Source organism: Dasypus novemcinctus, chromosome 21 (assembly GCF_030445035.2).
Source record: "Dasypus novemcinctus isolate mDasNov1 chromosome 21, mDasNov1.1.hap2, whole genome shotgun sequence".
NCBI lineage: Eukaryota > Metazoa > Chordata > Mammalia > Cingulata > Dasypodidae > Dasypus > Dasypus novemcinctus.
In genome coordinates, this window is record NC_080693.1 from 83,849,383 (window position 1) to 83,918,679 (window position 69,297).

A 69,297-nucleotide genomic window follows, 5' to 3' on the forward strand; every position below is an offset into this window, starting at 1 on the left:
CGAGCGGCGTGGAGAAGCCGGAGAAGCGAGGCGGGGGCTGTCTGCCGAGCCCCCGGGAGGAGCGCGGCCCTGCCCGCGGCCGGGGAACCCCCGGGGAGCCGGGCTGGACGTCTGAGCTGCAGGACTGGGAGGGGACCCCCCGGAGTGGCGGAGGCCGCTGATGAGGCGGCAGTTTGTTACAGCAGCGAGAGGGAACTCGTACCCTCGGCCAGCTGGTCTCAAAGGGCCCAAGGACGGCCCAGGGAGGCTGGGGGCCCGGAGGTCATCCCGGCCTGGGGGTAGCTCCTCGCGGGCTCGGTGCTGGCCTCGCTCTGCCGCCACCCCCCCTCCTCCCTCCCCGCCGTCCTCAACATTCGGTGCAAGAAGCAAACCCGCAGGCGGGGAGCAGGCGGGGGACAGGCGGGGAGCAGGCAGGGGAGCAGGTGGGGGTCAGGGGTTCAGGTGGGGGTGGTGGGGGCAGGGGGGAGCAAGGGTAGGTGGGGTCAGGGGGGCAGGCGGGGTCGGGGGGGCAGGCTGGGGGCGGGGGGGGGGTGGCAGGCTGTGCTGATTCGCAGGAACTCCCAGGAGCGGCACGCAACGGGCCACGCACCGTGCGGTCTCTCTACCCTTGTCTTCGACCCTGCCCCTGCCTCTTGGCCCCTCCCCTACCTTTGCACCCCTCCAGGGCTTCCCGGCTACCTCTGCCCCCCACCCAGGGCTGCAGCACCCACTCACCCCCACCAGGTCGGGGGCATCTAGCTCAGCTCCCAGCACAGGGGGCAGGTTGCCATGTGCACGGGCGTTCTCGGGAGGGGTAGTCCACAGCAAGAGGCCTTACCCCGAGGAGCCCAGGGGAGCCAGCACCCCAGCTTTGCAAACGTCCCCCCAGCCCCAAGGCATGTCTCGCCTCCTCCCCTGAGCCAGACTTTAATCTGTGCTGATAAAATGTGATGACTTAGAATCATCTTATCTTCCCCAGAAACCAGATTAGATGTGATTTCTCAGCTGGCGAAGCACCTCCGCCGCCCCCAGACCCCCCTTCCAGCTGAATCGACAAAACCGAGAAGGTCCCACGGAGGCTGCGCCCACGTCCTTGTCCACACGAGCAGACCTAGCCTACTTCCTGCTTCCTATAAACGCCCAGAAAACCAAATGTCAGCACGGCCAGGTGGTCATCGGCGGCCCCGCGTCCCTCAGTCCCCCTGCTCCCCCCTTCCCAGGACCCCCGCCCGCGCCCCCAGCCCCCCGGCCACCCCCTCCCCCGGCTTCCTCACCCACCCTCTGCGAGCGTCTCCCCACTCCGAGGGGCTCCTCCGCTCTGAATTTATGGATCACTCAGTAAAGCCGGGAGACCCTAAATGGCCCGGGAAGCTTTTCTGTTACCACAGCCAACTGAGGCGAGTCGTCAACAACTGGGGGGCAAAGAGGGCTCCCCGCTTTCTGTATTGAAATGGGCGTTCAAGCTTCCCGGGTCCGCACCGGGAGTTTTGGGTGCTTGCCTGCTTCCCCCTGCTCGTCCTCGGGCCCTGAGCTCCTGTCTGGAGGGCTGAGGTGACAGGTTTCCCTTTAGGCCCCGCCGCTTTAGACAGTCCGGAGCCGCTTCCATCGCGCGCCACGGCGCAGACGCCAGGCAGGGGTCGGCTGAGCAGAGCGGCCCGCGAGGCGCTGCGACAGGGCAGGCCCTCCCCCTGTCGTCACGGCCACGGCGGCCGGGGAAGCCTCCCCTCGCCAGCCACGGGCTCCCCGGGCGCCTTTGCCCGCACGAGGTCTCCGCGCTCCCGGCAGCCCGTGGCCCGGGCACATCACGGGGTGCCCTTCTCGACTTCAGGAGGTGGCCCCAAGTGGGCCCCAAATGCCAACTCTCCAGCTGCGCCCCAGCATCCGGGGTCTGCCGGTGACACCAGTGGTGATGGTGACGGGGGTCTCCTCCCCAAGGAAGGGGCACCCTCCTGCCCCACGTGACACCCCATCCTCACATGGAACCATGAGCCAGGAGGGGCAGAGACGTGCCTCTGTCCCGCTCGTACCCACCCAGGTACCAAAGGTGCCCCCTTATCTGTCACCTGTGTCCCTTTTTCATATCAGGACGGAGACATCCTAGTGACCATAAAACAGACGGCTCCTGAGATAGCAGGCCCTATCGTGGGGACACCGCGATAACGAGCCCCAGGGAACAGACAGGGCTCCTCGGAGGCTGCCTGGCACCCCAGCACCCAGCCCAGCGTCCGGGAGCGCCCACTCTGACCTCGGGCAAAGTCAGCACCCACCACTCCCACCTGCCCTCCTCTGGCCGCCCCCCACCCTGCCACCCAAACACCAGCAGGCATCGGGGGGAGCTGGACAGGGACATGCACGGCTTGTACTTTCCAACAAGAGGCCCTGGCCCGCCTTGGAGGGCTGTGGTCCCCTCCCCGCCCAGCAGAGCCCAGCCCGGGTGAGAGGGCCGAACCCTCGGCAGCCACACGCCCAGCTGGAGCCCTTTCGGAAAGTTCCAGGCCTGAGTTCTGAGTGTCCCTAGAAACCTCACTTGGTGGCAGAGGGCCAGCCCAGCTGGAGTTCAGAGAAGACAGCGAAAAAGGTTTACCCAGAGCAAGTAGGGGGACAGTGACAAAGCAACTTCTCAGCAAACGTTAAAAAACAAAACCCTAAAAGGGAAGCAGATGTGGCTCAAGCAGTTGGGCTCCCACCTACCACATGGGAGGTCCCAGGTTCGATTCCTGGTGCCTTCTAAAGAAGATGAGAAAGAGAGCGAGCTGACATGACAGGCTGTGGTGGTGACCTGACGCAACAAAGAGACACAGCAAGGAAACCCAATGAGAGACTCAACAAGCAGGGAGCGGAGGTAGCTCGCTCTCACATGGGAGATCCTGGGTTTGGGTCCCAGTGCCTCCTAAAAAGAAGGTGAGCACACAATGAGCAGACGCAGAGAGCAGAGAGCAGACACAAATAATGGGGAGAGGGGAAGAAATAAACAAAATAAATCTTTAAAAAAAATCAACAACAAAAGCCCTAATAGACTAAACCGATGAGAGCAGGAGAGACTCTGTAGGAGGCTGTGACTCACAAAGGGGGTGGCAGGGGGCAGTGGCCCCCCCTTCTGGACTGAGGCCCTGAGTGGGTGGGTCCCGGGGTCCCTGCCAGGTGCTGCTGGGTGAAACATTTCACACACGAACCCGCAGCACCTTGCCCCGCTGCTTCCTCACAAATGCTCTGTGAGCTGCGGAAAACTGCCCCACACCACGAGGAGGGAAGGAGACCGAAGCAAAGAGCACATGCCGGGGAGCGGCTGTGGCTCAACTCAGAGCGTTCGCCCACCACACGGGAGGTCCGCGGTTCAAACCCAGGGCCTCCTGACCCGTGTGGAGCTGGCCCACGCGCAGTGCTGATGCACGTAAGGAGTGCCCTGTCACGCAGGGGTGTCCCCGCGTAGGGGAGCCCCACGCGCAAGGAGTGCACCCCGTAAGGAGAGCCACCCAGCGCGAAAGAAAGTGCAGCCTGCCCAGGAATGGCGCCGCCCACACGGAGAGCTGATGCAGCAAGATGACGCAACAGAAAGAGACGCAGTCTCTCGTGGGGGTCATTATGATGGCTGGTGATACGGGCATGCTATCCAAATACAGAAATCATTAGAGCAATGTGAGCAGGGGTACAGTTATAAAGCCGACAGTATTACAACAGGGAAACTTGAGAACAGGCTCAGAAAAGGTGGAAGCCGGGGGGATGGAGAGAAATAAATAAAATAAATCTCTAAATAAAAACAATAGCCACGCCAGGGGGCCTGGGCTGTGTGCCCATCCCTACGTGGGGGAGGGGGCTTGAAATTACCTTTATTTTCTTCTCTATACTTTTCTGTATTTTCCAAATTTTCTGTCATGAGTATGAATTATTTTTTTCACTGTGGGAGTGGGCAGAGGTTCTGTGATTATTTCCATTTACATCTGTCCGTCCCCGACTTAGGTGTGAGCCCCACGAGGAGAGGAACCCCAGCTTTCTCAGCTTGTTTCCCAGCCCCCAACTGGAGCGTGGCACCTCCTGGGGCTTCCACGGCTGTTCAGTGGGTTCCTTCTCCACCTCCCGGAGGTGGAGAATTCTCCACGTAGGGTGGGAGTAGCCCCCCAACCTCGGCCCCTCTAAAGGGCCCTGATCCCAGCTTTCGGAGGAAGTCAGGGAAGAAGGGGGCAGGGCAGTCAGCGTGCCTCAGTTTGACCATTTAAAGAGCAGGCTCTCCGGACCCGCCACCGTCCCAAGCGAGTCATTAACTTCTGGGGTCCTTTCGTGGAAGGCGCCCCCCGGGGCGGGTCCTGCAGCCTGCACACAAGGCGCCCCGGGCAGCTCCGGCCACGTGCCCGGTGGGGGAAGGGCGCCGCGCTGCCCGCCTCCCTGCGGGGGGCTGAGCGGGGGTCTCTGGCCTGCCGGGCAGGTGCGCTGTCGGGCGGCCCCCAGGAGCGGCAGGACGTGAGCCCAGCACCCCGAGACGGCCGCGGGGGCGCCACGAGTCACTGCCAAAGGCCCAGGTCCCAGAGAGGGAGAGGAAACGGGGTCCAGCGTGGAGGAGGGGTGGGGGGTGTGGGGTGGGACGGGGACCCCCACAGATGTGCCTACATGCCATTTTCCAGAACCCCCTGGGAAAAGGGGTCTTTGCAGATGGAAGTTGAGGGCCCTGGACGGGAGGCCACCCTGGAGCGTGCGGTGGCCCCAAGCCAATGACAAGTGACCACAGGAGAGGCCCGCCGCAGGCATTTGAGCGGGCAGGTGACGACGAGGCAGGGCTGGGGCGACGCGCCTCGAGGAGCCCCCAGGGCCCCCAGAACGCACGCAGCAGGGAAGGCGCCTCCCGCGGGAGCCCTGACCGCTGGCTTCCGGTCTCCAGAACTTTCCGTCGTTTTCTGTCGTTTTCAGCCCCCCGGTTTGCGACGCTTTCTCACGACGGCTGCACGCACACCCGGACACACGCAGGGAACTCTGGCTCTAGGGGAAAGCCACCCCCCGCCCCCCCGCGCCACCCGTCACACCTCGTCCAGCTGCCCCAGCCCCAGCTCGGCTCCCAGACGGGGTGCCCAGGCCCTGCCTTTGGGGCGACCGCTCACGCGCTGGCCCACCCTGCATTCCTCTCTCCACGTGCGCCCGCCCCTGCCCCCCGGTGCCTGGCATGCCTATAAATGGACTTCAACCCCGTCCCTCGTCCCTCGGGGCCCCACGGGCCAGGGGGTCGCAGACCCACCCCGTGATTACGGGGCAGACGGGTCAACAGAAGAGACTGGGGCAGCCCCTTATGCCAGCGCTGCCTGGCACAACGCGGCAGCTCGCCCCGGAGGGGCCACGTGCTGGCTTCAAAGCGGGGGCACGGGAAGTCCACGCGTCACACGTGCAGGATTTCTGTCGGGGGGAGGTGGAAGAGCGTTGGAGAAAATCAGCGCTTATGGGACACGGAGCCCCACAGGACCGCAGGCAGAGAAAGTACTGGGAAGCTCGCCCAGCAGAGGGGTCTGAAGAACAGGCTGCAGCCCACTCCTGGAGGGGGGGCTTGAATTGATACAGAACTTTCCTAGGCGGGGAGATGACAGTTGGTGGGAGGGGGCTGAGGGTCCGAGTGAGGGGCAGGGGCCACGAGGAAGCCCTGGAGGTGGGCACTTGCCCTGATGGTAACTAGGAGGTAGTGGGTTGGGGAGTCGTGGTTTCCTGGAATGCTGCAGGAGCAGCCGCTTCTCTGTTCTGTAGGGATGTCACCTCCCTCTGCTATGCAGGTAGGGAAGGTCTCCATTCCCCTTTACTCGCCTCTCTGTGGTTTCTTTGTTTAACCCGTGGGCAAGCGCCTGCCCTTGGACAAGCAGGGCCTACTGGGGATGGCATTAGCCTTTCCCCAGAGCAGATCAGGGGAAACTGAGCCACAGCTTGTTCATCATTGCAAACCTCTAACGAAGAGTTCTGGCGATGGACACGGTGCTTGTGACTACCCCACTGAACCGTGCGCTTAAAAACGGTTAAAGCGGGAGATTCTAGCGTCATCTACACGCTACCACGGTAAACGTGTTTAAATAAATGAGACGAGGGGCAGGGGTGGGTGGCCTGCGGGCCGCTCCAACACGTGGGCACAGGCCCGAGGCCCCGGGGGCAGCCGGAGAGGACGCGGGACGGGTCGGCGGGGCCAGGCCTAGGTTTGTCCCCGCGGGGGCGGGGAGCAGCAGAGGGACGGGACCAGGATGGTTTTTATAAAGTCCTGCGTGAAAAGTTGAAATTTTTTTCAGGAAAAAAAAACACACCCAATGTGGGCAACTGCAGGGTTGCGCTGCAGGGGCAGGTGGGCCCTGGCAGCCCCTCCCCACTTGTCTCCCCCAATCTCTCTTTTTCCACGCACCCCCCCCCACCCCAACCTCCTCCACCACCACCCTCATTGCAACGGCCAAGCCCAGTGTCCCCCAGACGTGCTGCTGCCCCTCGAGGAGCCTGCGAAAGACAGAACACGTGTTCCCCGTCCCAGCCTCCCAGCACCCCCTCTCCTGGAGTCTGGTTCGATGCGGCCCCCCAGCTCCCGGGACCCCCAAACCTTGATCCTGCCTCCTGCCAAGCACCAAGGAAGGCCCAGAGGCGGGGGGGGGGGTTGGAGAGTGCTGCAGGGCAGGGGGGAGGGGGCTGAGCCCACCGCTGTCCCCCGAGAGCACTGCTAACCCGCCATAATCCTGTTAAAATAGTAATCCCCATTTAGCCGACAGGCCAGGCAGCCAGGAGATAAAGCCCGAGAAGTAATAACAGGCCTCGGTGACTGATAACGAGCCGTGGTGTGAAGCAAATCCCGGGGCAGCGAAGGTGGGTCCCGGGCCAGCGCCAGGCCTGGCCAGCCCCGGGCCGCGGGCAGCGCCTGCGGGGCCAGTGGCCCCCGAGGTGGGGTGAGGCGTGGGGGCTGCTCGCCTCTCGGGGGGCCTCAGCCCTCCTCCCCCAAGATGCCCGGAGGTGGCGGCCCTTGGGGAAGGCGTGGCCATCCTCAGGCTGTCATCCCTGTCCTAGGAGAGCGCCACCGGTCTAAGGGACCGCCCGCCGGCTGTGCCCGGGACGCACGGGACGGGCTGGGGCCTGCCTGCCTGCCCGTGGCTTCGGTGGCCTCTCACTGCACCCCCCAGTCTTGCTCGGGCTCAGAACCCCAAACACGGAAGGATGAGGTACCGCCGGCCCCGTGCCAGGGGCTCCTCGCGCTGCCGGAATTCCCCCGAGACGCGCCCGCGGCCCAGCCCGCATCCACCCCGTCCGTTCAGGAAGGGTCATCCGCCACGTCCCCACGTGCCTCGTCCTCGCCCAGCTCCCTCCTGTCGGGCTCTGCACCCATAACCCGCTGCTGGTGGCTGAGCACCCTCGAGAGCAGACGGCAGTGGGCAGCGCCGCCCTCGCGCCCCCGAGGACACTGGACCGGGAGGCAGGCGAGGCCAGGCTGGCCCCGGCTGTGTAAAACCACAGGGTGGCCGCCATGGCCTGCAGGGCTCCTCCACCAGAGGGGCCAGCCCAGGGACCAGAGCCCCCACCCCAGGGCCCGCCCCCCGCGTCAGGGCTGCCGGCGCCAGAGAAGGAGGAAGGAACTCCCCTTTCCAAAGCACAACTCCGGCCGCGGCCCAGGGGCGAGGCGGGCAGGCCAGCGGGGACGACCCCGGCGCCGCGCACAGGCTGGCTGCCTCTTCCCCTCGTGCACTGGAGGCTCATCCACTAAACGCCTATTGCGTGCTGGCCTCCGTGCCGGCGCTGGGGGCGAAGTGGTGTTCCCAGCTCAGAGGGGAAAGCACGGAAAGGGGTACCGACACATTCCTGAAAGAGCATGGGCAGCGCTGCCTGGGAGAGCACCGTGCCCGCTGCGCCCCGGGCCCCAGGGCACAGCCCAGCTGCAGGGAGCCGTCTCCATCTGGACCGGACCAATGGGGCCTGCAGGGCCAGGGCCGGCCGGGCGCCAAGGACCTCCTAAGCACAAAAAGCCATGCACGGACGGCTGCAGGGTTCCCCACTTCCCTTCGAGAGTGACCTGCCAGGGGTCCTGGCAGCCAGGAGCCGCCTCCCCCTGAGTTAGCTGGGAGCCCCCGGCTTCAAGAACAGCTGGGACGATGACTCCAGAAAGGTCCAGCCGACGCCCCAGTAGCACCGAGCACCCCTGAGCACCCAATCTTGCTTTCTAATACCAACCCCTACTGAAAGGAAGAAAACGATCCCTAAGAAATGCTTGGTTCCAGGCCTGGGCAGGAAAGAGGCAAGACGAGGCAGAAGCACCTCATACTAAGCAGGGGGGGGCTCCCCAAAAAAGTGCAATGAGGATATTTCAGACGGACACAGGAGCCCCCGAAAGAGCTCCTGATGGCCAGAACTGAATGATTTGAGCAAGAAAATTGGATTATAGCCTGAAGTATCAAATATCCATGAGCCTAACTACGTAAATAAATGATTGAATAAACTGATACATGGGGGAGAGTAGACAAACCTCCTGTTCAGAGGAATTCCAAATAATCTGTGTAGCTACTCCGTCCTCACGGAAGAAAGCATAGCGACTGCCTTCCAAAGAGGACAGCGCGAGGAGGAAAGAAAGGAGTTTATGGAGAAGCCTGACAAGCACGGCCTCGGCCAGGCAGTCAAGGTCAGCTTGGCAGTGATAAGTCACGGTGATAGCACGGAAGCGATAAGATGAGAAGGCACTTTATGTTTGTCATCTTCCTCCCCACCCATAGCCCAGTCTAGTTATGAGAAAAACATCATAAAAATCCCAAATGATGGACAGTCTAACAGAAAAAGACTCTGGCCAGTCCTCAAACCTGTCATGGTCATCAAAAACAAGGAAATTCTGGTAAAATGTCACAGGTAAGAGAAGCCTCGGGAGACCTGACGACTAAATGAAGTGCGGCATCCTGGATGGAATTTGGGGGATGGGGGGGAGAGGACATTAGGGGAAAACCAAGGAAATCTGAATAGGATCTGGATTTTAGTTCTTAGTAGTGTACGAATAACAGGTCATTCACTGCAACAAATGACCAATGGAAGACCAGAAAAGACAGATGCAGGTATTTGAGAACTCTGGACCATCTTCACAATTTTTCCATAAACCTAAAATAAGTTTTATTTTTTAAAATGTTTTGCCTACCCTGAAAGCCTGAGAGGTATCGGCATACCTGCCCCCTAAACTTATACATTCAACCAAAGTGCACTGAGCGCCGGCTCTGCGCCAGCCTCGGGATCTGCCATCTGAGCAGTATACAGCGGGCCCCCTGCCTCCAGGAGCACAGAGCCTGTCTCCTCCCCAAAGAATAACCGATACGCAAGAGAATGGGTAAAATTACAAGTGACACAAACAATAAAAGACCATAGAAAATGACATTCCAAAAGTATATGTAAAAAAAACATATATTGCCAAATAAAGAAAGAACTGATGGAACCATATGGCTCAATGTCGAGAGCCCACTTGATAAGTAGTCAAAGACCATCAGCAGTCAGCACGCGGGAGAGACAGGAGAAATGTCACAGGCTGTCTGGCTTCATTGCTTGCATAGTAAGCTATCAAAAAAGAATGAAAATTAAAACCTGGGGAGCCGATGTAGCTCAGTCAGTGGTTGAGCGCCTGTTTCCCATGTATGAGGGTCCAGGTTCAATCCCCAGTACCTCTGAAAAACAAACGAGCAAAGAAACGAACAAAGCAACTCTCATTGAGGAGCAGAGGGAGCTCAGTGGTTGAGCGCCTGCTTCCCATGTATGAGGTGCTGGGTTCAATCCCCAGGACCTCCTAAAAAAATACAAAAAAACCATTGGTACAGAGTTTCTGTTTGGGGTTTTAAAAATATGTAGACAGCACAAGGTCGAGGGGCTGGGGTTCTCACATTAACAGTGGCTGGTGGTACCATCTAATGCTACAGTCTTTCCTCAGGGCATGAGAGCAATCTGACTGTAAGTAATAAAAACCAAATTGCTTTTAAATCCTTTGTCCAATAATCCTTCTCTGGGTACTGTAGCCCAAGGAAATAAAATAAATACTAATAATATTAAGATATTCACAGCTGCACTGTTTTTTAAAGAAAAAGTTGTAAACTGCCCCAAATCCCAACAATAGTTAAGTAAAGACTAACTCAATGGCATCGTTAGTGCCTGAAAGCTGGGGCCCTAGGGGCAAACGCCTGCGCTCAGGTCTCAGGTCCTCCACTCAGAGTGACCTTGATCTCTCCCTGCCTGGGTTTCCTCACCTGTGAAACGAGGATATTAAAAACCCCTCCTTCAAGAACTATCCTGAAGTTGGAATGAGGTCACAGATATCGTCCAGAGCCTGGGAAGCGCAGCCACTGTCACCACGGTGAACCGTTACAAACCATTCTCCCTGAAGCCAGCAAAAACCACCACTGCAGACCAGTTTCCTGGAAGCACTCTGTGCCATCAAGGGAGAAGGGACCTGAGGCTGGTGAGCGGAGGAGCTGCCGGCGACAAAAGGTCAGCGAACCCCAGAGCCGAGAAAACAGGGAAGAATTACCCCAACCAGGCTCTCTGTGCCATCTCCAGAGAGACCCAGACAGGCAGGAGAGGGTGAGCAGGAGACAGAATTCCCAGGGGGCCCAGCAGGAGAAAATGCCCAGTGGGAACAGGGTCCCCCGACTCCTCTGACACACACCCACCCACACACACACACCACCGAGACTTGCCGGTTCCGGCACATCCCAAATGTGTCCATCTACAAAAGGTATATGTCTAGGAAGCATATTTGGCTCAACAGATAGAGTGTCCGCCCATCACGGCGAGGTCCAGGGTTCAAACCCCGGGTCTCCTGACCCGTGTGGAGCTGGCCCATGCGCAGTGTTGCCACATGCAAGGAGTGCCGTGCCACGCAGGGGTGTCCCCCGCGTAGGGGAGCCCCACGCACAAGGAGCGCGCCCTGTAAGGAGAGCCACCCAGCGCGAAAGAAAGTGCAGCCTGCCCAGGAATGGCGCAGCACACACTGAGAGCTGACACAGCAAGATGACGCAACAAAATGAGACACAGATTCCGGGTGCCGCTGACAAGAACACAAGAGGATACAGAAGGACACACAGCAAATGGCCACGGAAAGCAGACAACTGTGGGGGAGAGAAATAAAAAATCTTTTTTTTTTAAAGTATATGTGCTTGAGTGCCTGCCTCCCACGTACGAGGTCTTGGGTTCAATCCCTGGTACCTCTGAAAAATAAAAACAAAAAAAGGTATATCCCGAACATGCCCACCTCTGCCTCGACCCAGCCAGGCCTGCCTCGCCTGGGCCCTGGCACCAGCTCCTGGCTTGCCTGTCTCCTGCCTTTCCCCCTGCGCCCCCAGCCCCCACCACATCCCAGCACTCCCCTGCTAAAACCAGGCACAGAAAACAGCGACGCCGCCCGGAGCCGTGATTATATTATCCTGGGATTAATTCCAGCTGAGAGGACAGAAAGCCCAAACACTGGAGCTTTAACAGCACAAGAATTTGCCTCTTGCTCCCTGGGAGGGTGAAGTCCGGGCTGACCCGGCCAGGGCTGCCCAGCCACGCGGCCCCAGCACAGGGTTCAGGAGCCAGGCGCCCCGCGGCTCACCCTGGGGACCCTGCGCCCCCTCACGGCTCAGGGGGCGGCACCTGAGACTGAGGCGCGAGAACGCAGGAAGAATCAAAAGAGGGAAGCAGCACCGGAGGGGCGGGGCCGAGAGCGGGCACGTGACACTCTGCTTCTCCCCATTGGTCAGAACATAGTCACATGGCCCAATGTCATCGCAAGGAAGGCTGGGAAGTGTAGTTTTTGTGTCAGCGGCCATTTTATTATAGAAGCGGGCAGCAGGGCAGCTATTAGGGGACCCTTAGCGGTTCTGCCACGACATAAAGTCCCGACTCCTCCATGACCTTCAGGGCCCTGGCCAGACGCCCCCAGCTGATAGCCCGACCGCCGCCTCCTCCTCTACACCCCACCACGCTCGCTGCCTGCCTCCGCTCGCTGCCCCCGAGACCCCAAGCTCTTCCTCACGTCCCTGTGCCCAGAGGGCTTCCCTGATTCTACTGGGTGAATTGTCTCCCCCGGAAGAAATGTCCCAGACCTACCTCCCAGCACCTGTGAACGGGACCTTATTTGGAAATAAGGCCTTTAAGATGCAATGAGGGGAAGCGGACTTGGCCCAGTGGTTAGGGCATCCGTCTACCACATGGGAGGTCTGCGGTTCAAACCCCGGGCCTCCTTGACCCGTGTGGAGCTGGCCCATGCGCAGTGCTGATGTGCGCAAGGAGTGCCGTGCCACACAGGGGTGTCCCCGCGTAGGGGAGCCCCACGCGCAAGGAGTGCACCCCGTAAGGAGAACCACCCAGCACGGAAGGAAGTGCAGCCTGCCCAGAAATGGTGCCGCACACACTTCCCTGCCGCTGACGACAACAGAAGCGGACAAAGAAACAAGATGCAGCAAATAGACACAGAGAACAGACAACCGGGGGAGGGGAGGAATTAAATAAATAAATAAATCTTTAAAATAAATAAATAAATCTTTAAAAAAAAATAATGCAGTGAAGGGTCTCGAGCTGAGGCCACCCTGGATTTAGGGGGGAGCCTAAAGCTAATGACCGACGTCCTCCTAAGGAAAGGGGGGTGTATGACACAGGGCAGAAGGCCACACGAGGATGGGGCAGGCACTGCGGTGAGGTGCCAGGGAGCACCGGGGCCCGGCGGGAGCCAGCAGTGGGGCGCGGGTGGGCATCGGGTCCTGCAGCCCTGGAGCTAACTAGCCCTTGCCGGGTACAAACATCCAGGGTCTCGCCCCCTCAAACCTGCTGTAAATTAGCCCCCTGCACCCACTCCGTGGTCCTGTCCCAAAGCCCCCGCAGTTGTCTCCACGGCCATGCTTGCCCAGCGCAGGCATCTGCTTCATTGGCCAGAGGCCTGTGCCCCCCTCAGCTATGAGCCCCGTGAGCGAGGGAGCTCCCCCTCTGGGATCGCCCCACTTCTGGCCCTCCAGGACTCCTGGCTGCAGCAGGCACCCCACACACATCTGTTGCACGACCCACAAGTGGGTGGTCGTCTTATCCCGTGGTTCTCAAGCTCCAGCATACGGGGTGGTGGCTGTGTGCGTGGACCCCTCCCCAGGGAGGGCGAGTGGGTGGGCTTGGGGGAGGGGGGCCAAGAATCTGCCCGGGCCACACATTAAGAAGCGCCCGCGACACCCTCGAAGGGGCTGGGGATGGGTCTGTGATGTCAGATGAGCGAGCACGTGAGGACACGGGCAGGGGAGGAGCCCACGGGCTGGGCCCGGGTGCCAGCCCCTGGGCGTGAGGGGGTGGCACGGGCTGGCGGCCGGGCGTCCTCTCCCTGAAGAGGCAGGTGTGCGCACAATCTCCTTCCCAGAGATACCCGGGCCGCGACGGGCCAGGTGACTCTGGGACTTTGCTCTCCTGCTGGGAAGGAACCGGCCGGCGCACTCGAGCCCGGGGAGCCCGTCATGACGCGCCACGCCGTGCTGCTCGCCGCCACCCTGGCCGCCCTCCTCGCCCCGGGGAGCGGAGCGCCCGCGCCCGGGCGGGCGTCGCGGAACAAGCTGCTGCTCGTGTCCTTCGACGGCTTCCGCTGGGACTACGACCAGGACGTGGACACCCCCCACCTGGACGCCATGGCGCGCGACGGCGTGAAAGCCCGCTACATGACCCCGGCCTTCGTCACCATGACCAGTCCCTGCCACTTCACCCTCGTCACCGGTGAGTGTCTGGCCTCGGGATGGGCCACGGGGGGGGGGGGAGCTGGGGAGTGCCTGAAAAATCAAGAAGGGGACACCCTCTCCGGGGAGACACATGCCACGGCCGAGAAACCGTGGCCGTGCTCACCGCCGCTGACAGGAGGCGAGCACGGAACGCCCCGGGACGGGCAATCCCAGAGGGCTTCTGGAGGAGGCGAGAGGGGCCCCGCGGACCCGGCCGCCGCTGTGCCCAGCTTCCTCCCCTCCACTTCGCTGCCTCCCAGGCCCCCACCGGGGCTGCGGGGGCTTCCTCGGCTTGTGAAAGTGCTTCAACAGAAGGTTGAAAAGAAGATAATCCAATAGCACCCAAGGGTGCTGGAGAATGGACCGGCCTGGCCCCTGCCCCGTGCCTCTTCCCGGAGGCAGCACAGCCGTGGCTTCTCGGGCACCCTTGCCGGACAGCACCAGCGTTTCCTTCGCACACAGCAGCCCCCGCTTCTCTCTTCTGATGGCACCTTTTGAGCCTGAATGATCGTGGCGGGGGGTGGGAAGAGGGGGCGCCCTGTCCCTCCTTTCGAAACTCCTGTGCCTTCTTTTTTTTTTAAAGATTTATTTATTTATTTATTCCCCCCCCCCACCCCGGTTGTCTGTTCTCTGTGTCTATTTGCTGCATCTTCTTTGTCTGCTTCTGTTGTTGTCAGCGGCACGGGAATCTGTGTTTCTTTTTGTTGCATCATCTTGCTGTGTCAGCTCTCTGTGTGGGCGGCGCCATTCCTGGGCAGGCTGCACTTTCTTTCGTGCTGGGCGGCTCTCCTTACGGGGCGCACTCCTTGCACGTGGGGCTCCCCTATGCGGGGGAAACCCCTGCGTGGCAGGGCACTCCTTGCGCACATCAGCACTGCGCATGGGCCAGCTGCACACGGGTCAAGGAGGCCCGGGGTTTGAACCGCGGACCTCCCGTGTGGTAGACGGACGCCCTAACCACTGGGCCAAGTCCGCCTCCCTCCTGTGCCTTCTGAACTTGGGTCCGTGTGCCTGCATCTCCTATTCAAATCATCAATGTGCAAAACTATCTCTGGAGCTCCCCTTGGTTCCTCCAACTCCTGCCCAGGATGCGCTTTTCCGGCTGGGCGGTGGTTTATCTAACGACCCCCTCCCGACGGCGCTGGGGGGGCTCCCACCTGCCGCTAAGGCGACCCCGGCCAGCGGTCCCCCGGCGAGCGCGCGGTGCCAGCGGGCAGTCCAGCTCAGGACGCGACCAGAGGGCGCGGGTCGGGGCACGCGGGGACACCGCGGTGGGGCCGAGGGGCCCGTCCCCAAAGCCCAGGGCCCCCGCCCCACGGCCGGCCTCCCCGCAGGCAAGTACATCGAGAACCACGGCGTCGTGCACAACATGTTCTTCAACACCAGCTCCAAGGTGAAGCTGCCCTACCACGCCACGCTGGGCGTCCAGGGCTGGTGGGACAACGGCAGCATTCCCATCTGGGTCACCGCCCAGAGGCAGGTAATGCCGCCCCGCCGCGGCCCGAGCCAGGGGCAGAGTCACTGCTCTCCGGGGGGTCCTGCGGCAGGGGGGCTGGCCAGGCGCTGGGGAGCCCCGACTCGGGTCATAAGAGTGTGCCGTGCTCCCTGGGGCCGCGGGGCCCTCCCCGCCCGAGAGCAAGGGGTCCCGGCGGGTCACACTAGGGAGCCGCTGGGTGCGTTCCCCGCCCACCCTCTCGCGGGCTCAAGAGCCTAATTCTGGAGCCAAGGTCAAGAGCAGCAGGGCTGAGCCCAGGGGCCCCGCCAGGCCACGCTCGGGGCCACCGGGGAGCCGTGGGGCCCAGGCCCACCTTCGGCCAGCGCCGTCAGCCCCAGCCCCCGAGGCCCGGCACGCTGGGGGAGGGCCTGCACGAAGCCCCCGGTTGCAGGAAAAGCCAAAGCCCAGAACTCGGTGTGGGACCAACAGGCCGCAGGGCCGAGAAACGGCAGGGACGACAGCTGGGACGGGGGCGGGGGAGGCTGGGGGCTGGGGGCGAGCGGAGGAGGTGTCCCGCCCCCCCACCCATCCTCGCCGAGTCCCAGACGCCCCTTGGCCCTCGCTGCCAGCTTGAACTTGCACGCAGCCGCTCCGCTCTGCTCTGCCAGCCTCTTGGGGACGCCCCTTCACTCCCCCCATAAGCGGTCACCTCGCCTGGACACGGTCAGAGCCACGCAGACCTGGGCCCGGGCTCGGCGGGGTTAACCGTGGGAGCTGGGGGCGGGAGCTCCCAGAGGCAGGGGTGCCATGTGCTCTGCCCTGCCCGCGAGTGACCCCCAGGGCGCCCGCGGCGTGGGTTTGGGGGTTCCAAATGAACGCCAGCGAGGGACTGAGTCCGCGACCCTGGCCGGCGAGTGGTGACGCGCCGCCCTCCCCGGCAGGGCCTAAGGACCGGCTCCTTCTTCTACCCCGGAGGAAACGTCACCTACCAGGGCGAGGCGCTGACGCTGAGCCGCAAGGAGGGCGTCCTGCACAACTACAAGAACGAGACAGAGTGGAGGGCCAACGTGGACACGGTGATGCGCTGGCTCTCGGAGGATGGCCTCGACCTGGTCACGCTCTACTTCGGGGAGCCCGACTCCACGGGACACAAGTTCGGCCCCGATTCCCAGGAGAGGAAAGACATGGTGCAGCAGGTGGACCGGACCGTGGGCTACCTCCGGGACAGCATCGCGCGCCACGGGCTGGCCGGCAGCCTCAACCTCATCGTCACCTCTGACCACGGCATGACCACGGTCTTAAAGAAAGCCAGCGACCTGGTGGAGATCCACAAGGTTCCCAACTTCACCTTCCAGGACATCGCGTTCGAGCTCCTGGACTACGGGCCGAACGGGCTGCTGCTGCCCAAGGAGGGGCAGCTGGAGAAGGTGCTCGGCCTGCTCAGGGGCGCCCACCCCCGGCTGCACGTCTACAGGAAGGAGGAGTTCCCCGCCAACTTCCACTACGCCAACCACCCCCGGATCCCGCCCCTGCTCATGTACAGCGACCAGGGCTACGTCATCCACGGGGTAAGCGCGGCCGCGCCCGACCCCGGGCCCCAGAGGGACGCCGCCCTCCCTGCGCGGTGCGGGTGGGGTGCGTGTTCGCGGTGCCGCGGGAGCCGAGGGAAGGGGCTGCGGGGCCCGAGGCAGGCGCGGACTGGGAAGAGGCCCCCGGAGAGGAGGCAGCTGCCGGGAGGCTCCAAGAGGCCTCGGAGGGGGCCGGGGACCCCGCGCAGGTGACCCGCCAGCCCCCGTCTGCCCGGAGCCTCCACTGGCCTCGCCGCACTTGGGCCAGGCTCTCTCTTTGGGGCGATTGACCTTTTGGGGGGCTCTGAGTGCAGGGGTGCCCGGTCCCACTTGGTCCCTTCGGCTGGCCTCCCCGCCTGGTGCAGCCGCCCGGCCTCTCCGGGGTGCCGGGGGTGGGGGGCCGGGCGGGGCAGCGGCCCCCCGCGAGGAGCCCAGGCGCCTGCTCCCTCCCCGGCAGAGGGTGAACGTCCAGTTCAACAACGGGGAGCACGGCTTCGACAACAGGGACCTGGACATGAAAACCATCTTCCGGGCCGCGGGCCCCAGCTTCAAGAGGGGCCTGGTGGTGGAGCCCTTCGAGAGCGTCCACGTCTACGAGCTGATGTGCAAGCTGCTGGGCATCGTGCCCGAGGCCAACGACGGGGACCTCAGCACCCTGCTGCCCACGCTCCACTCGGGTGAAGGCACGACACCCACGCCCATGCCCACACCCACTCCAGGAGGTGCACGTGAGTGTGCATGCGTGGAGGCCTGCGCACGCCGGGGGAGGACCTGGGCGTGCTGGGCATGGGGGTCTGCGCACGCCGGGGGAGGACGTGGGCGTGCTGGGCATGGGGGTCTGCGCACGCCGGGGAAGGACCTGGGCGCGCTGGGCATGGGGGTCTGCGCACGCCGGGGGAGGACGTGGGCGCGCTGGGCATGGGGGTCTGCGCACGCCGGGGGAGGACGTGGGCGCGCTGGGCATGGGGGTCTGCGCACGCCGGGGGAGGACCTGGGCGCGCTGGGCATGGGGGTCTGCGCACGCCGGGGGAGGACCTGGGCGCGCTGGGCATGGGGGTCTGCGCACGCCGGGGGAGGACCTGGGCGCGCTGGGCATGGGGGTCTGCGCACGCCGGGGGAGGACCTGGGCGCGCTGGGCATGGGGGTCTGCGCACGCCGGGGGAGGACCTGGGCGTGCTGGGCATGGGGGTCTGCGCACGCCGGGGGAGGACCTGGGCGTGCTGGGCATGGGGGTCTGCGCACGCCGGGGGAGGACATGGGCGTGCTGGGCATGGGGGTCTGCGCACGCCGGGGGAGGACGTGGGCGTGCAGGGGTGGGGCCTGCGCACGCTCGGGTGCACATGAGCGTGCGGCACCCCTGCAGGCCTGCACAGCCAGGCCCAGGGCACCCCGGGGCCCTCCCCCCGGGTCCTGGCCTCACAAGAGGCCCTCACGTCCCCACTGCCCCAGGCAGTGGCCGGGCCCTCTGTGTCCCACCGACTCCGGCAGGAGAGCAGACGAGATCCGCCCTGTTTCCGGAGGGGAGACCGAGGCCACGGCCTTCACGTGGCCAAGCCCACTCTGTCCGACACGGCCACGCGGAGCCTTTCCTTTCTGGAGCTTCTCGGCTCCCTGCCTCCCCCACACACACCCCTCACCCCCACCTGGCCAAGGTCACCGGACAGGAAGGCAGGCCCCCGTGGCGGCCTGCCTGGGGACAGATGGGCCCTCCTGAGCAGGGGGTGTGGGGGCCAGCGTGGCGGGGACAGGGCAGGGAGGGGACGGTGAGAGCCGCGGTCGGGGGCCCGTGGGGGCTCAGCAGGGCACTGCCGTGCAGACGCATCCACCGCGGGAGAACTTTGAGTGCAAGACGCTGCCCCCCGCCTTCATTTACGTTCACCCCCCTTCCCCTAGGGTCTGCTCTCCAGGCAGGCCACCGACTCCCCTGGCTGATGGGACTGGCAGCGACCGCAATGCTCCTGGCCAAGACCCCGTAGTGCCCACCGCTCCAGGTCAGAGGCCTGGGGGGAGGGGGTGGCGCTGTCCTCCCGCTGTCCAGCGTGACACCCCCCCTGCAAAGCCGGGCAGCCAGCCTGGAGCCGCCAGCCCTGCTGGCCGGTGCCCACGAGCCCCGGGCACATGGGGGCAGGGCCCGCCCGGCCTCCCTGCTCTGGGAGAGGCAGTCCCAGAGCGGGCGGCCCTGGAGGGCCCCGACAACACCCCAGACACTGGCACTCCTCGGCCCCTTCCCCAAGCCTCCCGGCCCTGCTCTCCGGGGACAGCAGGGGGCTCAGAAGCCCTCCAACCCCGCAGAGCCCTGGAAAGTCCGGGACTTGGCCTCCCAGGGACCCCGCGGCACGCAACCCTGCGGAGCCAGCTCTTCCGGTGAAGCCAACGAGGTCATTTATTCATCCGAAAATCTGTAACGGGTGCCCACGCGGTGCCGGCCTCTGCCCTGGACACTGGGGAAGGCCGCAAGCCCCGGGGTGTATCATTAAACCTGGGCGAGGCGGTGACACATAGCGAGCGCGTCGACCAACAGATGGCCTCACCACCAAGATGGTGGCAATGCCAGAGAGTGACAGGACTATTTCGTGGCCCTGGTGTGACACCTGAGTGACGAGGAGGGGCCGGGCCAGGCTCTGGGGGACGTCTCCAGGCGGAGCAGAGGGCAAGCGCCCAGCCAGCAGAGGGGCAGGCGCCAGTAAGCCGGCGTGGCTGGGGGCCGGGAGCCGGGGGGCATCAGGCGACCCCACCCCCGCGCCAGCCCAGGCACCCCGGAAACCACCAGGCACGTGCGCGGGGCTGGGGTGCAGTCTGATTCAAAAGAACGCGCTACCCACTGGGCAGGTGCCGGAGAGGCAGGGCCCAGTTAGGGGCCTGCGGGTCCACACGGCCACGCTGCCGACGTGGGCACGGCGACAAGCGGGCAGGCGCTGGCTGGGGAGGTCACGGCAACCGAGGCTCCCTGGGGGCCAAGAAGAGAGGGGAAAGGGGAGTCGAGGCTGAGCACCTGGGTGGAAAGTGGAGCCACCTAAGGAGATGGTCGGGGAGGGGCAGGTGCCGGCCCATCCTGCTTCTTTGAGACCTGCTAAGGGTCCACGTGGCGTCACTAGCCCACCACTCGTGTGTGAGTCTGTCCCCCAGTTCGAGGTTTGGGCTGGAGATTTATTATCTCTTTTTAATAAGATACGTGGATCATGCAAAACGATACATTAAAAAATATAAGAGGTTCCCATATGCCCCACTCCTCCCACATCAACGACCTCTTTCCTCAGTGTGGCACATCCGCTGCCATGGATGAATACATTCTGGAGCACTGCTGCACCGCATGGATTATGGTTTAGGTCATAGTTCACACTCTCCCCAGTCCATTCAGTGGGTTATGGCAGAATATATGATACCCTGCCGCTGTCCCTGCAATATCATTCGGAACAACTCCACGTCCCAAAATTGGGCTGGAGATTTAAAAGTGGATTTCTGAGCATCCGGATGGCGGGCCACCCCTGGGGCCTGAGGAGATGACCCTCCAGCCAGGAGGTGTGCGTAGAGAAGACGGCCCGGGGTCGCCACACCCCTGAGAAGGGCGGGGAGCCAGGAGCTCGTCCTGGCATGAGATCAAGAGAGGGAAGTTTTCCAAAGAAGAGGCAGGCCTTGGCTGCCAGAGGACCGCGCTGGCAGGGGCGGGCAGGTGGCCTCGTCCAGCCTCCTCCCGTTCAGAGAAGCTGGCCAGCAGGTCCGGGGCCCCCAGAAAGCGGCAGGGCCGTCTCCACACTGTTTGGCCTGGTTCCTGGTTCCCGGACGTGCGCCCACAACACTGGCTCTCTGTGGGGGATCGGGTCCTCGGGGCGCAGCTTCTGGAGTAAGGGGGGCCGGAACAAGGTTTCTAGAAACCCGCAGGGTCCACAGAACACATCCACACCCTTTGTTCTCGGAAAACCCAGAAAAGGACTCCACCCACGTCACTGTTCAGATTACACAGGCAAGGAAACCGAGGCATGGGGTGGGAGAGCACATTCTCGGGGTGCTTCTCCCCAGAGGGACAGCAGCCATGGGGTGCCAGCGAGCCCATTCTCTGGACTCCTGACATGCAGCCGCTGCCCATCCCCGTGCACGAACCACAGTCAGGTGCCCACCGAGACGTCAGCTGGTGCAGATGCCCAGACACAGCTCCAGCCGTGGCCGTGGTGGCCGCCAGCCCGGCCCTGGATTTCCAGCACAGCTGGTGACCCCCACCCGGAACGGGCTGCTGGCTGCGGCCGGCTCCCTGCCTGAGGCACCGCCGGGGCAGCATGGACGTGGCTCACCGCCCGGGCCTTGGCTGTGACCACCGGTGCCCTCCTCGCCCCGAGGACTGGGGGCAGCCCAGGCTGCCAGGCTGGCCCCCCTCCTGGGGAGCCTCAGCAGTACCCCCTGGGCTCCCCTCCAGCCCTCTCCCCACTGCCACCCCTCCACCTGCACCCGCCCCATGCCCCGCATGTCCAGCGGCGGGTCAGAACTCCAGCAGGGGCCGTCCTAGCCCCGCCTGGCTTGAGGATCTCCCTCTACTGCTGCCTGGTGCCCACCCACGGCTGCCCGGGCACCTCACCTGGGCCTCACCCTGGCTCCGCCGGACCCGCCTTGCCTTGCCCTGACCCTTTCCCCAGCCTCACGCATTGGTGTTTGCTCCTCCAGGCCCACGGCTCCCACCTGCGCCACAAAGCTGCCAGAAGCTGCCCGGCCCACTGAGCGGATGGGCCTTGTCTCCCGTTGACCGCCCACCACGGCCTTCCACCCGCCCCCCCAGCCCCCACCCCAGCCCCCACCCCAGCCCTGGCCATCATGGGGCCAGCAATAAACCCTCCAGCTCAGGTTCAAGCCTCCTCCCGCGCAGGCCCCCTGGCCCGTCCCCGACCCCAGCCGCACTGGCCCCTCGGCGCCCCCTCCCGCGCGGCGGACGCCCCTCCCCAGGCACAAAGCGGCTCGCTCGGCAGCCCTGCCCTCGGCGGCCACGCGGGGGCGCGCGGGTCCCTCCCGCCGCGGTCCCCGAGGAAGCCACCACCCTCGGGCTGCCGGCTCCTGGCTGCGGCCCGCCTTGGGCCCTGGTGCCCCGGACCTCGAGTGTGAATGCCCCCAGCCCCCACCCCCGGCCCCAGGGTGCCGGCCGTGCCAGCGGGCCCCCTCCCACACGCGGGTCACGGTCACGCAGAAAGGCCAGATGCGGATGGCAGACCGGCCCCCTAATGACCCAGTGGCCGCCGGCCAGGCCGCAGTGGCCACCGCGGGCGCATTCCTTCTTTCCGAGGCTGCTGTCGGCACCCCAGTCTCACCGGCCGGCCCCTGGTAATAAACCCTGAACCCGCGAGGGCGCACACTGCGGGCCCCTGGGTTCTGCGATGCCAGCGTGTGGTGTTTTTTAATTAGAGAAGTTGTTGGTTTACAAGAAAATCATGCAGAAAATACAGAGTTCCCATATTACTCTGCCCACCTCCCCAATAACATTTGGCATCAGTGCGGTACCTTTGTTACCCCAAAGAGAAGAGTAACAGAGAGAGTATTATTGTAAAGGAACTAATAACTACCGTCCCCGTATACAAGGGCTCACTGTGCTGCACAGTCCTAGGATTGTTTTTATTTTTTAATGTTTATTCTAGCAACATCGATACGACCTAAAATCCCCCCTTAACCCCATTCAGATGTATAACTCAGTGCTGCGCATGACTTCACAAGGCTGTGCCCCCCACCCCCCCATCCAACGTCGCCCCCAAACCAACACGGCTCCCCACCCCGCCCCAGCCCCTGCGGCGCTGGATTCCAGCCGCTGACTCCATAAAGCTGTTTAGCCCCCTGGGGGGGCGCACCTTGGTTGGGCAGATGGCAGAATGGGATTTCAAAGGGGGGAACTTTGCGTTTTAAAAAAAGAAGAAAAAGAATGCGGAGCTCTTGGTGAACAGATACGGGAGCGTCGTTTCCAAGGTACGTTGTTCAGAGGCGAAAAAAGTGAACCCCGCCGGGGCTGGACTATCACTGGGCACGTTTGGAGGAGATCCTAGACGAGTGCGTGGGTGAGTGTGCGTGTGCACGTGTGCACTGCATGCGTGTGCATGTGTGGGGCGTGCACGCGTGTGTGTGTCTTGGGTGTCTGGACATCAAACGACCCCTGAGGGGCTCTCAAGGCACCGGCTGTGCGTGGCGGCCTGAGCGGGGGTGGGAGGGGGGCAGCCTCCTCTGCACTTTGAACTCGGAGCCGTTTGAGGTACTGTGTGCTCCAAACCGAGATCTTTGTAAGACCACCAGCTTTGGAGCGGGGTAAACTCGTGTTCCAGTCCCCATTCCCCCCACAAAACTCGCAGCCGTGGGCGAGCCCTCAGCCCACCCCCAGCCTCATTCCCTCATCTGAAAAATGGGGTCATAAGGCGAGTGCCCCCTCCCCAGCCCGACGGGAGGAGGCTGCGGTTTGGGGCAGGGCAGGCTCAGCTCAGGCCGGTCCCGGGTGGAAGGAGAAGCTTGACTCTGGGAAGTCCTGCCCTCGCCAACCTGCTCTTGACAAGGAACCCGCTGTGAGGACTCAGGACACGTTGTTTCTCCAGGGTGGCTTTGTTGGGATGCACCTGTTCCCCGATCGAGGAAGCCCCGCTCCCCTCCCTTCTGCCTGCAGCGCCAGCTCCGTCCCGCTCTCCAGCCTCCAGCCAGCCCGCCAGCCACGGCGGCCAGACCGGCGGCCCGCACTGGGCTCCGACCTCGGCCGGGGGTGCCGTGACCCACCGAGGGGCTGCGGGGGCCCGACTGGAGCTTGAGGGCCCCACCTCCCACCGTTTTCCTTCAAGTCCAGATCCCTGCGTCCCCGGCCCCGCCTGCCCACCCTCAGCTCCTGGGGCCTGCCCCACCTGCCGGAAGGGCCCAGGTGCCCTGTCGCGGGAATGTCCACACCCACGGGACAGCAAGTGCTCACAGGTCCCCAAAAGAAATCCCGCCTTCCCGAAACGCCCCATGACCTGGCCGCTCAGCCTCGGGCACTTGCTTTCTGCCCACTCGAGGACTGGCCCACCGATGCTTTGGCACTCGCTTATTGTGTTTGTTTTTGAGACTCACTCTTGACTGGCTTGATCACACAGCCAAAAAACAGGAAAAAAAGGAAAAGAATCTGGCCTGTCCCACATTGAAGCAAATCTTCTGTTGTTCCAGATGCCTGGTGTCACAAGAGTACTAAAAAGAAAAAAAAAAAAAAATGGTTGACCAAAAACTCCGAGCAAGAGGGAGGCAGGGCCGGCCAGGTGTCTGTGGCCAGGCCAGGGCTGTGCTTTGGGGCCCATCTGAGTAGCACTGGAATCCAAATCTCAGCTCACAAGCTCTGTGGCCCTAGGCAAGCTTCTTGACCTCTCTGGGCCTCAGTTTCCCCATGTGTAACATCAGGAACAATGCCTGCCCCTGGCCAATAATGTCTGCAAACCGTTGTGGATAAGGCCTGGCACAGGGAAAACCGAAGAGCTGGGTGGGTTGTACGAAGAGACACCTGGTACCAGAGATCGAGAAAGTCCCGCCCCTTCCCTCCCCTCCCCAGGATTTTTCCGTTGCTGCTGTCTGCTCTTTGTGTCCATTCGCTGTGTGTTCTTCTGTGACCGCTTCTATCCTTATCAGCGGCACCGGGAATCTGTGTCTCTTTTTGTTGCGTCATCTTGCTGTGTCAGCTCTCCGTGTGTGTGGCGCCATTCCTGGGCAGGCTGCACTTTCTTTCACGCTGGGCGGCTCTCCTTACGGGGCGCACTCCTTGCGCATGGGGCTCCCCTGCGTGGGGGACACCCCTGCGTGGCACGACACTCCTTGCACATGGGAGCGCTGCGTGTGGGCCAGCTCCACATGGGTCAGGAGGCCCTGGGGATCGAACCCTGGACACTCCACGTGGTAGACAGATGCTCTATCAGTTGAGCCATGTCCACTTCCCAACTGATACTAAATTTTAAACACCCCTCAGAGGCCCCACCTCTCAGACAATCAGTATGGAGAGGGATGTTACCACACTGTTTCATTTTCATTGTATTTATTCTAACGGTCACCCTCAATTTTGGATGAGTGCTCTGATTTTCTATTTATATGTATTTGAAATCTTTTTTCCTTTTAATTTTAAGTAAAAAAAAAAAGAATGAGTTAAAGGAAAACGTGGACTAAATCGTGCAGGGGCCAGGTGGACATGACAAAACTGATTGGAGGCTGCCAGCGGCAGAAGCTGCTGGAGAGGGCGCCCTTGCCTGCCCTCTCTGTCCACCTCGTGGCCAGCTGAGGAAGCTTCTGGAAGGCTGCGATGGGAGCCCTATTCCAAAGAGCCCCCTGGCCCCCGTGGCGGGATCCTCCCCGCCCCGCACCCTGCGCCCTGCCTCCCTCACTACCAGTGGAGCTGCCCTTGCAATTCTCTGGACAAAGCTCACTTCACTCCCCCGAAAGTAAAGCCGGGAGAAAAACCACACCAGAGCCGAAACAAAGCCCGGCGCCCCGCAGCCAGACGGAGTGAGACGATTTGGGCGCATTCATCGCCAGCCCGCGAATCTCGAGCGGCCCCGGCGGTGGCTGAGTTTGGCCAGTCCTGGAGCTCGACAGGAGCGGACGGAACCGCCGGGTCCTGAGCGGGGGAGTCCCCGCACCGAGAGGCGTGCGATCGCGACACCGACAGCCGCCTTTGTCCGGCGGCCCCGCCCCGCGGCGCCAGCCCTGCACGCCGTCACCAGGAGGCGGCGCTCCGAGGCCCCTCTACGCGCCGGGCGCCCTTCCCCGGCAGGCTCTGCCTCCTCCTCCTCCCCTCGCCGCACTCTCCCTCCTCCGAGGTCGCCGTGCTCCTCCTTGGATCCCGCCGTGCGGGAGTGATCACGTCTTCAAGACTTTCCTCAAGTTTGAGGGGCAGCCCCGAGGGCAATTCCGCAGTTCAAGGAGGAGGCGCGGGCCTCGCAGGGCGGGGTTTGTGCTAAGATCCCGCGCTGCGCACGGCGGCCGCCCCGCACCGCGGTTCTCAAACTCGAGCGTCGCGGCAGCGCCGGGCAGGTCCGCGGGCAACCGCGCTGGGATCTCCAGTCCGGAGGTCCGGCGAGGCCTGGGAGTGAGCATTTCTGACCGGTCCCCAGAGGACGCCCCGGCCACGCCCGAGAACCAGCGCCTTGGAGAGGCCACTCCTAAACGTGGGGAGCGCAATTAGTCCAGCCAGCCCCACGAAAAGCGAGGCGGGGGTCCCCGCGGGCTAGCGGGGGGCACGGGCACCCCCACGCGGGCGGGGCCGGGCCGCCCTTCCCGCTGAGCCCCGAGGGCCGATGCCCGCCTCCCCCCGCCGAGGACGGCCTCGCGTCCCGCGCGCCGCGCTCCGGCCCGTCCCTGGGACCCGGGGCGGGTGGGGCAGCCGCCGCGCCCCTGCACCCCTCGGCGCCAGCTCCGGGACGGGGGCGACGAACCCAGCGCCTGGCCCGCGGCTTCACCCCGAAACTGCGAGGGGGCACAGCAGGGGGGTCCCCGGCCCGCGCCCCAGGCTCCCGGCGACCCCGGGCCAGGCCGCGAGGCAGCGGGCGGGCGGCGCGTCCCGACTCGCGCCTCGGCGCCCCCGCAGGAGGGTGGGCGCGCGGGGCTCGGGGGGCGCGCGGGGCTCGGGGTCCCCGCAGCCCGCTCGGCCGCGAAGTGCTCTAGGGCGAGCGGCCTCCCCTCCCCCACGCCCGCAGCCGGGGGTGCGCGGCGCCCCGCCCCCGCACTCGGCCGCGCGGGGCGGCCGGATCATCTGTTGCCATGGTTACCCGCCGCGCTCGCCGGGGTCCCGCGCGGCCGGCTGCAGCCGCCGCAGTCCGCGAGGCCCGGAGCGGGGCCACGAAGGCGAGCCGCGCGCACGGTGCACACGCGTCGCAATCCCACGCGTGCTGCACACTGCGTCTTACGCGCATGCTGCGCATCCCACAGCCCAGACACACACCAGACGAACACGAAACACCACACACGTTATGCACACAACACACACACACGCCTCACGTTGCACAAACTTCACACGGCAGACACAGCGTCACGCCACGTCAGCCACACACACCTGCATACACGCGCACAGTATACACACGCACCATTTAGACACTGCACACACCTTATATACGCACACTCCATATCTACACGCACGCATCCACGCACATCTACAAGCACACATCCACGCACATATCTACACGCAAATCATCCACGCACACATCCACACGCACACATCCAAGCACATATCTACCCGCACACTTCCACGCACATATCTACAAGCACACATCCACGCACACATCCACGCACACACATCATATATACGCGACACACCGTGTCTGCACTCACACTGTGTCTACACCCACGCCGTATCTATCCACACAGAGCGCGCACGCAGACACACGCACCCACCCCAGCCGTGGGGGCGGGGCCGCACCCGGGTTTGCGCACGCGCCGCAGGCCGCTGCCGGCCCCCTGCCGGTGGTGACGGTCCCTTGGCACCGCGTCCCTACGGCCGGACCCGCCGGTCACCCCCGGGGCGCGCGGCCTCCTCGCAGCGGTCAGCCCGGCCGCCCCCCACCCCAGCCAGCCCCGAGCCCCTGGCTTCGGGGACCGCCCCTGCACCCCCGCGGCAGGTGCGCGCGCACCCCGCCCCAAGAGCCGCCAGGCAGGGGCGCGGGGTCCGCGTTGCGGGGGGGCCTGCGAGAGGCCGAGCTGCGGGGCCCCACGGCCTCGGCGGGCGGGGGGAAGCGGGGCGGGCGGGAGGTGGGGGACCCGGCGCTGCCGCGCGGGGCGCTGCGGAGGCGAACCCGAGGCCCGGCCGCAGACGTGTCCCCCGGGCCGAGCGCCTCGCCTAGCCGTCGGGAGCTGGCTCGCTTTCAGCCGAGATCAGGAGTGGTTGGGCCTTAAGTCTTACAAAGGTTCAAAAAGCGGAGGGCCAGGGCTCCAGCCAAACTGTGACCCCCGCAGGCGAATTTCTGCAAACACGTTTTCGCTCAGTTAAGACCAAAAAAACAGGAAAACAAAGGAATGGAATTGATCCCGAGCCCTGTCTGTAGTAACAGCTAATACTCACGCCATGACACAAGAACTATTCGAAAAAAATACAGCTCCGCCCATCTCATTAATGGATGCAGTCCAGCAAAAATATACCATTTATACATGATAAATATCTACCAACCTCTAAATACGTTTATGTTGCTTTGATTAATAGATGAATTGTATTAATTGAATTAATCACTCAATCCAGAAAAAAAATTAAATATTGAAAGCCTTAGGGTCACAGGAAACAAAATATTACATTTTTTAAAAGATACACATTTTTGTTACAGAGACATATGCTTGGGTGATCAATGAATTACTTTCAAACATAGAAACTTTTATTAAAATGAAGTTCTATGAAAGAAGCACAACAAACTCAGAGGCTGAGGAAAAAGCGCCAAGAATACTTGTCTGTGTATTTGGGGTTGTGACTTTCCCGTGACTTCCTTATTTACATTTCATTTGATACAGTTTAAGAGAATTGCCAAAGGGAAACTGGAGGCAGAAACATTTAGAAAAGGACTGAAAGTTTTCTTGCAAAGCGTCCAAAAGAGTCAGACTTCAGAAGGTCTGTCTCACCAAATACAAAAAACAGCAAGTGTGTAAAGAGGAAAAACTCCAAACAGCCACGGCTACCAAGTTCACATGCATCTGTGCTAGGTGGGCCAGCAGCCACTTTCTCACGTGATTACCCTAATCCTCAAGGTCACGATTCACTGTGGGAAGAGTGCAGGTCACAGCTAAAATTCTCCTTACCTTTTAGAGTCCTACTCCACAGGAAATAGCAAGGTTTTGATATTTGGAGACTGTGAGTTTTGGCTTATCTCAAGGTACAACATGATTTGTTGGTCTGGATGGCTGTGCTTGTTTCTAACTGAGGAATGTGCCTTGCTCGGTGAACGTAGGAAGCTGAGCAAAATATCAGGGCTTACTTCTATAGTGTGAGGCACAGTTTTATTTTAAAGGGTCAAAATTTACCATCTGCTGGAAATCACATCCTTGGAACCCTGTATACTTGATGAAAAAAAAAAACTGTAGATGTCAACCCAAAAATGTGCCAAGAGGTATAATTTTTCCAAATTCTGCTAGAGCAGCGTGGAGGCTGCTGAGCTAGTCTGTCTTTTGGACAGATGAGGAAACCGAGGTGCAGAGAAAGGAAGCACCTTTGTTCAAGGTGGCAGAGCACGTGGGTAGAAAAGTCTGGACAAGAAAAAGGAGGGAAGCAGGCGCTTGAGAGGTGCTCAACAGGAATAGCTGTTAGGGAAAAGCACATCAAAACACGGAGGAGGGGAGCAGGTGTAGCTCAGTGGCTGGGAGCCTGCCTCCCATGCACAAGGTCCTGGGTTCAATCCCCGGTACCTCCAAAAAACAAAACAAAAAACACCACGCCGAGATACCATTCCACGCCCTCTAGGATGGCTAGAATATAAAACACAACTATAAACTAGTTGGTAAGGAAGCAGCATTAGCGAGGCGGTAGAGGAATTGGAAACTTCAAGCATTGCTGGTGGGAATGTAAAATCGTGCCGGCTGTGGAAACAGCCTGACGCGCTTCCGGAAAGTTAAACGTAGAGTTAGCGCGTGACCCGGCCATCCCACTCCCGATGCGTGCCCAAGACAGCAGGAAACCCGCGCTCGTAAAACCCTGGTGCGCAAGCAAGCACCCGCGGCAGCCCTGTTCGTAAAAGCCAAAAAGTGGGAACCACCCAGTGTCCACCAGCAGAGGAATGGGTCGACAAACTGGGCCGCATCCACTCAGCGGATAATTATTTGGCCATAAAAAGGAACGAATTCCGAGCCGTGCGACAACACGGAGGACGAGATGCCGAATGGAGCGAGCCAGGCACAGAAGGCCAGGTCTTGCAGGAGCCCACGTTTATGAAATATCCAGGATGAGCAAACCCTAGAAAAGCAGCTCAGGGGTTGCCAGGCTTGGGGTGCGGGTGGGGGGGGGTGGGAGTGAGCGGGACTGCTGAGAGGTATGGGGTTTCTGTCGGGGGCGACGGGAAAGTTCTGGAAATAAGTGGTGACGTTGCACTACACTATGAAAGTGCTTAAGGCCAGTGAATGATTAGAAAGGTAAATGGTTTGTGTATTTTAGCACACTTTAAGGGAAAATATTTTAAGGCCCCACAAAAAAATAACGGGCGGTGGGATTCTAGGTCACAACATCTCAAGACAGGACTGGCCCTCTTGGCCAGCTTCCCACCGAGCTGCCCGGGGTCTCTCTGGGGATGCCGCTGGTGGGGACACAAAGGAACAGAGCAGGGGGAGGAAGCCCGGACGGCACCCCCACTTAGAGGAGGTCCACCCGCCGCCCTCCGGAGCCAGGTCAGCCCGCTCCAACTGGGATGGGCAGGGAACCTGGGGAAGCCCTAAAGCTGCTCCCCTCAGCCGCTGCGGGCACCCCCCAGATCCTGGAGAAGCCTGGAGGCTCCCCATTTCCATGCAGCGCAAGAATCCCGCCTCAACGGTCGGCGGCCTGCTCTTGTTTTGTAAGCACAGCCGCCCTGAGCAGATCCCTCCCACTTTTTTTTTTTAACATTTATTTACTTCTCTCCCCTTCCCTACCCCGGTTCTGTTCTCTGTGTCTATTTGCTGCGTCTTCTTTGTTTCTGTTATCATCAGCAGGCACCGGGAATCTGTATTTCTTTTTGTTGCGTCATCTTGCTGTGTTAGCTCTCAGTGTGGGCAGCACCATTCCTGGGCAGACTGCACTTTCATGCTGGGCGGCTCTCCTTATGGGGCACACTCCTTGCGCGGGGACACCCCTGTGTGGCATGGCACTCCTTGCGTGCATCAGCACTGCGCATGGGCCAGCTGCACACGGGCCAAGGAGGCCCGGGGTTTGAACCGCGGACCTCGCATGTGGCAGACGGACGCCCTAACCACTGGGCCAAGTCCGCTTCCTCCCTCCCACTTTTAATGCAACATGCCGCTTTCATTTCTCCCCACCTGGACTCCATCAGGGCCGGGGTTCTTCCGAGCATCGCTGTTGAGCTTCTTGGGAGACGCTCACGATGAAGAACAAACGGCGAGCGCCCCCGAGGAGACCCCTCTGGAGAGCTGTGGCTTGAACGAAACCTTCCCATGCATAGGTGGGGGCAGCTGCCCGGCGCTCACGAACGCCTCGCGACAGCAAGGGACGGGGTGCTTCCGAGCTGCCACCCCCTCAGCCAAGACCAGCCTGGATAGGGCTGCGGCACCCCCCGGCCCAGGGCACCCTCCCGCCACTAGCTCTTGGGCGGGCTCCTGCTGCCCCTTCCCCGCCAGAGCTGTGCTCTCCACGGGTGCAATTTTCAAGAGACCCTCACTCCTCTCACAGGGAGCACAAACCAAGTCAGGGCAGCAAACAAATTCCCGTGGCCGGCCACAGAGGGCAGGGTGCCCACCCTTCCCGCGGAGCCGGGAGCGACGGCCAGGAGCCGGGCGGGGGCCCAGATGGGGGCCCCTGGGTTTAGGTATCAGCAAAGCTGGTGGACGAGAAGCGTCACGGTCAGGCTTTCTCCTTCCCTTCCCTGTTGGGTCCTGTGTCCTGCACTGCCGTTAACCGCACAGAGACCCCACCTGGCCCCGCTGGGCTGCCCCTGACTCATTAGCGGCTGGAGCCCGAGCTGCTGTCCTGGGCGCAACGTACGGGACGTTGGACCATCGTTAAGCCCCGGGCGGGGGCCCCTTCATCACCCGCTGAGCCCAACGAAAAGCCTTCAGGATGTTAGCCGGCCGAGTCTTGGGGTCCCGCTCGCTCCTCCCCGCCCCCCGTTGTGCACAGGGGAGGCCGGTGACCACCCCCCAGCTTCCCGGGGCACACACTGCATGGCTTACAACAGAAGTTTATTCCCTCCGTTCCAGAGGCCAGAAGTCCAAGGTCAGGCCAGAAGTCCCCCAGGGGGCTCTGCCGGCTCCCGGCGGCCCCTCTGTCTCCTGAGGACGCGTGTCATCAGCTTTAGGGACCACCCAGGTCATCTCAAAACCCTCAGCCTACTGACGTCCGCATGGACCCCCTGTCCAGATAAGGAAGCCGGTTCCGGGCGTTGGCCTTGGGCACACCCTGTTTTTTTTGAGGGACCGCGATTCAACCCCCTGCACCTGCTTCTCGGTTCCTTCAGCGCTCCGGCAGCGAGTGGTTGGGACTGCGTGGTCTGCGTGACTGACCAGCCCACTGAGGGCCTGCGTGCACCCCCAGCCTGGACCGCCCACACCCCGGGCCCAGGTCAGGAGTGGGAAGCAGAAGCAGGAGGGGAAACGAGACAAACAGCGGGGCTGCCTGCCCACAGCCGTGTCTGCATGCTAAATATGCAGGAACTCTCCTTCCTGGAAGCTGGAGGCCCTTCCACCTGCTTTTAATTTTCCCACTTTTTAATAGACAGTTACTGGAAATATTAACTCTGCTATGAGAAAAGCCGTGGCGTAAGTGCGATGACAAGTGATGGCTGACCTTTGACCTCGGCATCTGCCTGATGGTACGGAATGGGGAGGGGGGCTTCGCGGAAAGAAGAGGAGTCTCCTTCCTGTCCCAGGAAGGGGGCAGCTGCCGCTCAGAGACACAGCCCTGTGGCCAGGTCTCCCCGTTTCTCAAGAAAAGCTGGAAATCGGATTTTTCGGGGGAGCTGAAATCTCTCAACAATTGAATGTTGGCGGTTAATTCTATTTTTTAAAAAGCCCTGCCTAGGCTGCTCCACGCCCCTGGGAACCAAGTTAAGCCATCGGCTGCCAGGGTGGGGCACAATCCCCCGAGGAAAGGGCCCCAGCCTGGCTCCCAGCTGATCCTTGCCGGCTTAGTGAGTGTCACGTGATGTTTAGTGCAAAACAGTGGATGCCATGTGCGTGGTGACGCAGGCAGAGCATTGCAAGAGCACGTGGAGGCACCCAGGCTGTTTCTATAAACACAAGCCCCAGGAAGCAGGAGGGAGGGAGGCTGCTGGGCCGGGTACTTAGCACCCTCCTGCCAGCCTGCCCGAAGTCCCTCTGGTTACGCAATAGCCTCAAACAGGGAGGTGGGAAATGGGTGGGAAAGGAGATACAGGGAGCCAAAGAATTCCTTGGAAGGATGTGGAGGAGGAGCCAAGTCATTGCAAAGTGGCTGTGAGCAAGAGCATTGGCATGTTCAAGTTCTCATCACAAAGCCATGGGTGGGGGGAGCTCCCTAAGCAGGAAAAGGAAGAGGCAAAATGCCTGGGGGACGGTCCCCCCTGCCTGCCTGGGGGACAGTCCTCCCTGCCGCCTGGGGGACAATCCTCCCTGCCGCCCGCAGGATGGTCCTCCCTGCCTGCCTGGTGGACGGTCCTCCCTGCCGCCTGGGGGATGGTCCTCCCTGCCTGCCTGGTGGACGGTCCTCCCTGCCGCCTGGGGGATGGTCCTCCCTGCCTGCCTGGTGGACGGTCCTCCCTGCTGCTCAGTAGATGATCCTCCCTGCCTCCCGCGGGACGGTCCTCCCTGCCTGCCTGGTGGACGATCCTCCCTGCCTCCCGCGGGACGGTCCTCCCTGCCGCCCGCAGGGCGCTCTCAGAGCCTGGGAGGAGAAGCGGAACCTGCGGGAGGAGGGAATAGAGGAGCCACCAGGGTTCGTCTTCCTCTTAGTCCTCGAAGGACAGGGCTGCCATCAGCTCCGCTCTGGGTCAAGGGCAGGGACGGGAGCCACAAACAGGGCCCGCGGGTGCCTCGGCCTGACAACCGGCCTCTGTCTTTGTCATGAACCCTGAGCCCACCCCCCACCGTCTCAGCAGCCGAGGTGCCCGCCTCTCCCCAAGGTCTCCACCACCAACCCAGCCCCCCCACCCCTCCCCACACCTCCCCGCCTTCAACGCCCAGGCCCGAGCTCCCTTTCAAGGCGCACGGACTTCACCAAGGGCCAGCAGAGGGCCCGTCCCCCTGCCTAGCTGCCTTCTGCCCTCAGCTGCCACACCCCTGCGGACCCCGAGCTCCTCCAAGCTCCTCCGCTCCCCCGCTCCTGCGTTCAAGCATTCAATTAACCTCCCTCCGGAGGTAATAGTCTCTCCTGGAGGCGCAGGGGTTTCAGCTCGGGCCTGGCTCATGTCGTTACTGGCTTCATGGAGCTTTGGGTTAGGAAGGATTCTGAGGCTCACAGTCGAGGCTCAGAGGAGTCAGTCACGGGAACCGAGTGAGCAGAGATGGTGACTTCCGATTCTGAGTTCTTTTATTCTAAAGCATTTACCAAAATCAAATTTAAATTTTCATTTCCATTACTGAGTAGCTGAGGTATACAAAGGCACAGCGTGGCTGACGAGTTGAATTTTGGAAATGGTATCAGCAGAGAGGAGCAGGTGGAGCTCAGTGTTCTGAGCACCTGCTTCCCATGGACTCGGTTCCAGCTTCCATCCCCGGTACCTCTTAAAACAGAAATGACACCAGGGGACACGGATGTGGCTCAAGCAGTTGGGCTCCCATCTACCATATGGGAGTCAAGGATTCGATGCCCAGGGGCTCCTGGTGAGGGCACGCTGGCCCATGCAGAGTGCCAGCCCATGCGGGAATGCCGCCCTGCACAGGAGTGCCGGCTGACGCGGGGAGCTGGTGCAGCAAGATGACACAGCAAGAGACACAGAGGAGAGACAATGAGAAGATGGAGCAGAACATGGAGCTGAGGTGGTGCAAGAGAGTAATCGCCTCTCTCCCACTCTGGAAGGTCCCGGGATCAGTTCCCAGAGCCGCCTAATGAGAATACCAGCAGACACAGAAGAACACACAGCGAATGGACACAGAGAGCAGACAACGGTGGAACTGAGGGCGGAGGGGGGGCAGGGGAGGAGAAATAAAATAAACCTTTTAAAAAAATGACATCAGTAGAAATGGTCCATTTTGCTGTAGGTAGAAAATTATTTACTTTCTGGCCTTTCAAATACATGGCCTTACTCTAATTTTCTTTCTTTAGTAGACAAAGAGTGCTCGCGAACATGATAGAAAAAGGTGAACCATGTCACAGAAAGTGGGTAAAGGACTTGAATTTAAAATTTGGACAATTCTCAAAGCAGGATACAGCATCCAGTGAACCCAAAAGGAGCTTAAGCTCACCCAAATTAAAGTGATGCAAAATGAGAGGCAATTTCTCTTCCGTAGCGTTCATTTTGAAGTTTAAAAAAAGGTACCGCTGGCCAGGAGGGGGGAGCAGCCCTCGTGCCCAGGGCTGGTGGTGTATGCCTTGGTGGGAGTTTGGGGGTTCTGAAAGTGGGGAAGGAGCAATTTGGCTTTTATCTATCAAAATTCAGGATTGATGCATCCTTTGACCTACAAATCTCACAACTAGCAAGGCATGCTATTGTTACTCTCCCAGGAGTGTGCAGCTCCTTCTATGAGGACGTGTCCTGCAGCGCTGTTTGCGATCTCTAATTCCTGGCAACGACCCAGATGTCCCTCAACAGTGCAATAGGGCATGAGTGTGAGGGCAGATGCACAGGAGTGCTACTCAGCTGTCAAGTATGAGTTATCTGAGTCTCACGGAGCCCCCGAGAGATAAGCAGATGCCCCTGCGACGCCCCAAGAGCCAGCAGGGGACCCTCCTCCGCACAGGAGGACAGGGTGCTGCGCCAGGGACGGCGTGCTGCCGGGGAGAGTGGGCCACCCCCCATGGAAGCCCCAAGTGCTGCATGAAGCTGGACTAGAGGGGCAGGCTGGGGAGGAGAGGGCGACGGGGTGGAGAGCGAGCGCCCAGGCCTGCGCCCCAGAGCTGACGACGCTCCCGAGTCCGCGCTCGCTCCAGGTTTAGAACCCCAGAGAAGTCTCCGACGCCCGCTGACCAACTGTCCCGGTTTGCTCTGGACTCTCCTGCTTTTGGCACTGAGACCCGCCCCATCCGGGGAACCCCCCAGGGCCCCCCACCTGCCCCGCTGCGCTCGGTGCTGCCCCAGCACCCCTGGCCTAGAAGCTTCTGCAGGAAAAGCTGAGGCCCACAGCGGCTCCCCCCAACCCTGTGCCCTTTTGGGGAGTCAGCGCCTTTGGCACATCCTGGGCCGCCCCTTGTGCCCAGCTCCTGGGCCAACGTCCCCGCTGCGGGTGAAGAGGGCGTTACGGTTTGAGCGATGTCCCCCGAAAAAGTTCTGGCCAGGTCCCAGGCGCCGGGCCCGTTTGGAAAGAGGGTGTGGTTATAAGGAGGGTCCTCGCTGGGTGAGGGTGGGTGCTGACCCAATGCAACGGGGTGCTTTTGAGAAGAGTGGGGTTCCGCCCAGGGACAGACAGACACGGGCAAAGAAGGCCGTGGGGACGGAGGCAGAGCTGGGGGTGCAGCCGCCGCAAGCCGGGGTGGCCACCAGCGCCAGCTGGGGGGGCGGGGCCTCCACGCCTGGGTTTCGGGCTCCCAGCCCAGGAGGCACGCGGTGCCTGTCCGTGGTTTTAAACCCCCAGGGGGTGAGGCCTTGTTGCGCAGCCCCGGGAAGCTACGACAGAGGGAAGGAACGAGCATTAGTGGCCGCCCCTCGCTGGGGGGGAGGACTCTGCAGCCCCCACCTCCAAGGCCCATTTTACTAAAACTAAAGTCCTCATGGGGAAGCGGATGAGGCTCAACAAACAGAGCATCCGCCTACCACATGGGAGGTCCGGGGTTCAAACCCCAGGTCTCCTTGACCCGTGTGCAGCTGGCCCATGTGCAGTGCTGATGCACACAAGGAGTGCCGCGCCACGCAGGGGTGTCCCCCGTGTAGGGGAGCCCCACGCACAAGGAGTGCACCCTGTAAGGAGAGCCGCCCAGCGCGAAAGAAAGTGCAACCTGCCCAGGAATGGTGCCGCACACACGGAGAGCTGACGCAACAAGATGAAGCAACAAAAAGAGACGCAGATTCCTGTGCTGCTGACAACAACAGAAGCGGACAAAGAAGATGCAGCAAATGGACACAGAGAACAGACAACTGGGGCGGGGTGGGGGGAAGGGGAGAGAAATAAATAAATAAATAAATCTTTTAAAAAAAAGCCAAGGGAAGCACGAGGCTAAAGCACAAGCGTTTGTTTCTGCGCCCTTCACTTCCGGGAGAGGCGGGAACACACGCACGCGACCTGCCGGGTGACGGGGTTGCCGAGGAGCGCCAGCAGCCGGCCGCACGGCACCACGGGCTTCGGGAGAACGCGTCGCCTCGTTGCGTTGGCCTCATGGGACCTCTCCCAGCCTCAAAACCGTGTCTAAACCGCGAGCACGTAAACCCCCATTGCCGAGGCCAGCCCACTGCGTGGGGTCTGCCATGCCGCCCAGGAAGCTGCAAGCAAGGCCGCTGGGACCCGGCAATTCCATCCTGGGTGTATCCCCAAGAGACCTGAAAGCGTGTTCACGCAAAAACTAGTAGACGGGGAAGCGGCTGTGGCTCCCTCAGCTGGGCTCCCGCCTACCATATGGGAGGCCCTGGGTTTGCGTCCTGGGGCCTCCTTGTGAAGGCAGCTCGCCCACGCGCTGCAGAGAGCTGACGGCCCATGTGCCACGGAGAGCTGGAGCAGCAAGATGATGCAACACAGGGAGACAAGCAGAATCAGAAAAAAACGTGCAGGAGATGGACACAGAGAAGAGACAGCAAAAGAAAGGAACAAGCCGCAAGGGGGGGAATAAATAAATAATCTTTTTTTTAAAAAAAGGCGAACAAGCTGGTAGATGAATGTTCGTAGCATTATTCATAATAGCCAAAAAGTGGGAACAACCCCAAAGTCCACTGTTGATGAATAAACAAAACGTGCCATGTCCACGCAATGGAGTATCATTCGGCTGCTAAAAGGAGTGGACCCTGGTCCACGCGGCAGCGTGGCTGGACCGTGGACACAGGATGCTCAGGGACAGAGGCCAACACAAAAGGTTCCACTGATAGGAAATATCGGGACTAGGTAAATCAGCGACACCCGCATCACCCCTGAGCTCGGCAGAGCCGCGTGCAGGTGGCCATCGGGCCCTGGATTTGGGCGACCAGCGACGCCGTCCTCCTCGCGGCCGGTTCTGGTTCAGCAGGCAAGAGCTCTGGGAATCCGCTCCTTCCCGCCAGGGGCCAGGGTCGGGGGGAGCGGGCGTGACTGCTTCGGAGTCCAGCGCTCGGGGTGCTGAGAAAGTTCTAAAATTGATGGTGGCCGCGGTCGCACCATCTTCAGGATATACTCAAAACCAGGGGGTTGTTCCCCTCCAAATGGTCAATGTTAGGTTTAAGCAAATTATTAAGAAAACAAAACAAAAAGCCGTGCTAGCACAGCCCAGGGTGTCTCCCAGCCAGGCTCTGCCCTCGGCCCCGAGCACCGGCTTCCCTTGGGACGTGCAGCCTCCCCGTCCCCACCTAAGACAAAAGCGCAGGGTAGAATTTTCTGCTGACCAGGGCACTCCACCCCCGTGCTGCATCCTGGCCGACCTTTTTGGAAAGCAATTTGGCACCGGGTATCCAGAGCTTCAGAAACTGCTGTCCCCAGTGATCCCCCTTGAGCGAAACAAAGGAAATAATACAAGTTACAAAATCCGGCTCGTACACAGAGATGTCCGCCGCAGCGTTGCTTACGTGCTACTGAAAGAGCTGGGAAGGATCTAAGTGATCCTGGACGATGGGTAGAGCCGGTGCTCTCACAGCCTCCCTGGAGGGATGTGGGGACAGAAGCAGAGGGCAGCGGGACGCGGGGAGGGGCCACAAGCTTCCGGAAGCTGGCAGGGCAAGGACACGGCTTCCCCCCCTGGAGCTTCCGGAAGAAATCAGCCCTGCGGACGCCTTGCTTGTGGCCGGCGGAGACCCAGGCCGGGCTTCTGAGCATCCGTGTTGCTTTCAGCCACCAAATGGGTGGAAACCTGTCCCAGCAGCCGTCGGAAGCTCAGGCCACCAGTTATTCCCTCCAGGGCGTCATTTCATCAGCTCCGCGACGGGCATCGTAATTGTACCTGCCTCCCGGGCCTAGTATAAGGCAAAAATTGACGAGCTCCTGCTTGGCATGTGCTCAGTGACGCCCATTCTCCCCTGACAGTTATATAGTTCCTAAAATTGTGGTAAGAAGACTTTTTAGTTACAGGTGGGAGTGCTCCTGATGTAATGTTAAGTGAAAAAGAAGGACACAAAGGGAATCCCTCACAAGTCCTGTGTCTTCTCGCTGATATGAACTAATTAGAACAAGCAAATTCATAGCCAGAAACTACCCAGGTTCCCAGGGGCTGGGGGGGTGGGTGGGGAAGGGGGGTCAAGCTTCATCGTGGCAAGTTCAAGGTTGGGGTGAAGGAAAAGCTTGGGTGGTGGCTGGTGGTGACGGCAGCACAGCCCCGTGAGTGTAATTAACACCACTGAATTATACATTTGAATGTGGGTAAAAGATAATTTTATGTGGCATACACATTGCTAGAATTAAAATTTTAAAAACCAACAAACGTAGGACCGTATAGCACAGTGCACCCTGATGTAACCAGGAACTGCAGATCACGGTACATTGATAACCATCGCCTCTCCTCAGTTGTCACAGAAGTGCCACGCTAAGGCAAAGCGCTCACACGGGGGCAGGGATATGGGAACGCTGGATGTTCTGCATGCTCTTTCTGTAAACTACAACTTCTCCAATGAAAAGTAATTTTTTTAAATGATATCCATATGTCATAGACGTAAACATGCAAAGAAGAAAATAGATAAAAACATAAATATTGCTTTCTTCTGGGTGATGTGATTCTTTCTGAAGGTTCCTATATATTTCTGTGGAATATGCTTCATTTTCACCGTCAGAAAACGTCCTCTGGTTCTCCAGAGCCCGCCGGGCCCCCCCCCCTGCGCACACACTCCTGGCCCCGGGCGCCCCCAGCTTCCCGCCTTGGTCTGCAGGCTCGGTGCTGCCCGAGCCCCCCTTCTCCAGGCTGCCCCCCACCCTCCTAACCCCGCAGTGGCCTCCGGACATCCCGCTGTTGACCCTGAGCCCCTGGCGGCTGGGGACGGGGAGGGGCTGGCCACTGGTCACCCCCCCCCCCAGCCCCAGAGGCCAGCTCTGGGGGCCCAGCTCGCCGTGACTGGGTGGACATGACCTTACCGTGCTGCTTCCCGGGCAGCAGGGCCGGTTTACACGCTGAGATGGGGGCATCTTTTCATGTATTTGTTTACCATTTTCCCTTCTTTTTCTGCAAATTGCCTGTGTGTGTGTCTTGGCCCATTTTCCTCTTGAGGTCCTACAAGGAATACACATGGGTGCGCGCCTTTGCCCACCTGTGTATGCCACGCTTCCCTTCTTCTCAGCACTTTTACTACGAAAAATGTAAAACCTACAGAAAAATTGCAAGGAGAGTCCACAAACACCCTGCATACCTCCTCCTAATTCTCAACATTTTGCCACGTTTGCTTTATCAATGAAAGAAGTTGCAAACAGCAATGGCACTTCTACCACCTCAGGCATCACCTGAGAACCGGGATGTCCTCCTACCTGGCCACCACAAACTCAGGTTCAAATTTTCCCACCATGCCCAAAATTTCTCTTTTTCAAACCAGGCTCCAGCCAAGCTTCCAACATAGCATTTCCTTACTGGCATATTTTTAAAGTCCTTGTCTTTGTGCTTCTATTTTTAGAAACATGTTGCCTTTTCGATGAGTCCAAGCCAAAGGTCTTGTGAAATGTCCACACTCTGAATTTGTGTGGTGGTTTCTCTCATGGGGTCATTTAGCCTGTAAACGGGAACTGAGAACTAGAGGCTCAATGGGACTGGGGTCAACTCTAGAGGTGCCTCTTGTTTTCTGCTTTTGCTCTTGGTGGGTGTTGATGTACAGAAATCTGTCTAGCCTTTTCCTTTAATGGAGATAGATTTTGAGTTAATGCTTAGAAAGATTTCCCCTGTGTAGATCGTCGGTAAATAAGTTCATCTTTTCTCTATTTTCTTCTTCGATAGCTTTCTATTTTAAATTTAAGCTTTAGGGAAGCGGATGTGGCTCAAGCTATTGTGCGCCTGTGTACCACGTGGGAGGCCCCAGGTTCAATTCCTGGGGCTTCTGGTCAAGGCGAGCTGGCCTGCGCTGCAGAGAGCTGGTGGCCCGTGCCACGGAGAGCTGGCGCAGCAATATGACGCAATGAAGGGAGATGCAGAGAAGAGACTATGAGAGACACAGCAGACTGGGGAACTGACCATGGCTCAAGCAACTGAGCACCTGCCTCCCACGCCGGGAGGTCCCGCGATCGGTTCCCAGTGCCTCCTAAAGGGAAAGAAAAGACAAGCAGACACGGAAAGAACACACAGCAAATGGACACAGACAGCACAGAAACACCAAGTGTGGGTGGGGAATGAAAAACTTTTTAAAGTTAAAAAAAATAAATTTACGTTTTAATCCATCCGATATTTTTATTTTTGCATCTCAAGATACTGTGTCTGCCGGCTTCCCATTCTCCCAGGAGGATTACCGATTAGCCCGATGAGGCTCAGGGCAGCCATGAGTCTAACACTGCTACAGTCAGATCCTCTGCACCCTCCCATGAGTCTCCTGGGGTCGCCCCAACACGTGACCACAAACTGGGGGGGCCACAGCGACAGAAACCCGTCCTCTCACGGTTCTGGAGGCCGAAGGCCAGTGCCAACGGCTCGGCGGGCAGTACCCCCACCAAGGCTCTGGTGGCCGCGGCATCCCCGGAAGTCCCCCACCGTGGCCCTCTCCCCTGTGCCAACCTGGCTGTCTTAAAAGGACATCAGTCCCTGGTTCAGGGGCTGTGCTAATCAACGTGACCTCATCCTACCTGCCACGTCTGCAAAGACGTGTTTCCAAACAGGGCCACGGGCTGAGGTCCCAGGTGGGTGTGAATTCCAGGGCCTCTAGTCCAGCCAGGACACCTTCGTACCCAGGGGTCCGCGTGGACCGCCCCCCCCGGGTGGCTGGTCTGTTTGGGCTTCCTGTGCCACCACCAGCCCCTTCCACCCCGGCTCTGCCACGTGCGTTGGTGCACGCTAAGGCAACGCGGCGCTCATCGTTCCATTTCCAACGCCTTTTTCAAATGTCGGCATTTTCCCCGTTTCTTCTGCCGTCTGAATTTTAGAAACGAGCCGTCAGGGTCTGTCTCAGAATGGCATCGCCCTGGGTGATTAAACTGCGGAGAACTGACCTCTTTCCAGTGTCGAGTCATTCCGTTCTGGGCGGTCCCCGGGCGGCCTCTCCATGGCCTCAACCGCCCTTCACTGCCCTTCAGAGACTTCCCGTGATTTTCTCAGAAGTCGCCTCCAGTCCTTGTACATTGATTCAGAAACCTCTCATAGCTTTGCTGCTGTTTTTAAAGGGATTTGTAAACTTTCATTACACTTTCCAATTTGTGACTATTGATATATAGGAAGCTTATGAGTATTTTTAATAGTCATCAGTATGGCCAGTGGATTGAACTTGCTGATTCTCATAGTTTTTCGAGGTGGTTTTCTCTCTTTTCTAGGGAGAACACCCTACTATCCAGAAGTAACGAAAATTCAGATTTCTCTTTTCAGTGTATACATCTTTTCTCCATTGTTGCAGCCCATGAACTCTGACCTTGGGGACAGCGTTCACAACTTGATGGCAGTGAGCACAGTTACACTGCCCGGCACTGGAGGCTGGTTTCTGAAGGACACACTTCACCCAGTTAAGGAAGTGTCCTTAGATTCCCAGGCTATTCAGAGGGGTTTTGTTTTGTTTTGTGTTTTCAGTCGATACGCAAAACTTTTTGTTGTTAAGCTTCGTCAAACACCTTTTTAATCACATCACTAGAATTTATTCTATAATACTCTATTTAGGAATTTTGCCTCTGAATTCACAATGGAGATTTTTCTCCTTTCTGCTCTCCCTCAGGTTTGTCTTATCGGTTATTCTGGTCTGACAGAATGAACTGGGACACTTGTCATTGTTTCCCCTGTCCTGAAATAAGTTAAATGATAAAGGACTGATTTAGCCCTGGGAAGGAGGCAGAGCCTGGAGGGTACACACTTGACTCTCTACCGTTTCTCTTCTGAATGCTCTCCTATCTTGAGTTAATTTTTTCATTTACATTTTCTTATAAAATCACCTATTTTCAATAGGTTTTTAAGTGCACTCATATAAATTTATCTGTAGTATTATCCTACGAGTATTTTTATGTCCTCCACAGGCGTGATTCTACCCTTTTCCTCATTCCTAATATCATAGGACTTGCCGGAAGTTTGCTTTAAATTTTGCTAGTTTTTTTTCTAAGACTCGGCTGTGGGTTTCGTTTATCATCGTTTTAAAATATGTGTTTTATGAACTTCTGTCTTTATCAACGCCTTTTCGTTTCCTTGGGTTCATTTTGTCATTCTTCCTCTAATTCTTGGGTTGAGTGGTCATCATCTAGCTTGAGGTTTCCCCAGTGGTTTTAAGGAATTCTCGCTGCAAAAAGGGAATTGGCAGGAAGGACCCAAGGATGCTCCTGGGATCACCCAGGAGGGGAGGGGACAGTCGTGGAGCAGGAGGACACCAGACAGCTCGGGTGTCTCCTGGAGGAAGTTAGCGTCGGCACTGGGACGAATGAATCCCATCCACTTCCCCACTCCTGGGGCAGGTTCCACTCCAGAGTCCAGGGAAACAAGTGGGAGTGACCAGGTAGAGGGCACGAGCCCGCCCTGGCCACCAGAAGTCTGGCAAAGAGAGTCGCCAGTGACCCCTTGGGCTTTCCTTAATGGAAAAGGCTGGACACCTAGATTTACATCACACCAGGAGAAGCCACCTCCCCCAAGGGGCACGGCGGCCAGGCTGCCACGCCTGCAAATGCACGCCCGGGTTATCTAGTGAAAGCTGGAAGGGTTTCCATTTTCCTCAGGAAAGCCCCACTGCTCCTCATCCAAAGGTTCTGATGTGTGGTTTTCTCGTCATTCATTTCTAAATCATCAACAAGTTCAGGTTTTCTTTTTTTCTAACTTAAATATTGTTTGGAAGACCTTACCTTTCCAAGTGGTTTGATTTCTTTTTTTCTTTTTACTTTTTGTTTAAAAATAATTAGAGATTCATGGGAAATTGCAAAAAAAAAAAAAAAAAAGCTAGACTAGACTAGACTACACACACACACACACACACACACAGATCTCACACACTGTTCATTCTGTTCCCCCAATGGTTACATCTTCCTTAACCCTGGAATAATCTCACAGCCAGGACACTGACATTGATGCAATCCACAGAGTTTATTCAGATTTTACCAGCTTCACTAGATTCTCTCTTTCTTTCTCTTTTCCCCTCAGCCTTTGGGGTATATTATTTGCATAAAATTCATCCATTTTAAATGTACAGTTCTACGAGTTTAGGTAAATGTACACCATCATGCAACCACCACCATAATCATTATTAAAAATACTTCTGTTGAGCAAGAAATTACAAGCTGAGCAGCAAAGCTACAAAAGCATTTAGTTGGGGTCTTAAAATTGAAATTTGGGGAGCACAGATTCAGATAACAACCCAGAGTTGGGGCTTCCAAGCAAGGGTATTTTTAATTTTATGTTTTATTGTGGGGTTTTTTGGTTTGTTTTGTAATTTTAAGGAAAAGATTCCCAAAGTTGTTTGTAAAGAATTATGATTGGTAGGTGTTTGGGGCTTTCCAAATCTTTCAAGTTAGGCAGTTTACTGATTTCTTTATCTTGAAGCTGTTTCATGGTGTCCAGATGGCCCCATAAACATTGCTGGTTTTGGTTCACAGATCTTGGTAGCGTGTGATATCTGACCAAGACCAGCATAAGAATAACTCCCTGAATAGCCTCCTGACCCCATTTGAGATCTCTTAGTCACAGCAACTCCTTTTTTTTTATCTCTTTTCTCAATTCCCCCTTTGATCAAGGCCTTTCTCCAATCTTGAACAACATCTGGTATTGACCCCTTGGTGCCAGTGAGGATCATCCCTGAGCATCATGTCCCGTGCAGTGGGAAGGTTGTGGGTTTGGCTTAGAGAGAGGCCACACTTGAGCACCAAGGAATGACTCTCAGGCATTAGTTATAGTCCCAAGCTTAACTTTCTCATAAAGTTTTTAAGTATAAGCCTTAAGATTAAGGGTCTGGCGCTTAGCATGGCTTTGGAGGATAGCTGTGGCCATCATTCTAGAGATGGGACAATGAATAAGAGGCACCATCATTCTAATAAGAAGAAAAAAAGATTAGGAAGGTTTAAAATAGCCTCCAAATCTAGACACCTTAAGATTCAAGATTTAGTTAATATCATTTTTAATTAGGATATTCTAGTTAAAGCTTTTGTTACATAATCAACATTTCCAATGATGTCCTGTTAACAAGGAGGATATTTTCTTATTGGATTTATGTGAATAATTACACTTCCATGAAAATAAGAATATTCACTAAAAGTTTCCAAATTTTAGGAGATCAGGCAGGGAGAAAAAGATAAATGTTTTATGAGTTATAGTTTAAAAGGAAAAGCAAAAGGGATTTCTTGTATTTAAAAAACTAAAACATGAAAATATCAGCAATATTTCAAAGAAAAGCCATAATTATTCTTCATCAGTTCATTCAGTCCTCAGTCATTAATTGTTGTTCCACTTGATGTTGTATTATCAATTTGAGGGGCACATTAGCTTTCTACTAGATTTTTGGAAATCCTGAGTCAGTCCCACAGTATGGTCTCCAAGTTTTTTAGGCAATGTCATTAGAAGCTGGTGCCCCGGAAGACCTACCCGGGACTTTCCTTTTCCCAGGCTTCTGTGACAGTATTTTCTGATGTTGAAAATGAAGCCCTGTGGCCTGTAGCTGATTGCAGGTATTTTCATGGTAACATTAAAACAAAACTTAAAAATTATCTTTGATCATGAAAGACTTAAAACATAAAAGATAAAGGATGATTATGGTTAACGTATTACTATTTTATAAAAGCGAAAGATCTAATGAGAGCTTATTATAAAATAATGCAACTGAGAAGGAAAAAACATGGTTGTTTCTGTGGTATGTAACCAATTTTTTTAAATAACCAAAATTATGTCTGCTGGCATTACTCATTTGTGTAATGTGAGGTAGATTAGTAGCAGGATATTTCATAGGCACTGAGGACACTGACACATTTCTAGGAAGTTTATATAATTTCTGTACTATATCTATTAAAACATTTTCTCTACATAAATCTAACTAGCAGAAGATTAGAAAATCCCCTCCAATTTGACAACATTTCCCAGGCAATTTATAACATTTAAATAAATCTATTTTAACTCCTCTCTTTTTACAAGGTGAAAGAGCAGATTCTTTGTGATTTTCCAGAGGCCCTCTGGAAAATCCTAAAGACAGTTTGAAATAAATATATTATTTCACAATTGATTTGAGAGAGCAGAATGTTAAAAGTGGCCAGTAGGGTTGAACACTTGGTTAAATAGGAATAACAGGTCACTGTAAAATAATACTTGGCTCTTTTCTTTAATTAAAGTGACAATAAAGGATTTAAAAATTAAATACAGATGATAACATCATGGCTTTAAAAAACTCTTTTTTTTCTTAAAAGCGAGAACATGTTTCTTTTAAACAGTTAAGGACATAATAAAGGCAACAAAAAGTACAAGAAGTTATTTGATTAAACATAGACTTTCTGCCTTTTTCATTGATTTTTTTCAGAAAAAAACTTTATAACCTTCAAGAAAATGTTGCCATTTTAATAGAGAAAACTCTAGTTTTGCATCAGTATACTATTTGATACTAAGGCTCTTAAAATTTTTATAGACAGATCTATCAAGTATTATCCAACTTTGACCTCAGGAAATAAAATCCCTTTTCTGCAAACCTTCCACAACTTTCTATATTCATTTAGGTTTTATCCTGTATTTCCTTCTTCTCATTCTGTAACAACCAATGATTTTATTTTAGGACAAAACTAATAAAAACATATCCTGTATACCTTATATACTTGAGTCACCAAAATTATTTTAGAAACTGTCTTCAAGCATATCTTATAAAACAATTACCGTTAAAATAAAACATCTCAGAATAATGACTCAATTTGGTTAAATGTAAACTTACAGATTTTTTCATTTAGATATCTAGTAGATATAATATTAGCTTATTTGATCAGTATGTATTAAGGAAAAAATCTCTAAAAATGCATACCATTTTTATATTTTAACATTGATAACTCAGAAGACATAGTTGTTTTTCCTAAATTAATATTAAATTAGTATCCAGAGGATTTACAATTAAAATTTTCAGCCAGGAGTCAAAAAAACAGATTTAGAAACATAAAATATAGAGACATAAACCTCCCTAGCTTACATAAAAGAGCTGACTTTTTGTCCTTACCCCACTATAGCTATAGATATATATATATATATTTTTTTTTTTTTTAATCAGGGTTTTTGTGTTTTTGGTAAAGAAGCTGCTTATACTACATCTTTTAGAAGCTTCTGAATATTAGTCAAAGATGCACCCCACTCTTTGGTGGAGTTTGGAATTTTTTTAATAGATAATCTTGTTTTCAATGTTCCTGTTCTTGCCACAGAGCTAGCTATTGTCCTTTACATTTCTTCTCTCGGATATACTTTTTATTTTTGTGTTGATTATTATTAAAAGTGGCAATTGGGCACCCATGATTTTTTTTTTTTGAGGTACCAGGGCTGGGGATTGAACCTGAGACCTTGTGTGTGGGAAGCCATGGCTCCCAACTTGGTTTTTTCATTTCTTTGCTTGTTAGTTTTTTTGTTTTTAGGAGGCACCAGGGACGGAACCCTGGACCTCCCATGTGGGAAGTCGGTGTCCAACCGCTTGGAGCCATGTCTGCTCTCCATAATTTTTCATTCCACACTTTTGAAGTGGCTGCAACTGCAAAGCTACGGTTTTACTTATTCATTTATTTTTTTAATTTCTATCCTGATCCAGAGTTTAAAAAAAAAAAAGTTTAGCTACTTTAACAAGTTTGCTTTTATTTTAAAGAAGCGGCTCCCCACTTAAGAATGTTTTTTAACTAACTTCCAAAGTTTAGGCTTAAGTCCCTGGCACATAATGAGGATGGCAGCCCTGTAAACACGCCGGCAAGGAGGAAAGACCCGCGTGAGAGGCTAGGTTTGAGATAATTGCTTCTTTTAATTCTTGACCGAGTCATCCGTTTGTTTGTTTGTTTACAAGACTGGATTATTGATCAATCAGTCTTTTGAGGAAAACGCTTTGGTGTGGCATTGAATAAGTTCTCAGTAAGTTTTTTAATTAAAGAAGTTGTAGGTTTATAGAAAAATGCAGGAAGTAGTGAGTTCCTGTATACCCCCTTCACACTCAGTTTTCCCTCTTTTTAACACCTTGCAGTCATGTGGCACATTTGTTACAACTGAGGAAGGAATATTATTATAATAATACTATTAACTATAGTTCATGGTTTGCAGTGGGGAGGCCTTAGCTTTGTGGGGAGCAAGCCTACCTGTAATATTTGTGGGATCGCTTATCTAACTTCCCAGCTTTTCCCATTTAGCTGCTCTGATTTGTTTATATCTTTTCTTTCGCTCGGACTTAAAGTCATGCGTACAAATTGAAAAAGATCAGGCCGTCCTGGGTCTCAGGATTCTAAGTTCCTCATCATTTTCTCTCTTTGAGGATTGGGAAATTCCTTAGTCCTGAGCTCTGCTCTTGACCAGGGGCCATTCCTGTAGCTTCGGGAGGCTTTTCAGTCAGACGGCTCTTAAGGCCGTGTGTGTGTGTGTGTGTGTGTGTTTAGGACGTACAGGAGATTGAACCCAGGACCTTGTATACGGGAAGCCAGTGCTCAACCACTAAACCCAATGAGAGCTGTTTTTTTTTTCATTTGTTCGTATTTTAAGAGGTACCGGGGATCAAATGTGAGACCTCTATGTGTGAAGCAGGTGCTCAACCACTTGTGCTACATCCACTCCCAGGCTAGATTTCTAGTTAGTTAGTTAATTAGTTAAAGCTTTCCATCAGGAGTCCTTTAAAGAAGCAATTTTTGAATAAGATACTCTTTTGGCTGATTCAACATACCAATTAAAGGATGCATGCCATTGTGTCGGGGGATCTTTAACAGGATTTGGAATTTCCTTGGGCAGGGCTTTTAGTTAGTTGCAGTCCATGGAGTACAGGTGATGGGGGCAGTCCCTGGGCCTCTTTCAAGCTCGATTTTAAAAGGGCCAGAGAAGCCTGGGTCTGCAGGATCCCCGGGCCCTGTCCTAAAAGGGCTGCTCCGCCAGACCAGGGTGAACCAGAGGCAGGGGGCAGAGGAGGAGCTGGCCGCCTCGGGAAATTCAGAGGTTTCAGAGTTTTTCAAGTTGAGTTACACATGAGAGTAGGTCTTTCTTTTGTTAATTTGGTCATTGTTTCTTTTTTTTTTAATTTTTTATTTTTTATTTAACTGTCTTTTTTTTAAGATATGTAGATCACAAAATACGTTACATTAAAAAATATAAGAGGTGCCCATATACCACATACCCCACCCCACCCCACGCCTCCCACATCAACAACCTCTTTCAGCATTGTGGCACCTTCACTGCATTTGGTGAATACAGTTTGGAGCACTGCTGCACCACATGGATAATGGTTTACATTGTAGTTCACACTCTCCCCCAGTCCATCCAGTGGGTTATGGCAGGATATATAATGTCCTGCACCTGTCCCTGCAGTATCATTCAGGACAACTCCAAGTCCCAAAAATGCCCCCACATCACGCCTCTTATTCCCTCTCCCTGCCCTCAGCAACTCCCAAGGCCACTGTCTCCACATCATTGATACAATTTCTTCCATTGCTAGAGTCACAATAGTCCGATAGTAGAATACCAGTCAGTCCACTCTAATCCATATTTTATTCCTCCATCCTGTGGACCCTGGGAGGGTGATGTCCACTCTACTTCTAAATCGAGAGGGGACTTAGATCCCGCATAGCTGATGGATGCTGGTAATTGTTTCTTGAAGAAAGGCACTTTTGAAATTTTTGTACATTTGGAAGTTTCCAAGTACCAATTTAAAAACGGTATTCCATTCAGGTTGTTTGAATTTATAGCCCCTATATTCTAACTGTGTACACAAATACACTAATTAGGGCATATTAAAAGAGTTTTATTGCAGCCATTGTAATTCAAGATCATCTTTAATATGTCAAGTCCAGAAAGATAAGAATTTACATGATGCGGGACCACAATTCTTAGACAAAAAACCAGCCAGCGTGCTTGGTGGCAGTGCACCACTGGAAGTTTTTTGAAGAATTTGAACTCATTGCTTCTGATTGAGAGCAATCGTAAAGCTTGAAAAGCCTGATGGGATTGCACTTAGGGTTGCGCTAACGAGGCGCTTTACCCCGTGCCTTACACGGGGTACTTCTCTTACCTGGCGGACAGCCTGTTGCTCTAGCTGTCCAACCCATGACCAGGTGTCCCTAGTTACATGGAAATTGCCTTGAGGGTGGCAGATGACCTATTGTCAATTTTGCCCATATGTGACCATCTTATCTTTCCACATGAGTCCTGGTTTTCAGAAGCAGAAGCTTCTCATTAACAGGCGGCGGGTGCTCTAGTAGCATTTAGCTGCCCAACCCTTGTCCACCGAGGCGATGATGTGCTTGCTCTCAGTCAGGACAAAGGTCAGTGGAAATGTTAGGGAGGCATCTCTTCATATAAGGTCAGAGAAGGAGAGAAAGAAGAGATGGCAAATATTTGAGTACTCACAAAACAGGAGAAATTCTGTAGACCGAAAGGGCAACCAAAGGACTGCCACCACCAGTCCAAACCAAAAGAACACATCTCAGAATAAACCCAGAAGAACGAAGCTCAGAATGCCTTTGACCAGAAGACACCCAAACAAGGCCAGAACCTCAGCCAAAAGAAGGTTTGGAACCGAGAGGACATACCAACAGAAACTCATGACCATCAGGGAAATGACAGCAAGCAAGGGGCTCCAGCAGGTACCGCACCCGTGTCCACTGGTGGCTCCGGAGTAAAGATGGTGGGCACTTCAGATCCTACTTCTAACACCAAAAATGTTTGATAAATTACGGACTGAGCTGCAAGGCAACAAAAGTGTTTGTTTATGCTCTTAGAATTGCAATTTGGAGAGTAGAAGATTCAGGTTGCAACCCAAACTGTGTCCCAGTATTGGGGCTTCCAAGAAAAAGAAGATTACATAAGTTGTTTATAAAGAATTACAATTGGTGGCTGTTTGGGGCTTTCCAAATGTCCTTTAAGTTAGACAGTTTACTGATTTCTTTATCTTGTCGTTGTTTCATGGTGCCCAGATTGGCCTCAGAACATTGTTGTTTTGGTATTGCAAACCCTGGCAGTTTGTGATCTCTGGCGAAGACTGCATAAGAGTAACTTCCTGAACGGCCTCCTGACTCCATCTGAAATCTCTTAGCCTTAGTAACTCAATTTTTTTTTTCCCTGAGGTACCTGGACCAGGAATTGAACCCGGGACCTCAAATGTGGAAAGCTGGTGCTCAACCACTGAACCACATTGGCTCCCCTGAGTTGGTTTTATCATTTGTTTGTTGTTTGTGGGTTTTTTTGTTTTGTTTTTAGGAGGCACTAGGGACTGAACCTGGGACCTCCCATGTGGGAAGCAGGCACTCAACCGCTTGAGCCACATCCACTCCCTTGATTTTATCTCATCTCTTTTCTCACTTCCATCCTGCCAAAAAATCCCCGTGTACCTTTTTGCATTCAACTCCACAGCTGACCATCTGCTCTTTGGCTCCATAGTTCTTCTGCCTTTTCTATAATTTCATATAAATGGAAAGGAATCATAGAGTATGAACAATTTGGGGTCTGGCTTTTTTTACCTAAGAAAATGCTTTTGATGGAAGTGGATTTGACTCAACGGATAGAGCACCCACCTACCACATGGGAGGTCCAGGGTTCAAACCCCGGGCCTCCTTGACCCATATGGAGCTGGCCCACGCGCAGTGCTGATGCATTCAAGGAGTGCTGTGCCACGCAGGGGTGTCCCCCGCGTAGGGGAGCCCCATGTGCAGGGAGTGCGCCCCATAAGGAGAGCCACCCCCCATGAAGAAGGTGCAGCCTGCCCAGGAGTGGCGCTGCACACACACGGAGAGCTGATGCAGCAAGATGACGCAATAAAACGAGACACAGATTCCAGGTGCCGCTGACAAGAATACAAGCGGACACAGAAGAACACACAGCGAATGGACACAGAGAGCAGACAACTCGGAGGGGGCGGGGGGGAGTCGTGAGGAGGGATGGGAGAGAAAGAAATAAAAAATAAATGTTTAAAAAAAAAAGAAAATGCTTTTAAGATTCGCCCACATGGTGCTTTTATCAATGATTCCTTCCTTTTCATGGCTGAGTAGTAATCATTGCGTGGATATACCACTGTTTGTTTATCCATTCACCAATGATGGACATGTGGGCTGTTTCCACTCTACGGGTATTAGGAACAAAGCTGCTTATTTGTGGATAAGTCTTTGTGTAGACAAACATTTCCAATTCTTTTAGGTATGTAACTTGGAGATTGCTGGGTCAAATGGTAAGTGTATGCTTACATTTTAAGAAACTGATCAACTGTTTCCCAAAGTGGCTGGACCATTCTGCATTCCCGCCAGCTGGGTCTGGGGTCCCAGCTTCCCCACATCCTCTCTAACCTCGGTATTATCAGGCTTTTTAACGTGGGCTATGCTAGTGGCTGTGTTTTGATTTGCATTTCCCTAAGCAATGATGTGAACGTCTTTTAAGGTGCATTTGGACACTCTTCTTTCTTCTTTTATGTTGTATCTGTTTAGATTCTTCCTGTGCTCCCCTTTTATTAATTAATCTCCTACGTTATTGCGTTGCGATTGGAGATGGAACCTGTGTGTTTGGGAAAATGATGTTCTTGCAGCCATTTTACACACATTTGTAGCGGGTTGGATGAGAAGGTGGTCTCCGTTCGCTGGAAGAGGCGGAAGCCCAGTTCCCACGAGGCTGAGCTGCTACGGGACCTCCCGCCTGGAAAGCGCTGGGGAGGGCAGGCCCCTCGGGGTTGTGCGCAGGTTCCCCTCTCCTTCTCCCCCTCTCCATCGCCTTCCTCTGCGGCTCTTCCCAGGCTGGTGGTCTCACTGGCTCTTAGAACAGGGGGGCTTACTCCAGCGCTGGCGCCAACCTCACGGGAAGCCGGGCGCCCGCGGGATCCCCCGGAAACTCCCAGGAAGCTTGAGTCACGGGCCATGCCCAGGCCAGGGGCAGCCTCAGCCCCCGTGCTCAGTGCCTCCCCACGTACACAACCACCTGGAGAGGGAGAGGGCCGCAACCCCAAAGGAGGAGGACACAGCAGGTGAGTCAGCAGGTAAGGGGGCAAAAATACCAAGTCCACAGAAGCCGGGACCGTCCACGCAGACGCACCGGGCGTGCGTGGAGTCACTCGGCCTGAACTTCCCGGCTACAGGATGCGTACGTCAAAGCCGAGGCTGCAGCTGTACTTCTCACAGCACTTCTATTTCTAACAGTTACTGCTTGATTCATTTTAATGCTACATTTTCCCGTGTAAAGAATCATGAATAGAAAAATAGAAAAACTTAATAGGCCGTAACTTTTCAGATAAGACCGCCTTCCTCTCCCGGTTTTGGGTTTAATTTTATTTACGCCCATCCCGCTTCACGTTCGCCCTTCTCGTCATTTGTCCCTTAGTCACAAGCTTTCTTCTTCACGATTCCACCACCAACATCCCATCTGCCCTAACTTACCTGTCTGACTTTAGAGATTCTTATTATAAGGTGTAGTAGTCACAGCCAAAGAGGTACTGATGCCAAATTCCAGAAATCGGTTGGTTTTCATAAAGAGTAGTTATTTGGGTAGGAGCTTACAGATTCCAGGCCATAAGGCATAAGTTCCTTCCCTCCCCAAAGTCTATGTGGAGCAAGACGGCTGCCGACGTCTGCGCGGGCTCAGGCTTCTTGGGTTCCGATGTTCCTGGGACCTGCTTTTCTCTAGGTTCAGGGTTCTTTTCTTCCTGGGGCTGGCTTCTCTTTCCTCTGTGAGCTTACTTGCAAGAGCTCCAGCTTAAGTCTTTAACATCAAACTCCAACGTCAAAACTCCAACATCGGAAACCCTCAACCCTCTTCTTTGCCATGCCTTTTATCTGTGAGTCCCCAGCCACCGAGGGGCGGCGATGTGGTGCCCTAATGACACGGCCCAATTAAAACCCTAATCATAACTCAGTCATGATACAGATCAGATTACAAGCATAATCCATTATTTTTGGAATTCATAACCATATCAAACTGCTACATAAGGGTAAGATGTACTTATCACAGAAAATTTGGGAAATAGAGACAAACATAAAGAAGAAAATAAAAAGTACTCTTAATTGAACATTCCAGTGATAACACTTCAATATTTTAATTGTTTCTTTTCACTCTTTTTTCTGTGTAGAGCTACATGAATATTTTTATAATATTGGGAAAACACTATTCCTGACGTTTTCCCCATGTCACGCCAAATAGCTTCTAAAAGTTGAATTTTAAGGATTGGAGAGAATTTCCTCTATGACACACAGCACACATTCACCTGAGTTCAGTCACCAGCCTTCTGATGGACATTGAGCAATTTCCAATTTACTTACAGCTCCACTGCAGTGAACAAACTGATGGTAAACAAAGCATGCTGCCCATCTCTAATTTTCACATTTCCTTAGGATATTCCCTAGGTGTGGGGTTACCTAATAAAAGGCTGTGAGCAGTTTTAGGGTCTGGCAGCCCAGTGCTAAGCTGCTTTCTGGAAGCAGAGAAGCCTCTACATTCCGCCCAAGATGCAAGAGGCCCACATCCCTGTACGGGTGTCGACCTTTAACAGGGCCTTTGGAATGGGTTATTAATTTGCAGACTTGGAGGCTTAAAATTACAAATACGCTCTGCCTTAGGACAACTTCATCCCACACTTACCTCCAAAGAACACTCTTCACGGGCTGGCCTGGTGCCCGGGGATGTAGGGTGACGTCGAGGATTACCCACCCCGGGTAGGTTCTGGCCCTGATAGGAAAGAAACTTCCACCAAGAACCAATGACAGATCAGTCTACACACCTGACAGTGCACTGAGACAATCCTCCTTTACTCCACGTGAGTCCTCCTGCTGGAAAGGCCCGAGCAAGTCCGCAAGGCTGCAGGGGCAGGTTAAAGGAAACCAGGCAATAAAACCAGGTAACATGAAATCACCCTGGGGCCGGGTAACTGGGCAAGTCACACCAGGGGCAAAAAGTCCTCGGCTACCTGAGTAGGGATTTTCAAACTGAAAAAGGAGGATGAACTGTGATCAGAGGGAATCGACGTGGTGAGAAAATAGGAATGCAGGGAATCGGACTTGGCCCAATGGATAGGGCGTCTGCCTACCACATGGGGGGTCCGCGGTTCAAACCCTGGGCCTCCTTGACCCATGTGGAGCTGGCCCATGCGCAGTGCTGATGTGTGCAAGGAGTGCCCTGCCACACAGGGGTGTCCTCCGCGTAGGGGAGCCTCATGCGCTAGGAGTGCACCCCGTAAGGAGAGCCGCCCAGTGCAACAGAAAGTGCAGCCTGCCCAGGAATGGCGCCGCCCACATGGAGAAGTGACACAACAAGATGACGCAACAAAATGAGACACAGCTTCCCATGCCGCTGACAACAACAGAAGCGGACAAAGAAGATGCAGCAAATAGACACAGAGAACAGACAACTGGGGCAGGGGGGAGGGAAGGGGAGAGAAAAAAAAAAGAAAACAGGAACGCAGTCTGTAGGCTTTGTGGTAAAAACTGTGGCCAGGAATATCTGCCCAGGTACATCCAGCCCAAGTTACATAATGCTCCCTGGTACACACTGACTCCAGGTACACACTGCCCCAGGTACACACCGCCCCAGGTACATACTGCCCTTGATACATGCTGCCCCAGTACACACTGCCCTCGGTACACGCTGCCCCAAGGTACACGCTGCCCCAGATACACACTAACTCCAGGTACATGCTGCCCCAGGTACACACTGCCCCAGGTACACACTGCCGTAGGGACACACCAACTCCAGGTGGACACTGCCCCAGGTACACCCTGGGACACCGTGAGCACCGCTAATCGCTAGCTCTGATGAAGCTGCTGAGGATAACAAGGAACAAAAGCAGAAGGCGGAGGTGGGCCCAGACGAGGGCAACGTCAGGTGCACCATCCCCAAGTCTGGGAAACTAAGAACCTTCCGTCAGCTCAGCCCCACACAGGGCTGCCGAGCTCGGTGGCTCCTCCACTGTTGAGTGCTCTTACCCTCGGTGTCTTGCAAACGGCCACAAATTCCCATCCCTGGTCTTGCCCCCTCTGCTGTATCTCGGTCAAGAAGAGGAGCCTGTTTCTCCACCTGGCGTGGCTATGTGACTTGCGATGGCCCGTGGGACATCAACAAACTTGGCTCTTGGGGGCGTAGCCTGTTGAAACCCAGCCCCCAGGAGAAGGGGCCATGCTAGGCTGCCCCCCAAGGCTGCCAGGTGGCTGCAGTTGCACGAGTGATCCCGGGCACAGCCAGGAGAACTGTCTAGCTGGGTCCAGGCCACGTAGCTGACCCAGAGGGTGGTGAACAAAGAAATGCCTGCCGAGCCGCTGAGGCCGGGGTGGCTCGTTGGGCAGTGCTAGCCAGCTGACACCTACTCGGGACCCCTCGGGGCCCTGACCTCTTCACTCATGGGGACCACTTGGCCCACAGCCTGCCCCAGGTCTAGAGGAGGGGACCGAAGCCCGGCAGCCGCTCCACCCCCTCCAGCGCCCAGGGCCGTCCCAACCACAGAGAATGACCCGGGTCAAAGGTCAACCACGCCCAAGGTGAGACACTGGTTTAGTGAGGAAGTTAGAGAAATACAGGCGAACTCGTGGCTGATCCTAAAAGGGAGTGAGGGCGGAGAAGGAAGCAGGGACCTGAGATGACAAAGGGTGCCCCTTTGTTTGGGGAGGTGGGAGAAGGTCCAGCGCCACCAGGAGGGCAGGGACGAGGGCCGCGGGCGGTGCCCGGGCCAGGGGAGCTCGCCTCTTGGGGGCCCTGACCGGGGACCGGGTGGCTGGCCAGCGCTCGGCATGGCCCCAGCACACGCACAGGCCGGTCCACACCCATGGACCTCTCTCGAGCTCTCCGTGAGCTTTCCTCTGCCCCGGAGCCCCCGCCTGGCACACTTCCCTTCAGCTGGCAGGCCCCTGCCCAGGTCTCCTCCCAGAACTTTCCTCGGCCTTGCAGTGGTCGTTTTCTGTGTCCACTTGGCCGGGGCACTATTCCCAGCCTTTCAGTCAAACACTCACCCCGCTGCCGCTGTGAGCGCGTGTCAGAGACATGTCATTTACATAACCAGCCGTCTTTCCATCCAGGAGCTGATCCCAGAGAGCAGGGTGGGCCTGCTCCAGCTGCTGACGGCCTTCAGAACAGGACGGAAGTTTCCCCAAGGAAGCATTCCCGCCTGCAGACAGCAGCCTCAGCTTCGACCAAGAGTTGTCTGTCCGTCCTTAAGGCAGCCAGGCCTACGGGCTCCAGGCTCACCTCAATCGCACAAGCCAGGGCCTTGCAATAAACCCCTTTGCACGTGTCTGTGTATGCAGGTACACGCACGCGTGCACACACACAGCGCCCACTGCGCGGCTTCTCTGGTGGAGCCCCGAGGGACACGGCCCACGCTCAGTTCAGATCAGGGCCCTCCTTTGCCAGTCCCCAGCCCCCTCCCTCGCCGGCGACCAGAGTACAGCTGTGCCGTAACCGCGGCCCGCGCCTCGCCTGCGCGGCGCCTGCGCGGTGCCGGGGGCCGCTCAGTACCGCGTCCCTAGCGGGGCCCAGCACCGAGCAGCCCCAGTGGTATTTGCTCAGCGAGTCATTCATGATGGCTTCTCAAGGCAAAACTTCCTCAGCCTCAGTGCACCCTGCCTGCCGAGAGGCCCTTCTTTTTTTAAAAAAAAATTAAGGAATATCCATGGTTTTTTTTTAAGATTTATTTATTTATTTTTCTCCCCTTACCCCCCCGCCCAGGTTGTCTGTTCTCTCTGTTTATTTGCTGCATCTTCTTCTTTGTCCACTTCTGTTGTGGTCAGCGGCACGGAAATCTGCATTTTCTTTCTGGTTGCGTCATCTTGCTGTGTCAGCTCTCCATGTGTGCGGCACCATTCCTGGGCAGGCTGCGCTTTGTTTCATGCTGGGCGGCTCTCCTTACGGGGTGCACTCCTTGCACGTGGGGCTCCCCTACGTGGGGGACACCCCTGCGTGGCAGGGCACTCCTTGTGCGCATCAGCACTGCACATGGGTCAGCTCCACACGGGTCAGGGAGGCCCGGGGTTTGAACCGCAGGCAGGCGCCCTAACCACTGGGCCAAGTCTGCTTCCCCCGAGAGGCCCTTCTGATGCACGTGCTCCCTTGGGCAGCACTGGGACCTGTGTGGTGTGACACACAATACGGAAAGGACCACAACGGGGTGACGCGGGCACAGCCCTCCTCTCGGAGGCATATAAAATGCGAGGTCTCGGCCCCGAGGCGGATCCCCCATAAAGTCCCTCCAAAGGCAGCAGCCGGCACTGGGAGCCCCACTTTCTGGGTGCACACTGTCCACTAAAGCCAGCACACGCCAGGGCCGATCTGGGCCCTGGAAGTCCAGCGGTGCAGCCTCTGCAGCTGCACTTCTGCCAGAGCCCAGTGCCATGGCCCGGGCCGTGTGTCCGTGTGGCAAGGCCATGGTGCCCGCCGGGCGGGCTCAGCTAGCTGCTGCCGAGGGGGTGTTTTGTGGGCATGGCGGAGGCCTTCAAAGCCAAACCCAGGGTTCCTGGAGGAAGAGGCAATCCTGCCTCGACGGCACCAACTCCCCCGGGCCTCCAGCCCACCCTGCGGATTTGACGACCCCACGAGCCATTCCTTGAAATAAATGTCTTTATTTAGTTCCTTGCTTCAGAAAAATTTGTTTTAGGAAGTTACCCAGACAAGCACAAAAGCAGGGCAGGCTCACCACCCCTGGCAACGGCAGGGAGGCTCACAGGCAGAGGCAGGCGGCCCCCCCATGCCGCTGCAGGCCGTGGAGAGAACAGTGGGCGAGAGCAGGGCGCCGTGGCTCCTGGGGCGCCCAGACACGGAAGCAGGGGCGGGGCCGCGAGGAAACACCCTCGGCGTCTTGCTAGGCCAGCACAGCTTCTCCGGAAGGGAAGCCGGGAGGGGAGCCCCGTGCGCCCCCGCGCTGCCCTGACAGCCCCAGAGGCAGGTGGGGGGCAGGGAACGGAGCAGGGCGTGACCCCGCGCCCACGGCCTCAAGCCCCGAACCCGGGCAGGCGGGCCTTCTCTCCTCTGGGCTTCCCACCTGCAAAATGGGGTTTCCCTGGGCCCTTTCGCTCCCAAACGCCTGGACTCCAGAAGCAAATCCCTGACCAGCGTCCGGGGTTCCCGGCTGCAGGAAGCTGAGGAAGGGCTTTTACTTTTCAGCACGGCTCCCTCCCGCAGGGTTTTAACACCTTCTCCCACCAAAAGCAGGCGGATTAAAGACGGAAAAGAAAGTTCCCCTGCCGTGGCTTACCTGCCAGGGCTTTTGTTCAGGTTCCTTCAGACCAGAAGAAACCCGACTAACGACGAGGAGGAAACAAAACACGGGCTTGATATGGGGGGGGGGATGGTTGTCAAACCCATCACCCCGGAACCCCTGGGCTCGATGGGGGCCCAAAGTTTTTGCAGAGCTGCTCTGAGACCACCTCCAGCCAGGAGGGCGCCAGTTAGCAACCTCAGGAATTGAGGATTCCTTTCCCTCGAAGAGCCCCAAATTAACTATTTGCTTTTAAGCAAGGGCTTCGCCCTCGGTTTAAACCTTCAGCCCTGAAAGTTATTTTCTTCACCTTTGAAAATACTGCATTTCACACCAGAACACACAACCCCATAAAGAGTCTGCGCCAGAACAAGTCCTCACCGGGCAAAGGTCTTGAAAGGACACGGAACGGACCTGATTCGCTCCCAAGAGGACATCCGCGCAAAACGGCTAAGCGGGACGCCTGCTCCCAAGCCGCCTCATGGACTTGGGACCACCTGGGCTGCCCAGAGCGTGGGGGGCAGAGGCCGCCCCTCCAGCGGGTGTGAGTGGAGAGGGCAGCAGTCTCGGGGACAAGGTGGCAATGGCCTCGCCGCGGATGGCACGTCCCCTCTGCCTCGCCTGGCGTTAGGCACGCTCCACGGCGCATGGGCAGGCCTGGAGCGCTCGCGCCGTCGCTGTTAACAGTGAGAAGCGGGACAGGGCTGCGGTGACGGCGAAGGTAGCCTCTTCTGCCCAGAGCTGGTGGCAGTAGAGTCCTCCAGGGAGGGTGGGGGGGGCTCGTCCAACCTCCAAAGCAACACCATAAATGGGGTTAATTGCCCTCATCTCACCCCTCTGCAGCCCCCGGCATCCAGAGGGCTGGGACCCTGCAGGTCTCCCGGGCCCTGCAGGAGGCGAGGTGGCCCCGGGGGAGGGCCCTCAAGCGGCCGCTACTCGCAGAGATCTTGCGGGCCTACTGTGTGCCGTTGGCTGCATGCTCCTGCCGCCCCTGCCAGGCAAACACTGCCAGTGGCAGGACCCGGCTCTGCGGCCACGTGGCCAGAAGCGGTTCAGGAGGGGGGCTCAGATGGGCAGCCCCCTGCGAGACTGCGCTCCCCAGGGTGGGAGCAGCAGACCCGTGCCGGGGGCTCTCTGGCCCCGGGCCTCTGGGGGTGCGGTGGGGGGCCCAGGCCGAGGCTCGTACTGTGTGCCCAGAGAACCCCTGCGAGCTCCGTAACTCTGCTTATTTTTACTTGCGCCCTGATGCGTAAACACTGCGTGGCGTATATAAAATATTTACCCGTTACATACACAGAAGCCGTCCAACGGAGCCGCGGGCCCGGAAGTCACACCCAGGCTCGCGAACGTGGAGGCACATGGAGGGGCCAGGAGCCAGCCTTCGCGGTCAGCCCTGGACCCCGCCGGCCGGCTGCGCGGCCCGAGCCCAGCCCCCGGAGGCCGCTGCGGAGGAGCCTCCGGGCTTCAGCCAACCTTCTTCGGTCGCTGTGGTGAGACTGACTGTTCTTTTAGGAAACCGGCAAGCGGCTGTGAATCCGTTCTGGGGAGACGCCCCTCAAGTGATCTAGTTCTAACGGCCAGAGTTGACAGATCCGGGGTCTCTGGCTGGGTCTCGATCCCAGCCTGTTCCAGGGGAAAGCTGGGAGGGCTTCCTGCCCCAGCACCGTACCCTTCCGTCACACGGCAGTGTGGAAGCACTTGTCCTTTCTTGGCCGTGTTTCTAACGCTCATGAGTTGGTATTTGTCGCTGGCGTGCTCACTTGCACAGAAAAAAGAGTTGTATTAAACCAACTATTTACTCTCTGGATGGACTCCTTGAGTATCGTTCTGCACATGTTTTAAACATTTTTGTATATAATCAAGCACAAATGGGGGTGCAAGTAAACAGTGCACTTCGCAGGATTAATATGAGTAACTGCGTTTCTCTTGCTTAAAATGCGGTTTAAAGGAAAGCCCTTGCGCTCCTGTAGACCTGCAGTTGTCTAATACTGTAGCCAGTGGTTACGCGTGACTATGTAAACCTGAATTATTAAGCATTAAATAAAATTAAACATGCAATTCCTCAGGGGCACAAGCCATATCTCAAGTGCTCAAAAGCCACAGGTGGCTAGCGGCTTGTCTACAACCCAGCAGAGAGAGACCGGACATCTGCTTCGCCTCCGAAAGTTCTGCAAACCGGCATTGATGGTAAATGCTGAGTGAATCATAAAATAATTAGTTCTAACTTGTCTTAATGATTCTTAAAATGTGACAGTTGAAGGTGCCTTAGCCCCAGCGAGTGCTTTGGGATTAGTGGTGGTGATCAGTGTTTCTAAGGAACACACCCCGCACTTCAGGTGGCACCTGCCCCCATCTACCTGTGACTTCATTCTGGTAAAGCTGCCATACTTGTTTTCCCAAATAAATGATCTGAACATTATTCCATCCAACCAAGGTTAACCTTCCAGGAAACTGAGTTTTTCAGGGAGTTAGTATCAAATTCTAGACAAATATATTTCACAGAGGAAGAACGAATTCTCCCACCTCGGATCACAAAGTGGAAACTGGGAACTGCCCAGGCAAAATCTCAACCCCACGAGGAATTCTACAGGAAAACTTGAGTTGAAACCGATCCAGCTATTTGTGGGATTACAATAAATACACCTTCGCTCTCAGCCTCCTAATTTCCTGCCTAGCTCCACAAACTGAGGGTGGGGTATTGTATGCGCTGCTCTTGGGGGAGGGGGACGCTTCCCAGTTCAGCCAGTCTAGGCCGCTGGCCCCTCACCACTGAGTAATGGTCCTTCTCTCCAGCAAGTTCTCCTTTTTCCTGCTTCCTTTGCAAACAATATCTGAGTTTGCTAATGTTATCCGTTTCTTTCAAGGCTATCAGAGGAACAGAGCCTAGTTAACCAAATGAACCGCAGGGGAAGGGCATGCCTTAACCAGAAGGATGGCTGCACCTGGTGGCCTGTTTTACCGCAGGCCTTTCCATTTAAAAGAGAATCCAGTTTCTCCCACAGAATCCTTTATAAATATGGTTTTAGTGATCAAAACTGCACTTAGACTGCCCCCAGCAAGGAGAAACGGCTTTTGATTTGCATAACAGAAAGAGTGCTCTGCAGCTAAGTTCCAAGGAGAAACCTAAACCCAGAGAATGAATTTTCATTAAGGTAAATGGTATTGACATGGATAAAATTAAGGCTGATGAATCAAGTTAAGGCTAATGTACATCTCCTTTTACTGCGGTTTGATTTCTTCTGACTCGAGACCTTCCTGGCTTCAACGCGGCGTGAGCTGCGCTCTTAACCGCAAGAAAATAAAAGGGGCAGCCGGCCAGCGGGGACCCCCAGGGCCGCCCCCATCGGGCAGTCCCGTCTCCTCTCGGCCACGGATCCCAACGGACACTTTGGCCGCGAAATGACTCAGTCCTCAGCTGGACACGGCTCTTCGGGTGGACCCCTCCCGCAACAGAGCTCCTCAAAATCACGAGCCAGGTTTTCTCAAAGTGCGCCTCGGGCCTCTCCGCCGCGCACGTGCGCGCCGGCCCCGGGCTGGACGTCCACGGCCCCGCGCGAGTTCCCGCGCCCACGGCGGGGCTCCGCGGTCTCCTCCGCGGACAGGCTCACCTTCCCGCGCCCGCGGCCCTGCTCAGCCCATCGTCCCCCCGCGCCTTCGCGGCGGACGCGGGTGGGCGCAGGGCCGCCCCTCGTGGTCGCCACCCCCACCCCCGGCCCGTCTGGGGCTCGCGCCAAGCCAAACAGGCGACTCCCCCGGGCCAAGAGCACCGAGTTCAAAGGGCCAGAGCGCGGGCTGGGGCCCCGCGCGCCGGAGCAGGAGGCCGCCGTCCGCCCCGCCCGCCCTCCCCCTGCACCCCGGGGCTTTTTGCGGGAAAACCGAGTCGGGAGCGAGGCGGGGCGCGCCGCGCAACACGGCGGGAGCCGGCGGGAGGTGTCACTTCCCGCGCCCCCCGCCCCGGGTCCCCTGAGCCCCGCCCGCGCGCCGATCCCAGAGCCCGCGAACAATGCGCCCCCGCGCGCCCGGCCCGCCCCGCCGCCCCGCGCGCTCATTGGTCGGCGCCGCGCTGGGGCCGCCCCGAGGGGGCGGGACGCGGGCGCGCGGCGCGGCGGGGCGGGGCCGGGCGGCGGCGGTGCGCGTGCGCCGGCGGGCGCGGGCGGGGCGCGGGGCGGGGGCGCGCGCGGGGGGCGGTGCTTTGTGTGCGGGGCCGGGCGCGCGGCGGCGGCGGGGCGGCGGCGGGGCGCGGGCGGGCGCGCGGCAGCATGGAGGAGCTGAGCAGCGTCGGCGAGCAGGTCTTCGCCGCCGAGTGCATCCTGAGCAAGCGGCTGCGCAAGGTGCGTGCGCCCCGGCCCGCCCGCCCCGCGCCCGCCCGCGCCCGCCTCACGCGCCCCCTCTTCTCTCCCTGCAGGGGAAGCTGGAGTACCTGGTGAAGTGGCGCGGCTGGTCCTCCAAGTGAGTCCCGAACAATGCGGGCCCCTCCGCCCGCCCGCGCCGCCCGGGCCCGGGGGGGTGGGGCGCGGCGTGGGGCGCCGAGGGCCGGCCTGGGGGGACCGTCGGCGGGGCTGGGCGGGAAGTTGGCGGGGGCGCCCAGGCCCGCACGGGGCTGCCCTTTGTTTACCCGGCCGCGGGGTGCGAGGCTCGCGGCTTCCCGCCCCGGATCCCTCTACGCGCCGCGACCCAGCTCCTCTCCCGCGCCGCTGCTCCCGCGCCCATTTGTTGCATGCGCCCCCTCCACGGTCGGGCCGGGAGCCCACCCCCCCACTGTCCCCGCTGTAACCTGAGCTTCCTATTGAGGCGAGTTAGCTGGCTTTCTGCGCTGCTTTTTTTCCGTTCTCTTCGTGGAAGGGCTGCTTTCTGGTTACGGCCGCTCCCCCCAGGCCGGCTTTCCCTTTCTTCCCAATCCCGGTTTTCTTTCTTTGCTTTTCCCCTTCCCTTCCCTCCCCTCCCGAGCCCCCGGCCTGCGCACACTCACGCGCCAGCCCCCTTGCTCTTAATCCCTGCCCCGCAGCCTCTTCCCCCTCCTGGCCGGGGCCGGGCCTGGCCTCCCCTCCTTGGCTGGCCGCCAGGGTTGGGGGATTCCCTCGCAACTTTGCATTTTATTGGAACTTGTTTTCCTTCCCGGTGGGAGCAGGGACAGAGTCCTTCTTTGGCAATACCTTAATGGGGGGCCGGGGGTTTGCAGTTAGAGTGCTGGCTGTGAGGCTGGAGCCTGGAGGAGCCCTCCTGGCTGTGGGTTTGGACTGATCTCGGCTCTGCCTGGCTGCCCCAGTGCCCTTCCCCCAGCGGGTTCCGAGGCCACCCTGCTCCAGCTCCATCCTCAAAGGGCCCGGGTCACTCACTACCTGCATTTACGCTGCCCCACTCTTTGCTTTTCCAGACACAACAGCTGGGAGCCGGAGGAGAACATCCTGGACCCAAGGCTGCTCCTGGCCTTCCAGAAGAAGTGAGCACTGGGGCGGGCCGGGGGGCTGACTGCACTGGGGGAGGGGCCGGCAGCCACCCAGCCCCACAGAGCAGCCCCACGGCTCCTCCAGGGGTCCTGGGCTGCCCGCCGTCACTGGGGGCTTCTTTTGGGCTTTCTGTTAGCCAGTCTTGCCCCAGCGAAACCTCTCAGTTCCTTCGTAGAATGTTCTGGTGTCTTACCTTGGCCTTTCCTGCTGTAATTTGTAGAGTGTCAACGAGGGGTGTCACATCACTGACACCTCTGGGCAAGAGAAGGCCCAGAGAGGGAGCTGGAACATACAGAAGCATAAAGCCATGCCTTAAACTACGGCACCTCTTTTTGCCAGGAATCTCCTATTTCCTTTCTCTGGCCTAGGGAAAAGAAAGTCTCAAGTATCCCCCTTGGGAGCCCTCTTGCCTGTGTCAGGGGCCGAGGTAGCCTCAAATTCTAGCCGTTGCTGCTGTTTTTACGTAGGAAACTTGGGTTAAGAGATGCTCAGGGGAAGTGGCGGTGAGCAGAGGTATGGGTGCACCCCCGTCCCGGAGGGAAGATCCAGGGAGTGTGCGGTGTGGGCCGCTGAGGGTGGCAAGGTGTGGGTGGTGGCCCGACGCCTGCCCCTTGCTGGAGACGGTGTCCCAGAATAGTTGTTCAAAAGCATTCCCAGCTGGGGTCGGCCTGGTGAGTTGTTCTCTGGGTACCGTAAGCTGTGCCCTTTGCTTTGCCCCCTGGCGTAGCGGGATTGTTTGGACCTTCGGGCGCATATGTGACCTCGGGAGATAAATAAAGCTAGGTCTTTGGTAGTGAGTTGGGTGTGAGAAAACAGGGTGTGCGGATGCATGCCTGGAGATATTTGGAAAGCTCGACCCACACGCTCATGGTCTACTTCTTAATCGATAGTTCTGGGCAAATCAGGGGAGCTGGTGCCTTGCCAAGAACTGGGTTAGGAAGCATCCAGGGAATGAAGTGTCACGGAAGAAGAACCAGGGAGAGCAATGCTCCGCTTTCTCCCATCTCGCTAAGGGAGAGCTGGACCTGGCCTTACCTGCAGGGTGTGAGGGTGTGACCTTTGACAGGAGAGAAGGTCGCAGGGTGGGAGCACAGGTATACAGGTGATGTCAGAGGAGACCCCGAGAGCCCACCAGCCTGCTTTCAGGAGACGGGGAGCCAGGGCCGAGGCTGCTCTGGCCGTACTAATTGGGTCCTCTGAGAGCGTTCTAGCAGGCGGGATGAGATGGTGTCTGCCCATTTAATTGCCAGGGAACTTCTCCAGATAAGAGCTGTTTCCCCTGGGGGCTGGAGGCAGCTCTCCACATTCCCGAGCCCCTCAAAGCTAGACTGGCTGGCAGTAGCCTGGGTCCTGGCTGCAAGAGCAGAGTTGAGGAACAGAAAGATGTTTTAAAAACAAACAAAAGGGAGAGAGACGAGAGGTTGGAGTACTCTGAGTCTCGGGAAATGGCAGGGCACGAAGGGGGCCGGAGCTGTCGGCTCCACCGGTGCTCCGAGAACCAGGTAAGGGTTTTATGCTGGCAATGGAGAGGCAGAAGCTGGGGGAATGTTCCAGAACTTCCCTGCCCTGGGCTTCCTTCTCATGTTTAAAGTGGGGGAGTCGGGCCATGCAGCCACCAAGGCATCTCCTTGTGACTTTCTAGCATTTCCACAAAACTCTTCTCTCAGGGAGTGGCCAGGAGAGTAGCCCGTGGTTGTCATGGGGGTGGGGAAGGGGAGACTGGAGACGGGAACATTTCCCCATGTGGCCTGGATTTCTTTATCTTTACCCAAATGGAAGTTAAATAGGAAGCATATAAAAAGAACAACAACAACGAAAAAACCACATCAGCGTCCATCCACCAACACAGTGTATGAGCTGGGTGGGGGTGCTGGGGGCGCTGGGGCTCGGGGGTGGCTTTAAGAGGGTCTGCAGGCCGAGCACCTCCCCCCCCCCAACTGGTGTCGTGTCTCCAGGGAACACGAAAAGGAGGCACAGAACCGGAAGAGAGGCAAGAGGCCACGGGGAAGGCCCAGGAAGCACACTGTGATGTCCTCCTGTAGCCGGCGCTCCAAGCTCAAGGTGGGTGGCAGCTTGCCCCAGCTGCGGCAGTAGCTGGAGGAAGGTTCCGGGGCTTTCTGGAAGACGGAGGGTTGGCTTCTGCAGAAGCCTCTCCCTGCCTGCAGCTCGGTGGCTGCCACTCTGAGCCTCTGCCAGAGGGGGACACCAGGCAGCTGCAGTTGGTCCTTTGCCCACTCCCCAGTGACCAGGCCACTCCTGAGGTGGTCTCCTGTGACTTGGTGGCCAGTCTTGGTTCCTTTCCACTGGCTAGCAGGGCAGAGTTAGCCACTGCCCACACGCGCTCACCTGCCAGCTTCCCTGGAGCAGGAGAGGCCAGGTGTGTGCACGGTGGGTGCTGGTGGGCTTACCAAGCACACACAGCCAACTGGGCAGCAGGCCAAGCCCAGGACCTCATCCCACCCCAGGCCCAACCCCAAGGACACCTGAAATAACGTGCCAGTCAACGCTGAGCTGCACTGGACGGGCCCAGGTTCTTGGTCGTGCGGGGCTGAGAGGAGAGGTGGGGCCCGGGGAGTAGCCTCAGGAGGGTACGGGATGATGTGCTGGTGCACCCCCAGGGAAATGAGGGTGGAACGGGCCCCCCACGAGTTTGCTCACCTCCATCCCTCGGCCTCCTCCGAGTCCAGCAGCAGGGTGGGGCGTGAGGTGCTGGACGCTGCCCGGGAAATCTGCCCCACTGGGTGCTGTGGCCTTGATTCCATTCTCAAGGACACTGCCCCAGAAATCTGCCCCACTGGGTGCATTTGGACTCAGAAACCGCCATGGCCAAGAGCTCAGTCGCTTCCCACAAAAACCACCTTTTCCAGAGTCTCTGAGGTCCCCAGCCTTCAAGTCTACCTCGCTAATCTTGGACCGGACTTCGTTTTACTTCCTAAATCTTTTGGACAGATTTGGAGGTGGTAGTGGGGCAGCTGGAGTCCTGCTGGCTGCAGGAGACTGGATTTCCATGTTAGTGGAATATTTTAAAGGTGGCATCAGCCAGCCCTGTGGCTCGGGCACTTGGTAGCATGATGAGGCTGGGGTGCCGTGGAAGGGGCGAGCGAGGCAGCGACATGCGCCAAGGGGGCTGTGGGACCTGCAGGTTTGATCCAGCCTGTCCCTGGTTCAGGTTGGGAGAGCTTGGGGGCAAGGAATCCTTGTTCCTATTTCCCAAAAGCACCCCTTGCAGAATTCTGACCCAGGTAGCGACAAAGGGACCCAAGAAACGGGACGCTGGGTGCTTGTTTAGCATTTGAGGTAAGACAGAAGCTGGGAGGATTGTTGTGGTTTGTTTACCTGTGGCGTGGAAGGTTCCCCAGGGGTGACCTTGAGAGTTGGGGAGGTTGAGGCAAGGATGAGGTGCCTGCCTCTCGTGGGTTGTAGAGCACTTGTGCATGCTACTTTCAACTCTTAACCTGCTAGACGTGCAGACCTGCTAGAGAGTTGGAACTAAACGGGGGTCCCCCTGAACGCTAGTCAGGTTTGGGGTGGCACTGTGTTTATCTTGGTTACCTAAGTTTTGTGGACCCAGCCTTTCCTTTTTCTTCTCAGCCTTCAACTTTGCATTTCACATAAGCTCAGAAGGACCCGCTTAACCCTTTCTGGGACTAGGTGGTGAGAAGCTGCTCTTTCCTGGCTGCTTTCTGTTCTGGAAGCCTCCAGGGGTTTGGGGTTCAGGCATCCAGAGCTGCTTGGGAAGAGCTGGTGCAGGGGGCCCCTGGCAGCAGAGGTGGTGACTCCTTCCCCTTTGTCCTTCCAGGAGCCCGACGTTCCCTCCAAATCCAAATCCAGCAGCTCCTCCTCTTCCTCCACGTCCTCCTCCTCCTCGTCGGACGAAGAGGATGACAGCGACTTAGACACCAAGAGGGGCCCCCGCGGCCGGGAGACCCACCCGGTGCCCCAGAAGAAGGCGCAGATCCTGGTGGCCAAGCCCGAGCCGAAGGACCCCATCCGGAAGAAGCGGGGCCGCAAGCCGCTGCCCCCGGAGCAGAAGGCGGCCCGCAGGCCCGTGAGCCTGGCCAGGGCGCTGAAGGCAGCGCGCAAGGACCCGGGGGCGCCCGCTGGCAAGCTGCCCCCTCCGCTGAGCGCCCCCGTGGCGGGCCTGGCCGCCCTGAAGGCCCACGCCAAGGAGGCCTGCGGCGGCCCCAGCAGCATGGCCACCCCAGAGAGCCTGGCCAGCCTGATGAAGGGCATGGCGGGCGGCCCGGCGCGCGGCGGCATCAGCTGGCAGAGCTCCATCGTGCACTACATGAATCGGGTGACCCAGAGCCAGGCCGAGGCTGCCAGCAGGCTGGCTCTCAAGGCCCCCGCCGCCCCTAAATGCGGCCTCGGGCTGGACCTGAAGGTGAGGACGCAGAAGGGGGAGCTGGGGGCAAACCCCCCAGGGAGCAAAGTCCCAAAGGCCCCTGGCAGCGGGGCCACGGAGCAGAAAGGGGGGAGCACGGGGGCACCGCCGCACGTCCACGGCAGCGGCAAGGTCCCCACTGGGTGCCTGGGCCCCCCGCCCGCTCCCACCCAGGAGCTGAGCCTGCAGGTCTTGGACTTACAGAGTATCAAGAATGGCACAGCCGGGGTGGGCATGCTCTCCCGCCACGCCTCGGCCACCAAAGGCGTCCCCGCCACTGGCAAGGGCAGCGGGGGCCCCCCCGGGCCGCCCAGCGACGCCAGCAGAAGCGAGAAGCTGGCCTCCAGGGCCGTGGCTCTGCCCGCCCCTCCGAGCAAGAGGGACTGTGCCAAGGGCGGCGGGCAGGAGGGCCACGCGGCCTCGGGAGACGCCCGCAAGGCGGCCACGCTGTCGGAGATGAGCACGGGCGAGGAGAACAGCAGCTCCGACTCGGACCCCGACGCAGCCTCGCTCCCGCGTGCCGGCCAGAGCCT

The 69,297-nt window shown here is 57.4% G+C and overlaps 2 protein-coding genes across 2 annotated transcripts in view; both read left to right on the plus strand.

The window, feature by feature from the left end:
- Positions 1–13,397: 13,397 nt before the first annotated feature.
- Positions 13,398–18,631, plus strand: ENPP7 (ectonucleotide pyrophosphatase/phosphodiesterase 7). Its single transcript, XM_058285023.1, has 5 exons — positions 13,398–13,650; positions 14,987–15,132; positions 16,029–16,655; positions 17,113–17,383; positions 18,549–18,631. Exons 1-5 carry the CDS (start codon positions 13,398–13,400, stop codon positions 18,629–18,631), a joined length of 1,380 nt encoding a protein of 459 aa, XP_058141006.1.
- Positions 18,632–63,161: 44,530 nt separating this feature from the next.
- CBX2 (chromobox 2) overlaps positions 63,162–69,297 on the plus strand; it is an 8,715-nt gene continuing 2,579 nt past the window's right edge. The window contains exons 1-5 of the mRNA XM_023584831.3: positions 63,162–63,264; positions 63,339–63,382; positions 64,308–64,373; positions 66,336–66,441; positions 68,180–69,297. The exon at positions 68,180–69,297 is cut by the window's right edge and continues 2,579 nt beyond it. Of these exons, the coding sequence (XP_023440599.2) occupies positions 63,193–63,264; positions 63,339–63,382; positions 64,308–64,373; positions 66,336–66,441; positions 68,180–69,297 (1,406 nt within the window). The 5' untranslated portion in view covers positions 63,162–63,192. The remainder of the gene's footprint in view (positions 63,265–63,338; positions 63,383–64,307; positions 64,374–66,335; positions 66,442–68,179) is intronic.

What these genes read in the sequence shown, in the direction of transcription:
- ENPP7 (XM_058285023.1), top strand. Translation starts at nt 13,398, where the DNA reads ATGACGCGCCACGCCGTGCTGCTCGCCGCCACCCTGGCCGCCCTCCTC. An exon ending in AGGGCTACGTCATCCACGGG is followed by an intron (nt 16,656 to 17,112) that starts GTAAGCGCGGCC and finishes CCTCCCCGGCAG; the next exon opens with AGGGTGAACGTCCAGTTCAA. An exon ending in ACCCACTCCAGGAGGTGCAC is followed by an intron (nt 17,384 to 18,548) that starts GTGAGTGTGCAT and finishes CCCTTCCCCTAG; the next exon opens with GGTCTGCTCTCCAGGCAGGC.